At 43.1% G+C, this 72,089-nt stretch overlaps 1 protein-coding gene across 4 annotated transcripts; it reads left to right on the top strand.

Moving 5' to 3' along the window:
* Positions 1 to 37,317: 37,317 nt before the first annotated feature.
* On the top strand, positions 37,318 to 63,110 carry LOC104667002 (zinc finger protein 746). Of its 4 annotated transcripts, none has more exons than XM_030932080.1 (7): positions 37,318 to 37,645; positions 40,611 to 40,910; positions 41,044 to 41,125; positions 42,131 to 42,244; positions 58,459 to 58,650; positions 59,167 to 59,292; positions 60,417 to 63,110. In XM_030932080.1, the coding sequence occupies exons 1-7, from the start codon at positions 37,622 to 37,624 to the stop codon at positions 61,532 to 61,534; spliced, it is 1,956 nt and encodes a 651-aa protein (XP_030787940.1). In that variant the 5' UTR covers positions 37,318 to 37,621; the 3' UTR covers positions 61,535 to 63,110. The 4 variants fall into 4 exon arrangements, with proteins under 4 accessions (XP_030787940.1, XP_030787939.1, XP_030787938.1 ...); XM_030932079.1 differs by having other exon boundaries at positions 60,414 to 63,110; XM_030932078.1 differs by having other exon boundaries at positions 40,999 to 41,125.
* Positions 63,111 to 72,089: the final 8,979 nt, after the last annotated feature.

The raw sequence follows: 72,089 nt of genomic DNA, 5'->3' as shown, positions 1-72,089 counted from the left end.
TCTAACTCCATTTAGATAGAGTCAGAATTAGTTGAATTGTAGAACACCTAGCTGGTGTTTGTAGAAAACTGGAGAATTGCTTTATGGGAAAAACAGCCCCACATTTTTGTGAACAGAATTGTTTTATGTGGAGTGTCGAGAATATAGTGGAAGAAAATGGTTTTGTTTTCCCCCTTATTATATACTATTTTTTTAAAAGCTTCAATGAAACTGCTTGGTTTCTACAACAAACTACTAGAGACAGAGTAGTTTATAAAGAAATTTATTTCTCACAGTTCTGGAGTCTGGGAAGTTCAAGATCAAGTCACCAGCAGATTCCATGTCCGGTGAAGGCCCATTCCCTGGTTCGCAGACAGCCATCTTCTTACTGTAACCTTACATCACAGAAGGCACGATGGTCCTCTCTCAGGCCTCTTCTATAAGGGTATAAATTCTGTTCAATCACCTCCCAAAATTCCCACCTCCTAATACCATCACCTTTGGGTTTAAAATTTCAATATATGAATTTGAGGGGGATACAAATATTCAGTCTATACCACTACTTAAGTTTTTGAACAGATAGAATGCACTTACAATGACTTTAAATGTTCTTCTCTCTAATTCTAACATCTGTGTCACTTCTGGGTCAGTTTCTATTGGTTGACTTTTCTCCTAATTATAGGTGGTGTTTTCCTGCTTCTTTCATACCTAGTAATTTTTGGCTGCAGACATTGTGAATTTTATCTTGTTGGCAGCTGGATATTTTAATACTTGCATAGATATTCTTGAGCTTTGTCCTGGAATTCAATCAAGCTGCTTGAAAACAGGGCAAGGCATTTCTGTATTCTCCACCCAGTGCCCCATGAATCATGAGGTTTTCCAGTCTGGCTGGTGAAAATAGGTACTATTTTCAGTGTGAACACCATACATTGTTACCACTTATCCTTTCAGATGGTTCTTTCCTTGGCCCTGGAGAGTTTCCTCATGTGCATGTGCTGATCGGTGCCTAGCTGAGCATTTGAGCATGATCCTCTGCAGAGCTCCAGAGTTCTCTATCTCTGGGCATCTCTCTCCTCTCCAGTATTCTCTTTAGCAAACTCTGACTGCCTTTATCTCTCAAGGCTCAGAGCTCCATCTATTTAATTCTTGGAGTCCATAGGGCTTGGCCTGGGTTTCTCTTCTGTGTGCCGTATCCTAGACGCTTTCCCAAGGCAGTCAACTGCAGCATTCATAGGATTTAATTTCCATTGCTCAGGGATCACGGTCCCTTACTGCTTGATGTCCGATGTCTTGAAACTGTTGTTTCCTATATTTTTCAGTTTTTTGGCTATTTTAGATAGGAGGATAAATCCAATCACAATGACGATAAATTGTCATAATAAGCAAAAGCCCATTTAAAAAATATAGTAATATATTTGGGTCCTACTGCATATCTTCACTTGGAAGCCCCACCACCTTCTCAGAATCAACATGGGCAAAACTAAATGCCCTATCTCCCTGCAGCCATCATCTCTGCCTTCTCCATCTGGAGTCTTTGCCTCAGTCAATGGCAACATCACCCACATAGCTGTCTAAGTTAAAGCCTGAGAGTCATTTAGATTTTGCTTTCCCTCATTATTCACATCTAGTTTATTAACTAATCCGATCAATTCTAACTCATATACATCTCCCTAACCTTTCTCCTTTTCTCCATGTCAACAATCACTGCCCCTAAGACTGTTATCATCTCTCTGGTGGCAGTTTGTACCATGTACCAGTTGGTATAGCTAAAACTACTTTCCCAGAATTATTTCCTGGTCAAAATTCAGGTTAGAGTTGGACAAAAGAATTTGAGTGATATTTGGGAGGTGGAAGAGAAGCCACAGCCATCACTTTCTGATGGCTCTTGTTGCTAGTTGTCGTGACATACAGATACCAGTGGATTCCGGCTCATCCTGCTCTCCCTTACTGTGTTCAGCTCTTCCCAATGGCCAGCCATGTCCATTAGCAGTAGCCCCAATGCCACCACCAGATACTTGGATACTTGTCAGAGGACCTACAGAGGTGGTAGCTAAATTTCCTTGGAGTTTTTCTCTAGACACTTTGTAGCTCCACTCCAGCAGCTGAATGTGCTTGGATTCTCAGGGCCCCCTGCAATCTCAACTTGTCCACCTTGCCATGCTTTAGGAAGGTTGGATAGTGACTGCTCTTTGATCCTCCATCTTCCCTAACTCATCCTATAATTGTGCATGGTCTTAGTCCTATAACAATTCCTCATTCAATAATACTTAAGTGATTCTGCTTCCCTAATTGAATAATGACTGACACATCTCATTGGTATTTTTAAACTTTTTCACTGTGAAGCATACAAAAAAAGCACAAATAAGTGATCAGCTTTAAGAAGAAGAAGAAACAAATATACCTGTCTAATCTCACATCCAGATCAAGAAATAGAACATTACTCATGGGTAGATGCAAATGAACTGCAAGGAATGTAGTAGGGAATGACTCTTCTCTAAGTATACATTTTTGTATAGCCTCGACTGTTGAATCATTTTAATATTTTATATTTCCAAAAAATAAAACAAGTATGAGGAGATAAACCTAAAAATAAATATAAATAAAACCAATAAATGTAATGATATATTACATTATACCATGCCTACAAAGAAAAAAAAAAAAACTCTCAGTGGTGTATATTCTAAGGAAAAAAGTGAGATATTGAAAAAAATTAGATATTGAACTTTACTTAGTAAGTTGATTTGGTATAGCTTACAAAACCTGCATGTTGATATTTGGGGGTGCTAGTGTTCCATTTGTGGAAGATAGGAAATATAAACATGGGATGGAGGTGTTGCAGTCTTGTTGTCTGAGGTATTATTCGAGCTCTTGTCTAATGACCAAGAAAATTAAGGACCATGGACACCAAAGGTGAAGCTGGGGCAGAGGTTTAATAAGCAAAATAGGAAAGCTCTTCGCAGTAGAAGGGGGACCTGAAAGGGTTGCCTTTTCTTCAGTTGAATACAGGGGCTTTCATTAAAAAAAAACAAAAACAAAAACAAAAAAAACTTTGCCTATCTGTGTAGCTGTCTGTGTAACTGCCTTCACCTGTGCAGCTGCAGGCATGTCTCAGGCAAGCCTCCTTCCCATGCAAGTTTCCATGGATCCCACTGTGTGCATGCTCATAGAAGAGGAGGAAACTTTTCCCTGGGAGCCCACCAATAACACAAAGAACAAAGGTGTTTCTATGTTGGGCCTTGCTCCCTTATCTGTGCAGCTGCAGCTTGATTTTTCAGGCTGTTTCTCTGAAAAACAGAATTATACTGAGGACTGGCCTTAACTGTCTGCTTACCTGGGTTTTTTTCCTTTTTCCATTCTCATTTCCCCACTCAGGACTGGAGACCCCAGCTGCTGTTAGGGAGGTTGGGTGATGATCTTTCAAGCTAATTCCGGCTAAATAGTGGCATCGTGTGGGGGACCATAACAGTCAAGGCTCCTCCTGAGGTTAATTTAAGGGTCCCCAGAAGAATGGTGTGGCCATGTGTGGTTCCATTTGCATTACCATTTGAAGTTCAATGGCCTCTAAGTGAGAAGAAACAGTTTGGGTTATTAGAGGACATGTATCAAAACAAAATAAGGTTGGGGTAAGGACAGCTCACAAATCCCAAGGCTGTCAACACTCCCCAATAACTGGCGGCTATAGTTATGCCTGTTAAGATTTGGGTGCATGGGACTTGACTTTGGTTAGGTTCCTTGGTCTTATTCTCCCAAACAAACCTCTGAGTTATGGGCACCCTATCTATTCCCATCACCTGGCAGGATTTGCAGGATAATTGCTCAGAATTAAAATATCGATCCAGATTATTTATCTTACCTATCCCTTTTGTTTCTTCTGAGCTGCAGCCATGGATCACTGGTTGGTTTACAGGAATAAGCAAGGTGAATCTATAATGTAGACAAAAACTTAAAAACAACTGAGATTAGAATTAATTGACAAGTGTATATGTCTTGAAACATAATTTTCTCTGTTTAACTGGTTAAAGGCTTTTTTAGCCCCAAGTTCCCAAGTCAGGTAGTGAGTCTTAGTTGCTTGAGTTTCTTTTATGAGGTGATATTAAGGGTGAGCTATCTCACCATACCCAGGTAGCCATAGTTTGCAAAATCCAGTAATGCCTAAGAATCCCCTCAGTTGTTTAAGAGTTTGGGGTAGGGGAAAAGAGAAAATGGGCCTAATCTTTTCCTCACCTAGTGCTCTGGTCCCTTCTGATAAGACTAGACCTAGGTACTTTACTGAAGTCTGAGTCTTAGATGTTGAAACCCTATATGTCTTTTTAGCTAAGAAATTGAGGACAGCCCCAGTGCCTTCCTGAGACTTTCTTGGTTGGGGCACAGAGGAGAATGTTATTGACATACTGCAATTCTTCAACTTGAGGGTCAGAAAAATCAGAGATCTTTGGACAGGGCCTGTTTTTGCAACTTCCTTGCGATATCAGGGGCTGCCTGAGTAATAAATATGTTATTTAAGACTGGGTGTCCTGCAATTGAATTGGGAGACAGGGAGGTGTGTTTCACTAATGCTTCTCTCAGTTTTTCCAGAGAGGCTGAGTGATTTTCATCCAGTTTTTGATCTATTATGGAAAGCTTGAAGTAGTTAATAGGCTTGGCTCCAGTCCTTTGCAAGCCTTCCAGTATACACATTTGAAAGAACTTCCCTCTCCATCTCTGATGCTATTATCATGGTCCCATTTAGGGTCCTCCAAGGGCATTACTACTCTCCCAATTGATAAAGGCTCTTCCCCTTCCCTGGCACGGTATGAGACAGAAAGTTTATCCCCAGATTTCTCTGTTGTTTGCAGGGCTTCCTGTTTCACAGCAGCAGTTAGGGTTTGATTTAAGATTAATATAGCATCCTTCCAGGAGAGTTTAAATACTTGGGTTAAATCCTAGAAAACCTCTATATATGAGTGAATTTGGGACTTTCCCAGAATGAACTTCAAGGTCTGAGGGTTAGAGAAGATCCAGGCTGCACTCAAGTGGAGTAAAGGCTTGAAGATCTAGAAAGGGAGGGGGAAAAGGTGTCCCTTAGTCTTCTCCCTCCTATTAGAGTGACCCAGGATAGAAAGAAAGATAGGAAGGGTGTCCCTCTTCTCTTTCCTTTCATCTCCTCTGGGTACCAGCAACCATCATAGGTGCTGCCCATGGATGCAAGCATGACCTTCACCCATGGATTTGTAAGAGCTGGTCAGCAGGAGTAGTCATGCTTTCCTACTTGATGCCTTAGCTCTCTGTCTCTGGGTTTCCCAAGCCTACTCGACTCAAAAGGCTTCCAAGGTACCCCATGGGCCCAGGAGAGATTGTGCAGTAACTGGATTTGGGCAAGACCCTTTAATGGAGGGAGTGTCCTGACTCTATACCTGGCTTCTCTTACTATGGCTCTAATGAAGTACTGAATTCCCAGAGAATGGAACCAATAGATTTCTAAGCATAAAATCCCCTTTTTGTTTAAATGCCAATGTAGCTGGATGTATAACAGGTGCCTCAGAAGAACATAAGGATTACACGGCTGTCATCCCTTCTACGGGGACAGTACTAAGCTAGAATTTGTCTCTTTAGGGTGGTTTCCTCCCAACTATTGAAAGTGCAGTTTACCTGTCTATAAATAGGACATGGGGTCTGACTACTGATAGAGAGATGTAGGAGGGAAAGGATTTGGGGAACTAGAGGTTTGGGACAAAGGGCCAATAAAGTCCCCTATGAAGAAAAATTCCATTTCACTAGGTGACGTAGCAGGGACTGAAATGTTTGGTAAAAACTTTGACTCCAAATTCTTTCCAGGCAGAGGTTAGAGAGGTGTGAGGCTTGGTAGGCTGTCCCCACAATATGCCTACTGGCAGGAAAAAATTTGGTTTGTCTCATGGAGGAACTTTTTGAATTCATTGGGCAGTGTTGAGTTCTTCCATGGAGGAAAAAGAAAACAACCCAAATGGAGAAAAGGGTATTCACTCAGGGTGAAATATCCCCCTATACAGTGCCATGAATGACTACCACTGGGGGACAAAAAGGCCCTTACTAGGTGAAAGTTTAGACTGAAATCTTGAAATCACCTCATCCCAAGAAAATCACAGAAGGAGCAATTATTTGAGTTACACTCCTGGCTACTAAGACATTTGCTAACTTTACCCAACAAGATTATCTCCCCAGGCTGTAAAAACTCCTTTAACATAGCATACAAAAAAGGGATAGGAGACATGACAGCCACAAAAAAGAAAGGAAGATAATGTGATAAGAAAATCTGGAAGTCCTGGTGCCAACACCCTGATGGCTTGCTGAGGACTGGAGTTAGTCCAGGGGCCTTGAGGTAACACTGAGGTGTAGCCTTGGCCAGAAACCTTCAGTTGCCCCAGGACCTCCTTCCAGTCCCACGCAATGGCTAGGCTCTCCATGAAAGAAAACTCAATTGGAACAGAGCCAATTCCCACCACCTGAGGGTGATTGGGGATTGACAAAGTCCTCTCCAACACGCCTGTCCCGTTAGTTCTATAACACTGGCAGCCACACTATTCATCTTTAACTGGCTGACAGGGTTCCAGTGTTTTGTTTAATTTTTTAAAGCTGAGAATGAGAAGTCTCAGAAATGAAAGTAAAGAGTTGGAGGTCTGCTCCTACTCACCATTCCAATATATCCTTTCCAGGCCAACACAGCACAATGTTGCAGTGTTGTTGTCTGAGGTATTACCTGAGCTCTTTGTTTCACAACCAAGAACATTAAGGAGTGTGGACACCAAGGGTGAGGTTGGAGCAAAAGTTTAAAAAGCAAAAGAGGAAAGCTCTCCACAGCAAGGGGCCCAGAAGTGTTGCCATTTTTTCAGTTGAATACAAAGGCTTTCATAAGAAACTTTCCCTGTCTGTGTAGCTGTCTGTGTAACTGCCCTTATCTGTGCAGGTGCAGCATGTCTCAGGAAGCCTCCCCTGACATGCAAGTTTCCACGGAGCCCACCATTTGCATGTTCATAGAAGGGGAGGAAACCTTTTCTTGGGAGTCTGTTGATCATACAAAGAACAAAGGCATTTCTTTGTTGGGCTTTCCTCCCATATCTGTGCAGCTGCAGCTTGATTTTTATTTTTATTTTTTTTTTTTGAGACAGAGTCTCACTCTGTTGTCCAGGCTGGAGTGCAGTGGTGCAATCTCAGTTCACTGCAAGCTCCACCTCCTGGGTTCATGCCATTCTCCTGCCTCAGCCTCCTGAGTAGCTGGAACTACAGGTGCCCACCACCACACCTGGCTAATTTTTTGTACTTTTAGTAGAGACAGGGTTTCACCGTGTTAGCCAGGATAGTCTCAATCTCCTGACCTTGTGATCCGCCCACCTTGGCCTCCCAAAGTGCTAGGGTTACAGGCATGAGCCACCGTGCCTGGCCTGCAGCTTGATTTTTCAGGCTGTTTCTCTGTTTGAAAAAATTCTACTGAGGACCTGCCTTAACTATCTGCTCAACTGGGTTTTTTCCTTTCTCCTCTCTCAGAGGGAGGCAAGAAACTACCACAGTGTTGGACTGACATTGTAATTAGTGGTGTGAACACACACACACACACGCACAATTTCCTAACTGCCTTCTGAAAGGGACCAGAAACAATCATTTAGTTGCAGTGAGCACTCCTAATGCCCATACTTTGGAATTAAATTCCCTTAAAAGGAATCAGGAGACCAGGTGTGGTGGCTCATGCCTGTAATCCCAACACTTTGGGAGGCCAAGGCAGGTGGATCATGAGGTCAGGAGATCGAGACCATCCTGGCTAACATGGTAAAAACCCGTCTCTACTAAAAATATATACATACAAAAAAAAAAAAAAAAAAATTAGCCAGGCGTGGTGGCAGGCACCTATAGTCCCAGCTACTTGGGAGGGTGAGGCGTGAACCTGGGAGTTGGAGCTTGCAGTGAGCTGAGATCACACCACTGCACTTCAGCCTGGGCGACAGAAAGAGACTCTGTCTCAAAAAAAAAAAAAAAGAAAGAAAGAAAGAAAGAAAGAAAGAAAGAAAAGAAAAAGAAAAAGAAATCGGGAACTCCTGAAGAAATGCCTGATTCTAGGGCTGGACAGGAAACTTAAAAGATAAACAATGGAACATCTTGTGCCAGAAGAAAGTGCTTAAAAACTGATGGAGATATGTCAACAGAACACACGAGCCAGCCTGAAGAGACTCACTCCTAGCTAAATTTAGGACAATTTAAACATTGCAACAAATAAAGATACAAATGTTTTATAGCTCATTAAAGAGTCTGTGAATCCACATTAGTAAGTTTATTGTTTTTTTATTTAAGGTAAAGAGAGAAAGAAAAACTCTTCTTTACCAAAAACATTAACTAACAAATATAGATGGAATGATGGAAATATAAAACATCATTTTATAAACATCATTGTAGTAATTGATTTGGGTAACAATCATTATCGGATGCTAAATTTGTTAGTTGAAAATTGTTGGAAAACAGAATTTTAAAAAATATGTCAAACACCATTTAAGTTAAACAATCAAATTCAACTTCACCAGTCGTAGGACAAACTGACTTCCTTGCCTCCTGAACTGATGCACTGAGAAGAACACAACCCCACTTCTGTAGTAATTTTACCAAAATTCTGAACTTTATTTAAATAATGAGAAAACAATCAGACAAATCCTCAAATCCTCTCCAAAGAAACTAATACACTAATTTTAGCATATTTTGGGCCTATTTTTGACTTTACATACTCTTATGTTTGTGAGATCCGGTCATGCTGCTATACAGATATTGAATACAGGGACATTCTGCAAAACAGCTGGCTCAGACTCCTCAAAAATGTCAACACTGTGAAAGAAACCAGAAGTCTAGAGAACTAGTCTAGATTAAAGTGATCTTAAAACGCATGGCAACCATATACAAACAAAAATCTTGATTGGGTCCTGCATTGGAAATAAAAGACTGTTAATGATATTATTGGGATAATTAGGAAATATAGAATGTGGATTGCATAACAGCTGATTGCATAATTTGTAAACTTTCTGAGTATATTGTGGTCACATAGGAGAATGGCTTTATTCTTAGAAGACACATGTTGAAATATTGAGGGTGCCAGGATTTCTACAACTAACTTTCAAATGATTCAGAAAAAAAACATATGTATATCTATATGTACACACACACACACACACACACACACAGACACACAAGTATATATATAGAAAGAAAGAGAAATAGCAAATGTAGCAAAATGTTAACAATTGGTGATCCTGGTAAAATGTATAAGGATTTTCATTACACTATTTTTATAACTTTTCTATAGGTTTAAGATTTGCAAAATAAAAAATTGTATTTTTATTTTTATTTATTTTTTCGAGACAGGGTTTTGTTCTGTTGCCTAGGCTAGAGTGCAGTGGCACAGTCACATCTCACTGCAGCCTTGACCTCCTAGCTCAAACAATCCTCCTGTCTCAGCCTCGTAAGTAGCTGAGACTATAGGCACACATCACCATGCCTGGCTAGTTTTAAAAAAATTTTTTTGTAGAGACGAGGGCTCACCATAATGCACAGGCTAGTCTCAAGTTCCTGAGCTTCAGCTATCCTCCCATCTCAGCATCCCAAAGTATAAGGATTACTGGTATAGGCCACTGCACCTTGTCTAAAAATTATTTTTAAAACTAAAAACAAACAAAAAACCATTACCAGCACCCCAGAAACCACTCTTGTGCCTCCTCCCATTTATAATCTCTCTCTCCTAAAGTAACCACTTTTCTAACTTCTACCACTACTTTTGAATTTTATGTATATTTTTCCTAATATTATTTTTGTGATATCCAGCCATACTAATGTATGTAAGAATGGTTGACTCATTTTGTTTGCTATATAGTATTCTGCTATACAAATGCATCATGATTTGTTCACCTAACATCCTGTTGAAGAGTGTTTGGGTTGTTGCCAACTTGTGGCTATTAGGAATATTAAGGCTATTCATAGCAGCTATGAATGTACTCATAAGTGTCTTTGAGAAACACATGTACACATTTCTATTAAATACATGCCTAGTAGTAGAATTGCTGGATCACAGATATGCAATTGTTCTGTTTTGGTAGTTAATAAAATACAATTTTCCAAAGTGGCTGTGTGTGCCAATTTATTAGCCATTTGGATATGATTTTTCTATCCAGTCTCATTTTTCTATTTGGCTTTCTGTCATTTTTCTTATTGGCTTGTAGGTATTACCTTTATATTTGAATGTAAGTTTTTTCTTAATTATGTGCATTTCAAATATCTTATTTTATTTTATTTATTTATTTATTTATTTTTGAGACTGAGTCTCACTCTGTCACCCAGGCTGGAGTGCAGTGGCACAATCTCGGCTCACTGCAACCTCCACCTCCTGGGTTCAAGAGATTCTTCTGCATCAGCCTGCTGAGTAGCTGGGACTACGGGTGAGCAACACCACACCTGGCTAATTTTTTGTATTTTTAGTACAGGCAGGGTTTCACCATGTTGGCCAGGCTGGTCTTGAACTCCTGACTTTGGGATCCGCTTGCCTCGGCCTCCCAAAGTGCTGGGATTACAGGCGTGAGCCGCTGCGCCCGGCCCAAATATTTTCTCTTTGACCTTTAGCTTTCTTAGTGGTGTCCTTTATTGATCAGAATTCTTAATTATAACAGTCTCATGAATCAATCTTTTCCTTTATGTTTAGTGCTTTTTATGCTCTCTTTAGTAAATCTTTACCTTTACACCAGGACACAAGGATATTATTTTATGCTTTCTTCCAGAAGCATATTGTTTTATTTTTTATATTCAAGCTACAATCCATTAAGAATCAATTTTGTTGTACAGAGTGGAAGTCTAAACCTTTTTTCTATACAGTTATCTAGCTAATTCTGCATCAGTGACTGGAAGAACCATTCCTTCTCCCCAAACTCTGCAGCACAAAACTTGTTATAAATCAGGTGCCCACATAGGTGTGAGTCCATGTCTGGACCTTTTCTTCTGTTCCACTGATCTACGTATTTACACAAGCACCAATGCCACACCAATTATTGTAGTCTTAATTACTATATAGAGTGTATCTAGTGAATTCTTCCAACTTTGTTCTCCTTTTCATGTATGTGTTACTGTCCTTGGCTTTTGAAATGTCCATTAAAATTTTAGAATGAGCACGTCAATATCCACAAAAAAAATGTGATTTTGGTTGAAATCACTCTGAGTCTACAAAGAAGAGGGAACAACTGATATTGTTACCATACTTAGTCTATCATTCCACTAATTTAGTATATGCTATCATTTTTTAAATAAAATATCATGTTCAATGACATTTTATAGTTTTCTGTGTAGAAATCTTGCACAACTTCACTTTCATTCCTCTGTAGTGGATTTTTATGTTGTAAATAGAATTGTTTGAAATTTTTCTAACTTTCATATTTCTGTCATACAGAAATAGGACTGATTTTTGTGGCTTCATCTTGTATACAATGACCTGCTATGTTCACTTATTAATTCTAATAGTTGATCTGTATATTAGTTTGGATTTTCTGCATGCACAATATCATCTGTGAATAATGACAGTCTTATTTCTTCTATTCTTATCATTCATGCTTTTCATTCCCTTTTGAATATAAATCGTAACCCCAGGTATCAGTTCCTTTTCCCACTCTCAAAGAAAACCTTTCCAATATTTCCTCCTTGAGTGTAGTACTTACTATAGAAGTTTTATAACATCCTTTATCAGACTAATAATGTTGCCTTCAATAGTAGGCTGAGTAATGGCCCCCAAAAATATCAGGTCCTAATCTCTGGAACCTCTAACTGTCACCTTACACAGATAAGGAGTCTTTGTAAATGTGATTAAGTTAAAGATCTTGAGATGGGGAGTTGGATGGACCATAAATGCAATAAATTAAGGGTATCTGTATAAAAGACAGGCAAAGAGAGATTTACAGAGAAGAAGGCAATATGACCACAGAGGCTGAGATTGAAGGGATGTGGGCACAAGCCAAGAAATGCCAACAGCCACCAGAAGCTAAAAGAAGCAAAGAGTGGGCTTTCCCCTAGGGACTATGGTGGGAGTGCAGCCTGCTGACTCCTTGATTTAGGCCTGATGAAACTCATTTTGGACTTCTGGCCTACAGAACCTGTAAAATAATAAACGTGTACTTTTAAGCCACCTAGTCTGGTTATTTGTCACAGCAGCCATAGGAAACTACAACTTCTATCCATATTATGCTAACAGTTTTTAATCATAAATAGATGTTAAGTTTTTCAAATGCTGTTTGTGCATTGATTAAAATGATTGTGTGATTCTTCTCCTTTATTCTGTTAATGTAATGAATTATATTGATTTTCAAATGTTAACCTTTAATTCCTGGAATAAATCTGATCAGTCATAATGCTTTATCCTTTTTTTTTTTTTTTTTTTTTTTTGAGACGGAGTCTCGCTCTGTCGCCCGGGCTGGAGTGCAGTGGCCGGATCTCAGCTCACTGCAAGCTCCGCCTCCCGGGTTCACGCCATTCTCCTGCCTCAGCCTCCCGAGCAGCTGGGACTACAGGCGCCCGCCACCTCGCCCGGCTAGCTTTTTGTATTTTTTAGTAGAGACGGGGTTTCACCATATTAGCCAGGATGGTCTCGATTTCCTGACCTCGTGATCCGCCCGTCTCGGCCTCCCAAAGTGCTGGGATTACAGGCTTGAGCCACCGCGCCCGGCTATCCTTTTAAATATTATTGGATTCATCTGTTAATATTTTGTTTAGGATATTTTCATCTAGTTCGCAAGATAGATTTGCCCATAATTTTCTTCTCTTGTCTTTATCAGGTTTTAATATCAATATAATATTGGCCTTATATAATATGTTAAGAAGTATGTCCTATGTTTCTAATTCCCTGAAAGGCTGTACATAAGATTAGTATTAGTCCTTCCTTACATATTTAGAAGCATTTACCAGAGAAGCCATCTGAGAATCCAGTTTTCTTTCTGGGAAGGCTTTTGGTTAGAGAACTTATTTAAGATAAAAGTGAATTCAATTTTTTATTTCTTCTTGGTCAGTTTTAATAAATTATATTGTTAGGAATTTGAAAATTCCTTGAAAATTAATTTATTTTTTCAGATGTATTGGCATCAACTTGTTCATAAAATCCTTCTTTATCTCTTTGTTGTCTCCAGGATCTGAAGTGCTCTTCCATTTTATTATTACTAATATTGGCTACATGTGCCCTGTTTGTTCTCTCTTGATCAGTCTTGTTAATGGCTTAGCAATTTTGTTGGTCTTTTTCACCGATGAACACTGGCTTTGTGGATTCTGTCTATAAATGTGTTGCTTCTGTTCTTATCTTCATTATTTATTTACTTTCTAATATTTTTATTGATATATAATAGTTGTGCATATTTTTGGGTACATGTGATATTTTGATACCTATATATAATGTATAATGATCAAACCTGGGTAATTTCACTATCCGTCACCTCAAAAACTTATCTTGGGAACATTACAATTCTTCTCTCATAGCTATTTTGAAATCTATAATAATTATTGTTGATTATGGTTTCCCTATTGTACTATCAGACACTAGATCTTATTCTAAGTGTATTTTTACACTCCTTAACTAACCTCTCTTCAGCCTTCCCTTCCTTCATCCCTCCCCAGCCTCTGGCCATCACCACCCTACTCTCTACATCCACGAGATTCACTATTTTAGCTCCCACATATGAGTCAGAATATGCAATATTTGTCTTTCTGTGCTGGCTTACTTCACTTAACATAAGGACTTCCAGTTCCATCCATCCTGCTGCAAATGATAGGATTTTATTCTTTTTTTTATGGCTGATTAATATTATGTTGCGTATATAGGCCACATTTTCTTTATCCATTCATATGTTAATAGCCACTTAGGTTGATTCCATATCTTGGCTATTGTGAATTTTGCTGCAATAAAGATAAGAATGCGGGTATCTCTTCAATATACTGATATCCCCTCTTTTGAATATATATACAGAAGGGGGATTGCTGGATCATATGATAGTTCAATTTGTAAGTTTTAGAGGAATCTCTACACTGTTCTCCATAATGGCTATATGATTCCACACTCCTACCAACAGTGGATGAGGATTCCCCCTTCTCCACATCCTTGTCAGCATTTCTTTGTTTTGTTTTGTTTTATGAGACGGAGTCTCGCTCTGTGGCCAGGCTGGAGTGCAGTGATGTGATCTCAGCTCACTGCAACCTCCACCTGCCAGGTTCAGGCAATTCTCCTGCCTCAGCCTCCCGAGTAGCTGGGACTTCAGGCACGGGCCACCATGCCCAGCTAATTTTTGTACTTTTAGTAGTGACGGGATTTCACCATGTTGGCCAGGATGGTCTCGATCTCTTGACCTTGTGATCCGCCCACCTCGGCCTCCCAAAGTGCTGGGATTACAAGTGTGAGCCACCGCACCTGGCCCTTTTGTCTTTTTTATGATAGCCATTTTAACTGGGGTGAAATAATATTTTATTGTGCTTTTGAATTGCATTTTCCTAATTATTAGTGATGTTGAGCAGTTTTTCATATACCTTTGGCCATTTGTACCATTTGTATGTCTTCTTGTAAGAAATGTCTGTTCAGGTCTTTTGCTTGATTTTTACTTAGGTCATTTGGTTTTTTGCTATTGAGTTGTATATATATATATATATATTCAGAATGGTAGTTTGCAAATACTTTTTCCTATTCTGTATGTTGTTTCTTCACTTTGTTGATTGTTTCCTTTACTGCGCAGAAGCTTTTTAGCTTGATGTAATCACATGTATTTATTTTTCCTTTTGTTGCCATGTTTTGAGGTCTTACCCAAAAACATCTTTGCCCATACCAATGTCTTTGCAGTGTTTCCCCAATGTTTGCTTACAGTGGTTTCATAGTTTTTGGTCTTACCTTTAAGAATTTAATCCATTTTGATTTGACTTTTGCACATGGTGAAAGATGGGAATATAGTTTCATTCTTCTGCATTCATATATACAGTTTTCCCAGCACCATGTATTAAAGAGACTGTCCTTTCCTCAATGTGTGTTTTGATGCCTTTGTCTAAAATGAGCTGACTGTAAGTGCATGGATTTATTTATGGGTTCTCTATTCTTTTCATTGGTTTATATGTCTGTTTTTATGCCAGTACCACGTTCAGGATCTTTTTTGGTTCCACACAAATTATAGGATATTTTTGTTATTTATGTGAAAATGTCATTGGTATTTTGATGGGGATTGCATTGAATCTGTATATTGCTTTGGGTAGCATAGACATTTTAACAATATTGATTCTTCTAATTCATGAGTATGGGATTTCTTTTCATTTTTTGGTGTCCTCTTAAATTTATTTCATCAGTGTTTTATAGTTTTCCTTGTTGAGATCTTTTACTTCTTTGGTTAAATTGAGTTCCAAGTATTTTATCATTTTTTGTGAGCTGTTGTAAATGGGATTGTTTTCTTGATTTATTTTTCAAATTGTTTACTGTTAGTGTATAAAAATATTCCTGACTTTTGTATGTTGGTTTTGTATTTTGCAACTCTACTGAATTTGTTCATCAGTTTTAAGAGTTTTTAGTGGAGACTTTAGGTGTTTCTAAATATAAGATCCTATCATCTTCAAGAAAGGATAATTTGACTTCTTCCTTTCCAATTTTGATGCCCTTTCTTTCTTTATCTTCTAACTTGCTATGCCTAGGACTTACAGTACTAAGTTGAATAGAAGTAGAGAAATTGGGCCTCCCCGTCTTGTCCCAGATGTTAGTGGAAAGGCTCTCAACTTTTCAGTACTAAGTAGGACATTAGCTGTGTGTTTGTTATATACGGCCTTTATCATGCTGAGGTACGTTCCTCTATACCCAATTTGTTGAAAGAGTTTATCATGAAGAGACGTTGAATTTTATTGAACGCTTTTCAGCATCTATTGAAATTATCATATGGGTTTGTCCTTAGTTTTGTTAATACAATGTGTTACATTTATTCATTTACATATGTTGAACCATCCTTGCATCCCTGGTGAATGATTCTTTTTAATGTGTTGTTGAATTCCATTTGCAAGTATTTTGTTGAGTGCTCTTGCATCTATGTTTATCAGTGATATTGGCCTATTGTTTTCTTTTGCTGTTGTTGTGTCCTTGTCTGGCTTTGGTATCAGGATAATGGTGGCCTCCTAGAATGAGTTTGGAAGTATTCCTGCCTCTTAAATTTGTTGAAATAGTTTGAGTAGAATTGGTATTAGTTCTTCGTTAAATGATTGGTAGAGGCCTGCTTTTTATTTTTAATGTGTCTAGTACACATTTTTGTTTTGTGATTACAATGAGGCTTACAAAAAATTCCATAGTTATAACAAGTTATTTAAAACTAATACCAGATGGGAGGCTGAGACGGGCGGATCACGAGGTCAGGAGATCGAGATCATCCTGGCTAACCCGGTGAAACCCCGTCTCTACTAAAAAAAAAAAAAAAAAAAAACTAGCCGGGCGAGGTGGCAGGCACCTGTAGTCTCAGCTACTTGGGAGGCTGAGGCAGGAGAATGGCGTGAACTCGGGAGGCGGAGCTTGCAGTGAGCCGAGATCCGGCCACTGCACTCCAGCCCAGGTGACAGAGCGAGACTCCGTCTCAAAAAAAAAAAAACAAAAAACAAAAAAAAAAAAACTAATACCAGAATGGGGGTTGAAGATGGCAGATAGGAGGTGAGACTAGCTTGCAGCTCCCACTCGGATGGATAGAGCAGCATGTGGAGAATCAACTCATGAACTTTTGCTCCAAGAGCTACCACATAAATATACCAAGAAAGCCAAGAGAATCCACAAGTCCATTGAAGGAACTGAATCAGTGCCGCAGACTCCCTGAGATGCCAAAAAACTGTGCGTCTGCTTGCTTTCTCAACAGGGAGGCTTGTGTTCTGGGGAAAGTTCTCAGCCCTGGTCACTGGCTGCCTTGAAATAGACTTGGTGCTGTTGAGGGGCACAGTGGGAGTGAGACTGATCTTTAGGACTGCAGGCTGCACGGGAGCAGGGTGCAGTGTGAGGCCTGTGACTGCTGAGAGAATTTGCCACTAACAAGCCAGCACTAGGAAAACTGCTAAATGTAGCTCTAAATCTTAAATCCTCAACATACACAAAATATAACCTCTTAAAGCATAAATCTCACAGGACTTATAAAACAATAGTACCATTTTAAAAACCTAACAAGGTATTAAGGTAACTAATAGCAAAATGAATAGAATAGTATCTCACATCTCAATACTAACATTGAATGTGAATGGCCAACATGCTCCACTTAGAAGATACAGAATGGCAGAATGGATCAAAATCCACCACCCAAGCTTCTACTGTCTTTAGGAGACTCACCTGACACATAAAAACTCACATAAGATAAAGGGGTGGAAAAAGATTCCGTGCAAATGGACACCAAATGCAATCAAGAGCAACTATTCTTATATCAGACAAAACAAACTCTAAAGCAACAGCAGTTAAAAGAGACAAAGAGGGACATTATATAATGATAAAAGGACTAGTTCAACAGGAAACTATCAAAACTCTAAATATATATGCACATAACACTGGCACTCCCAAATTTATAAAACCATTACTACTGGATTAAGAAGTGAGATAGATAACACAATAATAGTGCAGGACTTTGATACTCCACTGACAGCACTAGATAGGTCATCAAGACAGAAAATCAACAAATAAACAATACACTTAAACTATACCCTACAACAAATGGATTTAACAGATATTTACAAACCACTCTACTCAACAACTAAAGAATATACATTCTTTTTATCACCACATAGAACATTCTCCAAGATAGACTACATTATAGGCCACAAAACAAGTCTCAGTAAATTTAAGACAATTAAAATTATATCAAGTACTCTCTCAGACTACAGTGGAATAAAATTGGAAATCAACTCCAAAAGAAACCTTCAAAACCATGCAAAAACATGGAAATTAAATAACCTGCACCTGAATGTTTGCTGGGTCAACAATGAAATCAAGATGGAAATGTAAACATTCTTTGAACTGAACAATAATAGTAACACAACCTATCGAAACCTCCGGGATACAGCAAAAGTGATGCTAAGAAGAAAGTTCATAGCATTAAATGCCTACATCAAAAAGTCTGAAGGAGCACACATACACATCTAAGGTCACACCTCATGGAATTGGAGAAACAAGAACAATTCAAACCCAAACCCAGGAGAAGAAAAGAGATAACAAATATCAGAGCAGAACTAAATGAAATTGAAACAACAGCAACAACAAAAATACAAAAGATAAATGAAACAAAAAGATAAATAAAATGGATAGTTTATTAGCAAGATTAACCAAGAAAAAGAAGATCCAAATAAGCTCAGTAGAAACAAAATGGGAGATATTATAACTGATAGCACAAAAATACAAAGGATTATTCAAGGCTACTATGAACACCTTTACGTGCGTAATCTAGAAAACCTTGAGGAGACAGATAAATTCCTGGAAATAAACAACCCTCCTAGATTAAACCAGGAAGATATAGAACCTTTGAGCAGACCAATAACAAGCAGCAAGACTGAAATGGTAATTTTAAAAATTGCCAACACAAAAAAATGTCCAGGACCAGATGGATTCACATCAGAATTCTATCAGACATTCAAAGAAGAATGGGTACTAAATCCTATTCACACTATTCCAAAAGATAGAGAAAGAGGGAACCCTCCCTAAATCATTCTATGAAGTCAGTATCACCCTAATACCAAAACAAGGAAAGGACATAACAAGAAAAGGAAACTACCAATATCCCTGATGGACACAGATGCAAAAATCCTCAACAAAATACTAATGAACCAAGTCCAACAGCATACCAAAAAGATAATCCACCATGACCAAGTGGGTTTCATACCAGGGATGCAGGGATAGTTTAACATACATAAGTCAATAAATGTGATATATACCACACAAGCAGAATAAAAAACAACCACATGATCATCTCAATAGATGCTCCCCTCCCCCACAAAAAAATAAAAGCATTTGATAAAATCCAGCATCCCTGTAGGAATAAAATGCTTAGCAAAATTGGCATAGATGGGACATACCTTAATGTAATTAAAGCCATCTATGACAAACTCACAGCCAACATTATACTAAACAGGGAAAATCTGAAAGCATTCCTCCTGATAACTGGAACAAGACAAGGATGCCCACTTTCACCAATTTTCTTCAACATAGTGCTGGGAAGTCCTAGCCAGAGCAATCAGACAAGAGGAAGAAATAAAGGTCATCCAAATTGGTAAAGAAGAAGTCAAACTGTTGCTGTTTGCTAATGATATGTTTGTATACCTAGAAAACACTAAAGACTCGTTCAAAAAGCTCCTAGAACTGGTAAGCAAATTCAGCAAAGTTTCAGGATACAAAATTAATGTACACAAATCAGTAGCTCTGCTATACACCAACAGCAACCAAGCTGAGAAACAAATCAAGAACTCCACCCCTTTCACAATAGCTGCAAAAAATAAAATAAAGTACTTAGAAATATGCCTAACCAAGGACGTGAAAGACCTCTACAAGGAAAATTGCAAAACACTTCTGAAAGAAATAATAGACAACACAAACAAATGGAAACATCCCATTCTCATAGATGGGTAGAATCAATATTGTGAAAATGACCACACTGCCAAAAGCAATATAAAAATTCAACACAATTCCTTTCAAAAAAATGCCACCATACTCCATAGAACTAGAAAAAACAATCCTAAAATTCATATGGACCCAGAAAAGTGCCCACATAACCAAAGTAAGACTAAGCAAAAGGAACAAACCTGGAGTCATCACATTACTTGACTCCAAACTATACTATAAGGCCACATTCACCAAAACAGCATGGTACTGCTAGAAAGGCACATAGACCAATGGAACAGAATAGAGAACCCAGAAATAAAGCCAAATACTCACAGCCAACTGATCTTCAACAAAGCAAACAAAACCATGAAGTGGAAAAAGGACACCCTATTCAACAAATGGTGCTGGGATAATTAGCAAGCCACATGTAGAAGAATGAAACTGGATCCTCATCTCTCACCTTATAAAAAAATCAACTCAAGATGGATCAAAGACTTAAATCTAAGACCTGAAACCATAAAAATTCTAGAAGATGACATTGGAAAAACCCTTCTACACATTGGCTTAGGCAAAGACTTCATGACAAACAACCTGAAAGCAAATGCAACAAAAACAAAGATAAATATATAGGACTTAATAAAACTAAAAAGCTTCTGCACAGCAAAAGAAATAATCAGCAGAGTTAACAGACAACCCACAGAATGGGAAAAAAATATTCACTATCTACACATCTGACAAAGGGCTGTATCCAGAATCTACAAAGAACTCAAACAAATTAGCAAGAAAAAAACAAATAATCCCATCAGAAAATGGGCTAAGGCATGAATACACAATTCTCAAAAGAATATATGCAAATGACCAACGAGCATATGTAAAAATGTTCAACATCACTAATTATCAGGGAAATGCAAATCAAAACCACAATGCGATACCACCTCACTCCTGCAAGAATGGCCACAATAAAAAAAATTTAAAAATAGATGTTGGCATGAATGCAGTGAAAAGGGAACACTTTTACATTGTTGGTGGGAATGTAAACTAGTGCAACCACTATGGAAAACAGTGTGGAGATTCCTTAAAGAACTAAAAGTAGATCTACAATCCCACTACTAGGTATCTACCCAGAGGAAAAGAAGTCATTATACAAGAAAAAATACTTGCACACACATGTTTATAGCAGCACAATTTGCAGTTTCAAAAATATGGAATCAGCCCAAATGTCCATCAATCCACAAGTAGATAAAGAAAATGTGGCATATATATACCAGAGAATATTACTCAGCCAAAAAAAAGGAAAAAATAATGGCAGCAACCTGGATAGAATTGGAGACTATTATTCTAAGTGAAGCAATTCAGGAATGGAAAACCAAACATCATATATTCTTACTCATATGTGGGAGCTAAGCTATTAGGACACAAAAGCATAAGACTGAAACATTGGACTTTGGGGACTTGGGGGAAAGGGTGGCAGGTGGTGATGGATAAAAAGCTACACATTGGGTACAGTGTACACTGTTCAGGTGATGGGTACACTAAAAACTCAGAAATCACTACTAACGATCTTATTCATGTAACCAAACACCACCTATTTCCCCCAAAACCTATTGAAATATAAAAATTTTAAAATTTTAAAAATAAATTTAAAAAATAAAACTAAAATAAGCAAATAAATAAAACATCTGAGATAAACTATTATCATCCTAGTATGTAGACTTCTGGTGGTCTAACTTGATCCAGGAGAGAATTTGGAAATCTAAAAAAATGAATGACATGAACCTTGAAAATTATGCTAAGTAAAAGAAGCCATTCACAAAGGACCATATATTACATAATTTCATTTATAGAAAATGTTCCAAATTGTCAAATCTATAGAGATAGAAAGTAGACTGGTGATTGTGTAGGACTGAGGGATTTGGGTAACATACAGTGATGGCTACAAGGTATGGGCTACTTTTGGGAGTAATGAAAATGGTCTAAAGTTGATTGTGGTGATAGATGCACAAGTCTGTGAATATAAGTGAGTGAATTGTAGAGTATGTGAATTTAATCTCAATAAAGACATTTTTTTAAGTGAAAAAAAAACTAATACTCTTGTTAGTTCATTCTACCCAAGACTAGGTAATTTATAAAGAAAAGAGGTTTAATTGACTCACAGCTCTGCATCTCTGGGGAGGCCTCAGGCTACTCAATCGTGGAGAAAGACACCTCTTCACAGGGTGGCAGAAGAGAGAATGAGTGCTAGCAGGGGAAATGCCAGATGCTTATAAAACCATCAGATCTTGCGAGACTCAGTCATTATCATGAGAACAGCATAGGAGAAACTGCCCCCATGACTCAATTACCTCTGACTGGGTATTATGGGGATTACAATTCAAGGTGAGATTTGGGTGGGGACATAGAGCCAAACTACATGAAATACCAACTTAGCTTTTATCAAAAAAACAAAACAAACAAAAAAAACTATACACATTAACTCTCTCCCTTCTTGCCCCACATTTTGAATTTGTGATGTCACAATTTGCCCTTTCCTATTGCCTATTTCTAAACAACTTGTAGTAGATATCTTTTTTTTTTTTTTTTTTTTTTTTTTTGAGACAGAGTCTCACTCTGTTGCCCAGGTTGGAGTGCAGTGGTGTGATCTCAGCTCACTGCAACCTCCACCTCCCAGGTTCAAGTGATTCTCCTGCTTCATCCTGAGTAGCTGAGATTACAGCCACCTGCCACCATGCCTGGCCAAATTTTGTATTTTTAGTAGAGACAAGTTTCACCATGTTGGCCAGGCTGGTCTCGAACTCCTGACCTCAGGTGATCCGCACACCTCAGCCTCCCAAAATGCTGGGATTACAGGCATGAGCCACCATACCCAACCTAGTAATTATGGTTTTTAATAGTTTTGCCTTTTATTCTACTTAGTAAGGATATAAATGGTTTATACACCACAATTACAATATCAGTGTAACAATTACATTACCATCCTTTCCTTTCAGTTTGAAGAAATTCATTTAGCATTTCTTACAGGACAGTTCTGGTAATGATAAATTTCCTCAGCTGTTTGTCTGGGAAAGTATTTCTCTCTTCTTCATTTCTAAGGGATAGTATTCCTGGATATAATATTCTTGGTTTACAGCCTTTTTTCTTCAGCATTATGAATATATCATTCCACCCCTTTCTGGCCTGTAAGTTTTCTGCTGAGAAGTGTGCTTCCATGCATATTGGATCTCCCTTACACGTTACTTGCTTCTTTTCTCTCACTACTTTCAGGATCTTCTCTTTGTCTTTGACCTTTGAGAGTTTGATTATAACATGTCTTAGGATATTCTTATTTGGGTTGAATCTCACTGGTGATCTTTGACCTTACTGTACCTGAGTATTTATATCATTCTCCACGTTTGGCAAGTTTTCTGCTATTTATTTGAATAAGCTTTCTACACCTTTGTCTTTCTCAGTTTCCTCCTTAGCATCAACAACCTGAATGCGTACTCTTTTGATGTTGTCCCATAGGACCTGTCAGCTTTCTTCATTTTTTCAAACTTTTTGCTCCTCTGATGTGTACTTTCAAATAGTCAATCTTTCAACTTGATTCTTTCTTCAGTTTGATCAGTTCTGTTATTGATGATCTCTATTGCATTTTTCATTTTATTCACTGTGTTTTTCAGCTCCAGGATTTCTGTTTGATTTTTTTAAATTATTCCAATCTCTGATAAATTTCTGAATTGGCTCTTTGTGCTTCCTTGAATTTCATTGAGCTTCTTTTAAATAGCTGGGGTTTTTTTGTTTGTTTGTTTTGTTTGTTTGTTTGTTTGTTTGAGATGAAGTCTCACTCTGTCACCCAAGCTGGAGTGCTGTGGTGCAATCTCAGCTCATTGCAACCTCTGCTTCCAGGTTCAAGCAATTCTCCTGCCTCAGCCTCCCAAGTAGCTGGGACTATAGGCACACACCAACATGCCTGGCTAATTTTTGTATTGTTAGTAGAGACGGGGTTTCACTATGTTGGCCAGGCTGGTCTCAAATTCCTGACCTTGTGATCCGCCCGCCTCAGCCTCCCAAAGTGCTGGGATTACAGACATGAGCCACCGCGCCCAGCCTAAATAGCTGTTTTAAATTCTTTAGCTGAGAGATTACACATCTCCATCACTTTAGGGTCAGTCTCTGGCACCTTATTTTGTATGTTAGTAAGGTCATATTTCCCTAAATGTTCCTGATGCTTGTGCATGTGTGACAATGTCTTTGGATTGAGGGGTTAGGTATTTATTTTAGTCTTTACAGTCTGGCTTCGTTTGTGCCTGTCCTTCAGAAGGTCTTCCAGGGATTCTAAGAAGTAACTGTTGAGTTTCCTTAGACTATGACCACTTGCAGTCATCTCAGCAACAGAGGATACTCTAAACTCAGGCTTACCACAAGTCTCACAAGGACGTCTAGGTTGATGTGGCTTTCCAGGTCTGATAAACCTGGGTAAGATCCAGCATTCCTGGAATGCTGGCCAGGAACCAGATTCCACAAGAATGTGCTGGTGGCCCAGATGGGCACGCTTCCCAGTGGGCCTCTGCATGGGCAGGATGGGTCCCCAAAAATAGTAAGATGGGCTGAAGTTGAGACTGCACCCTGCTCAGGATCTGCTGTGGGACACAGGCTGGTTGGCCTGTCTCATCGGCTCAGATGCGCACGGATCACCCAGCAGGTCCCTACACAAGCAGGGTTATTCCTTGACTACAACAGGAGGGACCAGAGCTGAGACTTGTTCCCCTTGGATCTGCAGTGGAACAGAGGCTATCACATTGGCTCACAGAGGCAGGCATCTCTCAGCAGGTCCCTGCATAGACAGGATAGTTTCTCAACTGCAGCAGGAGGGGATAGAGATGAGACCAGGCCCTCTCAGGATCTGTTGTAGGGCAAAAGCCAGAGAGCCCACCTTCACTGGCTTAGAGAAGTATGTGTGTCCTGGCAAAGTCCCTGCACAGACAAGATAGTTCCTTGATTGCAGCAGGAGTTGCTGGGACTAGGACTGGGCCCCCTTGGGATGTGCTGTGAGACAGAGGCTGGAAAGCCTGTCTCATTGGCCCAGACAAGTATAGGTTTCCCAGTAGATCTAAGCACAGAGAGGATCATTCTCTGATTGCAGCAGGAGGGGCCAGAGCTGAAGCTGTATCCCCTTGGGATCTGTGGTGAGATGGAGGTTGGCAAGCCCAACAAGGAGGCCCAGACTCCTGAGTTGTGAGATATAGGCAAGTCTCCCTCCAGATCCTTGTGTGAGCAGCTCTGAGCTGGGATCTTAGCTAAGGGGAGCTGTAGTTGAGTTACAGGGCAACTTTCAGGTTCACTACTGTGACCAATGTCAGTGGGCAGATGAGCTTTTCCACCAAGGCAGTAGTGTACGCAGTTCCTCCTTGCCCCCTTGGCAGATGGTTTCTGTTACAGGCTCAAAGCCAAATGGAGCTGTAGCCAGGACCTTGAAGGACTATCATTTCGGAGCTTGAACCTAGGAGCAAGTTTGATGAATCAGCCACCTAGGTTTTAGTCTGCACTCTCAAAATGGCCCTCCAAGACTCCACTGAGGTTTCACAAACACCTACCTGAATCCTGAGGCTCCCACTGACAGATTTCTGACTGTTGATGCATGTAGAATTGTTGTTGTTTTTGTTGTGGGGGGATGTGAGTGGATTACCTTCTGTTCTGTCGTCCTGGTGATGTCACTCTGTTTTTGTCTTTATTATCTCATTTCTTCTACACTGTTCAGGTTTAATTTGTTTCTTTTTCTAATTGTGTGGTACGGCTACTTATACGGTTTTTTAACCTTTCTTTCTAATATGTGAATTTAAGGATTTAAATTTCCCTCTAAGCACGGCTTGAGCTGTAACATGCAAACTTTACATATGTTCTATTTTCATTTTATCATTCTCTTCAAAGTATTTTCTAATTTCTATGAGTTATTTAGAAATGTATTGTCTGATTTCCAAACATTTGAGGATTATCTCATTTTTTTTTGTTATGGATTTCAAGCTTATTCTACTGTGGCCAAGAATATAGTTTATTAGTTCAGTCTTCCAAAATTTGTTGAAGCTTGCTTGATGACCTAACATGTGGTCAATTTTGGTAAATTTTACATGTGCACTTAAATGAAAGTTTATTCTTCAATTGTTGCATACTGTTCTATACTTGTAAAGTAGATCAAAATTTTTTATTTGAGACAGGGTCTTGCTATGTTGCCCGGGCTGTTCTCAGGCTCCTAAGCTCAAGTGATCCTCCCACCTCAGCCCCTGAAGTAGCTGGACTACAGGCATGCATCACAGTGCCCAGCTTAGAAAAAAATTATTAATTGAGATTTTTCAGGCCCCCCATCTTTTCTAATTTTCCCCACTTTTTCTATCAGTTATGGAAAGAGGTTATTAAAATCACCCACTCTTCAGAACAATTGGCTTTGAATGTTTAAGTTTAAAACAAATAAAATAAAATAAAATCACCCACTATGATTATACATTTAAACACTTTTTCTTTTAGTTCTCTTAATTATTGCTTTATCTATTTTGAGACTGTGATATTCTGTGCATTAAAATTTTAATTTGTTTTAATGTTTCTGATGAGTTGACCTTGGTATCATTATGAAATATCTCTATCTATAGGAATGCTTCTTGTTTAAAATATAATTTGTGGACTATAACTTTACCTACTTTCTTTTTGTTAGGTTTGCATGGTACATATTTTCCCCATTATTTTATGTTAACATATCTTCACCTTCAAAGTATGTCTCTTATAATTTCATTGTTTGGAGATTATATTAATTCTAATTTTAGAAATTTTTGTTTTTTAATTATTTCATTTCACTTAATTACTGATATATTTGCTTTTATATCTGTTATTATTATTATTTGTTTTTTCATTGTGTCAACTCTTCTATATTCCCTTTTCTCTACCTTTTAAAATCTTCTTTGCTAGTTATCGTAGTGACCTAAATAGTGTTCCCCCAAAATTCATGTCCATCCAGAACCTCAGAATGTTACCTTATTTGGAAATACAGTTTTTATAGATGTAATTAAAGTAGAGCTTAGAGTGTGCTGTAAGTCCAATGATGATAATGCTCTTATAAGAGACAGAAAAGGACACACAGACTGCACAGACACATAGGTAAGGCCATGTGAAGACAAAGGCAGGGACTGGAGTGATGCAGCCACAAGCCAAGGAATGCCAGAAGTCACCAGAAGCAGGAAAAGACAAGGAAGCACCCTCTCCAGAACCTTTGATGGGAGCATGGCCCTGCCCCCAAAATGCCCTGATTTTGGTCTTCTGGCCTCCTGAGCCATAAGAGAATAAATTTCTGTTGTTTTAAGCCACCCAGTTTGTGGTAATCTGTTATAGTGTCCCTAGGAAACTAATTAAGTTATATATTCTTTTACTATTCCTTCAGTGTTTTAGATGTTACAATACACAACCATGACTTATTAAAATCTTATTTAAGTTACTACTCTTAACACTTCTCAGACAACATAGGATGTTACAACATTTTGAGTCCATTTACTCTCTATCTTGCCTTTTCTATTATTATTATCACATTTTGAAAACCCTACATATAATTTAAAGATGAGACACATTATTATTATTATTATTATTAGTTGCTTTACATAGTTGAAATTAATGCAGACTTACATGGATATTTCCTTTTTCTGTTGCTCTTCATTCCTCTGTGCATTTACACCTTCTTTCATGTGACTCATCTTTCTTTTGCCTTAAAAACTCCCCCTCTTTATTTTTTTTAGTAAGGATATGCTGCTAACAAATTATCTGTTTTTGCTTTTTGGAAGTGTCTTTATTTTATGTTTGTGTTTGAAGGATACTTTTGTTGGGTATAGAATTGTAGGTTGTCAGTTATTTTCTTTCAGTCCTTTCAAAGTGTCATTCTGTTGTCCTTTGGCTTCCATTTTTCTGTTGAAAGTTAGTGATAGGTCTTATTTTAGGTTATTTTGAAATGAACATGTCCTTTTTATCTGGCTACATATAATATTTCCTTTTGTCCTTTGGTTTTCAGTTATTTGTCTGTGAGTCTAGGCCTAGTTTCCTTTTTTGTAAGTGAGGGTTCTTTTTCTTAATAGACTTTATTTTTTTTTTTTTTTTTTTTTTTTTTTTTTTGAGGCGGAGTCTCGCTCTGTCGCCCGGACTGGAGTGCAGTGGCCAGATCTCAGCTCACTGCAAGCTCCGCCTCCCGGGTTTTCTTTACGCCATTCTCCTGCCTCAGCCTCCCGAGTAGCTGGGACTACAGGCGCCCGCCACCTCGCCCGGCTAGTTTTTGTATATTTAGTAGAGACGGGGTTTCACCGTGTTAGCCAGGATGGTCTCGATCTCCTGACCTCGTGATCCGCCCGTCTCGGCCTCCCAAAGTGCTGGGATTACAGGCTTGAGCCACCGCGCCCGGCCTAGACTTTATTTTTAAGAACAGTTTTAGATTAACAGCAAAATTAAGAAGAAGGTACAGAGCGTTCCCGTGATAAATAAACCATAGTATGTTTGTCAGTTCACATTGTTCCCTTTTTATTTATTCTAATTGGAATTTGTAACTCATGCAAGTTACACTTGTCTCATTTCATTTGCGTTGAAAAATTATTGGTCAGTATCTCTTTATGTATTACTCCTACCTCTTTTCTCTTTCTCCTGTCTTTCTCGGTTTCCAACTATACATATGTTAGGCCATTTCTCCATGTCCTGTATTCTCTTCTAGATTTTATGTATTTTTCACTATTTGTCTCTCTGTGCATCAGTCTGGATATTTTCTTCTGACCTGTACTCTGTTTTACTAATTCTTGCTTCAGCTGTGCCCACTGTGCTGTTAAACTCATCTACTAAGTTATTTATTTACATTATAGAATTACTGTTTGATTCTTTTTATCATATCTAATTCTCCATTGAAATTACCCATCCTGTCATTTATTAATCACATTTAAACTTATAAATAACATTTAACCTAGTCTATATCTGGTAATTTTACTATGTGGCTTTCTCATGAATTTGTATCTATTATCTGTGTTTCTCTTGATTCTCATTCAATTTTATCTATTTACATGTTTGGTTGTCTTTGAGTGACAGATACTATATTTGAAAATGTGTATTTTTTAGTAGAGACGGGGTTTCACCGTGTTAGCCAGGATGGTCTCGATCTCCTGACCTCGTGATCCGCCCGTCTTGGCCTCCCAAAGTGCTGGGATTACAGGCTTGAGCCACCGCGCCCGGCCTAGACTTTATTTTTAAGAACAGTTTTAGATTAACAGCAAAATTAAGAAGAAGGTACAGAGCGTTCCCGTGATAAATAAACCATAGTATGTTTGTCAGTTCACATTGTTCCCTTTTTATTTATTCTAATTGGAATTTGTAACTCATGCAAGTTACACTTGTCTCATTTCATTTGCGTTGAAAAATTATTGGTCAGTATCTCTTTATGTATTACTCCTACCTCTTTTCTCTTTCTCCTGTCTTTCTCGGTTTCCAACTATACATATGTTAGGCCATTTCTCCATGTCCTGTATTCTCTTCTAGATTTTATGTATTTTTCACTATTTGTCTCTCTGTGCATCAGTCTGGATATTTTCTTCTGACCTGTACTCTGTTTTACTAATTCTTGCTTCAGCTGTGCCCACTGTGCTGTTAAACTCATCTACTAAGTTATTTATTTACATTATAGAATTACTGTTTGATTCTTTTTATCATATCTAATTCTCCATTGAAATTACCCATCCTGTCATTTATTAATCACATTTAAACTTATAAATAACATTTAACCTAGTCTATATCTGGTAATTTTACTATGTGGCTTTCTCATGAATTTGTATCTATTATCTGTGTTTCTCTTGATTCTCATTCAATTTTATCTATTTACATGTTTGGTTGTCTTTGAGTGACAGATACTATATTTGAAAATGTGATATTTTGAGGTTGTACAAGATGTTATCTTCTTTTAGAGAAATTTGCTTTTCCTCCTGTCAGGCAGTTAGAGTAGAAGCAGATTATCATAGATCAATCTGGGAATGATATGATTCCAAATTGGATGTGAATTCTTATGAAGCTGATCTAGCCCTGCAAGGGTCAAAGCTGAAAGGGTGGTGTGTTTATCAGGGCCTCTTTTCTCAACAATGAGAGCTCCAGTTTGTCCTCTTGTTATCTCACCTGAACTTTTGTGCTTATCTCTTGGCATAAGCCACCCTCCTTTTACAGCAACCAGTCATAAAACCTCAAGAGTAATCTTTCAAAATACCTAATTCTCCCTCCTCAGAATTTATCAGCTACTCTCCAATTCCTAAATCAGTGGGTCCAAAGTGTGTTCTGTGGAAATTCTTCTAGAACTTCCAGTAGGGATGTGGAAGTGGTCAAGCTGCCAGGGGGCTTGTAAACTCCTCCTTCACACACACACACACACACACACAGAGACAGACAGAGAGAGAGAGAGAGAGAGAGAGAGAGAGAGAGAGAGAGAGAGAGAGAGAGAGAGAGAGAGAGACTCCCACAGGGCACTTTCTCATTGATCTGATTTCTATATTGCACTTCTCAGATTTTTTTTTTTTTTTTTTTTTTTTTGAGACAGAGTCTCGCTCTGCTGCCCAGGCTGGAGTGCAGTGGCCAGATCTCAGCTTACTGCAAGCTCTGCCTCCCGGGTTCACGCCATTCTCCTGCCTCAGCCTCCTGAGTAGCTGGGACTACAGGTGCCCGCCACCTCACCTGGCTAGTTTTTTGTATTTTTTAGTAGAGACGGGGTTTCACCGTGTTAACCAGGATGGTCTCGATCTCCTGACCTCGTGATCCACCCGTCTCGGCCTCCCAGAGTGCTGGGATTACAGGCTTGAGCCACCGTGCCCGGCCGCACTTCTCAGATTTTTATTTGAAGAAAGGGGCTTGGAGCTAAAATGATTTGATAGCACTTGTCTTAGATAATAGCATCTAAATTATGTACATGAGGCCGGGCACAGTGGTTCAATGAGAGCGCCTGTAATCCTAGCATTTTGGAAGGCCAAGGCAGGTGGATTGCTTGAGCTCGGGAGTTCAAGACCAGCCTGGGCAACATGGCAAAAACCCATCTCCACCAACAAACAAAATTAGCCAGGTGTGGTGGCGTATACCTGTAGTCCCAGCTACTCGGGAGGCTGAGGCAGGAGGATTTCTTGAGCCCAGAAGGTTGAGGCTGCAGTGAGCCGAGATCATGCCACTGCATTCCAGCCCAGGAGACAAAGTGAGACCCTGTCTCAAAAAAATAGTAAAAATTACAATAAATTATGAACATGGTATACAGAAGTACTTATGATCTCACCTCAGTCTTATTTCTTGCCTCTCATCCCTCACCCCATCCCATAGCCACCCATCATTCTAACCATACTGAATTTTCTTGTCATTCTCTATGCATGGTCCCATTCCCCCATATTTCAGACATTCTATTTCCTGTCTGGAATATTCCTTGACCCACATTTGCTTAGCAAACTACCACTGATTCTTCTCTGTTCAGTTCAAGTTGCCTGCTTTGAGAAGTGATCCCTGACTCCCAGGCAAGACTTAGCACTCCTTATTCACTCTCCTGGATTTTTTCAACATCTATCCCCTTATTATTGTTGATTTGCACATCCATCTCCGACTAGACAGTGAGCTCTTTGAGGCAAGGACTGCAGCTTTCATCTTTGTGCTGAACCCTGGGCAGTTTTTGTTGAACAAATTACCATGCATACTTGTTTTCCCAGGACAATCATAATTTCACATATTCTATTTTATTCAAATGAATGCATAAATTGGCCCATATTTTTCTATATTTGAGGTCCAAATTGCATCTCCCAGACTATCTCTTAGCACCAATAAATGACATACATATCTTTTGTTATACTAAAAACCCTGAGTTTTCTGTTTCGAAAATACTGTCACCTTGACTGTATACGTTTCATGTATATAATCTGACTGAGGACCCAGTAAATACTCAGTATAGACTTGTTGACTAATTTCTACTGAGTGGGTTTTGTCCCTAGCCAAGCTCAAAAGGACTCAGTGTCCTTATAAAATATTCTTCATTTCATCTGGCTAGCCTTTGATGTGACAGGCTTCCCCCACTCTGAAAGCCATGAGGGACTACTGTGAGGTTGTCAAAAATCAATGACTCGAAGGTCAGCCCTTATAAAACTTCAAAATCTCTTGTAAATATGAGTCAGCATCTGAGTAATAAGCTTATTTCTATTATAATTAATAATATTTCTGGGGTGGGCCATGTTCTGCACAGTAAGTGCTCCTTGAGAAATCTAATTTTTATACCTAGAACACTATTTTCAAAAGCTGCGGAGATTTTAGTTATGGGAAAATTCAATAACTTTAGTTATTAAAAATTTTAAATGGATCTAAAAACAAAACTCTGGTGCTTGTTTCATATATCTGGATTTTTCCATATTTCCATATTTGGAGTTTGCTTAAAGTAAGGGCCTCCTATATTCTTTTACCATCCACCTCATCTCCACCGGCGCAAGGTGACCTCAGTCCTGCCCTGGAGAGCTCAGGTGCAGAGACTTGCACTCTGCTGAGGGAGTCTGGAATGCCCCGTTGTTCATTCCTGTCGCTCAAAGCTCTGACCCCAGAGAAGAGCCAGGGCCCTGGGATGGGTCACTCTCTAAGCTGTTGTCACTCATAAACACCCTTGGTGTAGTCAGGTTTTAACATCACCATATCAGAATAACTGAGGCTATGGAAGCTTCTAGAAAACTTGAAAGGCAATCATGGACGCCAGGACACTGAAACTTCCTCCACACACTTGCCACGTGCCCAACTTGCCCCTGGCTTTCTAATGCCACATCAGGATCTTACCTCTAGGTTGGCGGAGGGTGATGCCATCAGGGTGGAAACTCAGCAACGCGTGAGATGCCTGGGCTGTGCTTCTCTGACAGAGGCACGGACTCCCTGAAAGGGAGGTCCAGAGTGGGGAGGGATGTGGGAGTGATACAGGAGGGAGACAGGAAAGTGCTGGGTAGAGAAAGGCAGGGTCCCTGGCAAAGGCTCTACCCTCAGGCCTGTGCCCACTGACCTAGGTGAGAACAGGTATGTCTGTTTCTGTGCCCAAATGTTGCATTTCCAAGACCATCCTGGCCTGTCACACTCCCCATCCTGTGCCTATAAAAACCCTCAGACCCTAGTAGGCACAGACACAAGCAACTGGACATCACGAGGAACTCAACAGCAGAAGAACACACTGGCAGACACCAGCAGACGCCGGCAGGCCATCCATGACGGGACGAGAGTTCAGCCGAGGCCAGTCGGAGGAGGGCCTGTCCACTGGGCGGCCCGACCCAAGGGAAAGTCCACCTTCCCACTCCATCCTCCTTCTGGCCTCTCCATCCACCTCACTGAGAGCTATCACCACTTAACAAAAAACTTTGCACCCATCTCCAAGCCCACGCATGATCTAATTTTTCTGGCATGCTAAGACAAGAACTCCAGGATACAGAAAGCCCTCTGTCCTTGTGATAAGGCAGAGGGTCTAATCGAGCTGATTAACATAAGCTGCCTGTGGACGGCGAACTGAAAGAGCGCACTGTAACACACAGCCACAGGGGCTTCAGGAGCTGTAAACACTCTACCCTAGATGCTGCTGTGGGGTTGGAGCCCCACAACCTGCCTGCCTACTCCCGCTAGAGGTTTGAGCAGCGGGGCACCAACGAACTGAGCCACAGCCCCCATCTCACACCCTGAGAGGGGGATGAGGGAATTGTTCCCATTTCAGGAGCAAGAGAGGGGTCTTGAAACATCAAATAAAATTTTTACTGTGGTCAACAAATCAAAAGAATCTTTTTAAATTAAAACAAGCACAGAAGTTTTATAAGGGAGACACGATTTACATGGACTGTTAAAGTATGACAATTCATCACAACTTCCGGCTCACTGAGGGCCATTTCAGGCAGCATCCAGACCCACAGGACATACTTTTCTCTGTACTCAAGGGCTCTGGTATAGAATATTTTTGAGGCGCTGGCCTCCAGCCAGCCAACCCCAGAGGACTGTGAGTCTCCCAGCTCCCAGCAGAAGAAGGAAAGGAGGTAGCTTCTCAGAGCCATGGCCCTGACCATCCCAATCTGCAAATTTCACTGAGGGATTCGAGGCAGGAACTTGGCACTGGCTCCACGGGAGAGACTCCAGGGTCAGCTGCAAGTTCTCCAGCACTTCACTACATCTAACCGCTGCAGGGTAATGCTCAAGGTGAGAGCACTCAGACAATGTAAGTGAAGTGCAGCTCGAGCAGACACCACCTGGAGCCCAAGGATGCCTGCTGCAACGCCTGGCCAACTTTCACCATGCCTTTGTATCTGTCAGGATAGTCTAGGTTAAGCTGTGAAACAAGCAACCCCCAAACCATGTTACAACAAAAAGTTTCATGTTCATGCTGTAAGGAGCTCATCATGGGTGGCTGGGGATTCCACTCAATGTCCCCTGCCTCCAGGATGCAGGCAAATACAGCACCCACCTCCTCAAATATTGCTGGGTTACCATAGTAGAGGGAAAGAAAAAACATCAGCCAGAACTTGTCACATGGTCCAAACCAGCCAGAAGAAACCAGGAAGTGCCATCCAGCCATGTTCCTCAAGGGAAACCAGCTGAAAATATTTAGTGGGCAGCAATGATTACCCATCTTTTTGAAAACCCCAAGCCTGAACTTTTAGGCTGTGTGCCTGGTCCCAGGGGAAAAGTTCAGGCCTAAGGGAGCAGCTGGAAAAGTAGAGGTCCATCTGTTCTGCTGTACCTGCTGAAGTATAGGAAGCACTCACAGGGGTGCGTGGATCAGTAGCCCCTACATCTACACAGTCTGTATGCAGTCTGAACCACACACTTCCTGCCTCCCTGACGCCCTGAGTTGACATGTGGTCTCATGTTCTCCAGCCCTTCCAGGCTCCTTCTGGCTGTGTTGAAGATGCTTTATGATTTTTTTTCCGGGACTACTCAGCAGGAAGGTGGAGTCTGTAGGGGCTGCAGAAGTATTACAGCAGAGGAGGGGGATGATTCTCTGGACCACGGTTTATCACACCACACAGAGCAATCAATGAAGACTTGTACTAAATCATTACTTTATGTTGCCTAAACCTGCCTGGTATTAAGCACTGCAGGAAAGACAAGAGAAATAAGATATAGTCCCTGTTCTCAGGGAACTTATAATCCAAGAGGTGAGTTAGGACACTATTAGCTTGTATTGTAATTTTTTTCTCAATGCCAAAAGAATGGCACCGATAATAAGAATTATTAGAGTAGCTTGCTGCAGGCGTGATTGGCATGGAGAGACTTAATTGGAAGAATTAGGGCATATGCTGTTCTGGAAAAGGTGTGAGAACTTTGGGTGGCCAAGAGGAGAGGGGAAAAGCATGAGGAAAGGCACAGGAGTGGAAACTCTCATGCCAGCTTTTGACACCTGTGCCCACCATGGAGGGAAAGGCTTTGGAAGCCTCATATATCAATCCAAGGAGGTTTATCTTCATTCTTTTTGCAAATAGAGGCGGGAAGACCAGCACCAGAAATGCTTTGCAATAGATTCCTGTCTTCAGTGGAGGACAGAGCAAGTCATCATTACCCTAACTTGGCTGTCTGCAAAGCCCCACCTTCACCCTTACCTCAACCCCTACAAGGAACTTGTTAAAAAGAGACTTTCTTTTAAAGTAAGTTTTCTCCACAATACTCAGGACCCATCCCAAAGACATTCTGATTCAGTAGATATTAGATGGGATCCAGAAATTCATATCCTTCACAAGCTTCCCCAGAGACTAATGCAGCTGCTCTGAGAGTCAGGCTTGGAAATTACTACCTAGAGATGGCCCTGGCATATCCGACTCAGCCTGTCAAAAGTGGACTTTTTAAATTGCACACTAAAAATGTCCGTGTCTCTTATTTCTAATCACTGTATTTCTATTGCAGGTGCACTCTGCAACAGAATAAAACAGTTGGGTCCATTTGACCCAATGCCTTAGGGCTGTCCTGGAATACTTTTTTTTTTTTCTTTTCTTTTCTTTTTTTAAGACAGTGTCTTGCTCTGTCGCCCAGGCTGGAGTGCAGTGGTGTGCTCTCCACTCACTGCAACCTCTGCCTCCTGGGTTCAAGCGATTCTCGTTCGTCGGCCTCCCCAGTAGTTGGGATTACAGGTGCGTGCCACCATGCCTCGCTAATTTTTTCTTTTTTCTTTTCTTTTTCTTTTTTGAGACGGAGTCTCGCTCTGCCGCCCAGGCTGGAGTGCAGTGGCCGGATCTCAGCTCACTGCAAGCTCCGCCTCCCGGGTTTACGCCATTCTCCTGCCTCAGCCTCCCGAGTAGCTGGGACTACAGGCACCTGCCACCTCGCCTGGCTAGTTTTTTTGTGTGTGTTTTTCAGTAGAGACGGGGTTTCACCGTGTTAGCCAGAATGGTCTCGATCTGCTGACCTCGTGATCCCCCCGTCTCGGCCTCCCAAAGTGCTGGGATTACAGACTTGAGCCACCGCGCCAGGCCAATTTTTTTTATTTTTAGGAGAGACAGGGTTTCACCATGTTGCCTAGGCCGGTCTCAAACTCCTGAGCTCAGGCAATCCGCCCAACTTGGCCTCCCAACGTGTTAGAATTACAGGCGTGAGCCACCGCGCCCGGCCCTAAAATGCTGTATATCTTCCTGCCTCAATTTTTGTTTAGGCTGTCATCCAGCTCACACCTCTACTACCACCCTGTGGTCTGAAATGCTCTCTGCCAATTCTTCAAGATCCAGCTCAAATTTTATCTATTCTGTAAGGTCTGCCTTCTTTGAAAACGATTACAGATCTCTCACATATTTTTTCTTATCAGTGTGCTAGGCAGTTGGCTAGTTAGTCTTGGGGAATACACAGATGAGTAAGTCGTGTTCCTGAAAGGCAATGCGCCTCTGAAACTACGTAGGGGCCCGTCCAAGGCGCCCTCCTCCCACTGCTCTGGTTGGCCTCTTTAAGAACATTCAAATTTTTTCTCTCCTTGTTTAAAAATACTATCCTTGTTATGGAAAAACAAAAACATGAATTAGAAAAAATCAGAAAAGGCATAAAAACGGCCTGTGATCTATTAAAAGAAAACTACTGAGGCCATGTTGAAAGAAAACTACTGAGGCCAAACTTTTCAAAACTATAATTATACATGTACACAGTATATAACGCTACATATGTCCTATATTGTTTTAAAATGTTATTTTTAAAACAAAGACAGGATCGTCCCGGACAGGCTTTTTCTCTTAAAACATCATGAACATCTGTCCCTACCAAGACCTTCACCGAAATACTTTTAAATGATGCTATTGCGTTCCACTGCTCATGCCCCTGAAAAATATTTACTGTAATAAACCCATTACAGAAAATGCTAGGTGGCTGCCTACCGGGGTTTACCGAACTATATTCCTGCTGTTTAAAGTATTTATTCCATTTCAAACACAGATGGGCATGAGCTACATCTGTCTCCCCGCAAAATAGCCCAAACCTCCAGACCCAGGACCTCGGGCAGCAGAAGCGTCCCTGGGGCGGGGTAAGGGGAGCCGGGCCTCCCGGGGCCAGGGGGCCGCCCTGCCCGGAAGCCCGTGCTCGCCCGCGGGCGCGGCCAGGCGGGTCCCATGAGGGGGACCCTTTCGGTAACCGAATCCTCGGGCTGGGCCGCGGGGCCAGTGCAGTGACTCCCCCCGCGCTCCGCAGTCCGGCCGGGGTCGCGCGATCGGCCAGGGTCGCTAGGTCCTCCCGTCGGGCCCCGCGGGCGGGGCTGGGCGGGGCGGGGCGGGGCGGGGCCGCGGGCAGGCGGGCGCCGCGCCTGCCGTTCGCCTCTCGGGCTGCAGGTGGGGCTGTGCGGCCGCGCTGCCTCCAGGAAGCCTCACGGGCCTTCGTCTGCCGGGCCGCGGCGCCGGCTCCCAGGATGCAGTGTGGACCGGCCGGGCGCTGACGGAGGCGGCGCGACTGCGGGTGGCGCGGCGCGGCGCAGGGGTAGCCAGCGAGGAGCGGCGGCAGAGGCAAGGCCAGGCAGGCGCCGCCTGCGGAGAGAGCACCGGGCGGCCGGGCCTGCGTGGTGCCGCGCACGGCGGCGGCGACGACTTCCTCTGGGCCCGGGCGGGACAGCGGAGGGCCATGGCCGAGGCGGTCGCGGCTCCGGTAAGGGCAACCCGCGCGCGCACGGACTCGCGGCCTGGGGCCCCGGGCGGCCCGGGCCCGGCACACGGCGCCGCAGGCCCTGGGGAGGGGTTCCGGGGTCCGGACCGGACCACAGGGCCTGGGGCTCCCGCGAATGGGGCGCGGGGTCCGCCGGGGCCTACTGCGCCCGTCGGCCGGGTCCCCACTCTGAGCCGAGCCAGAGCGCTGGCGGAACGGTTGTCCCCGCGCCGGGGCCGCCCCACGCCAAGTTCTTTTGGCCCTCCGGGGCTTCCTGCCCCCGCCCCAGCCGCTGTCCCCTCCTTCTGGTGCCCCCCCCCCCCCACCCGCGGCTCCTTTCTCTGCCTGGCGCTCCGCCTGTAGGTCCTTCTCCATCTCCCCCGCAGCGGCCTGGTGGCACCTGGGAGGTGTCCGGCTTCGAATCCTCATACACCGACACCCACTACGTGCCCAGCTCCCCGGGGTCGGCTCGGAAGGGAATGTAGAGGCAGGCACTTGAATAAGCCCTGTTGAGGCGTTAGTCTGTCCTCACAGCAAGCCTGTCGGGTGGGTACTGGTGTTAATCTCTGTCATACAAAAGAAAATCCTAGGGCCTAGAGAAGTTAACTTGCCCAGGATTACCCAGCTGGAAAGTGTGAAAAAAGACACACAGTGGCTCCGTGTATTCAAGGACCAAGCAGACAGGTACGCAGGCAATAATCGTGCAAAACAGAAAGGGGTGAGTGCTGGCGCCCAGGTGGAAGCTTGCGGTAGGCTCCCAGGGAAGGAGTGTCAGGGGTCCACCTGGTACTGCTGTCCACCCCTCCTGGCCTGATGCTCTGCGCCTCTGTGATTTGAGCCGGGCTTTTAGGGAAGGCTAGGATTTCAGGCCCAGCTAGACCCGTGGTGCTTTCAGGGAGGGAGGAGTGCCTGGGCAAAGGCGCAGAGAGACGGGACAGTGCAGGGCGTGTTCAGGAACAGAAAGGAGTCCATGAACCTGGAGATGGTTTTGGTTTGGAGACAGTGGGAAAGGAGTCTGCAGAGAGAGACTAGGAAGGGGCCTGCATGGCTGGACTTCATCCTGCGGGTGAGGGATCCGGCTCCTCTTACCATCAGCTCCTCTCAAGCAAAGAGTTTCAGCTCCCCTGGCAGGAGTCTAAGGACAGCCCCACATACTCCAGCCACCTGTCAGTAAGAAGCTGGGCTGGAGTGAGCAGCGCACAGTCGCCACCTCCCACCACATGGTGTGAAGGCCTTGCACGGGGCTTCCTGGCCCCATCAGAATTGTAAGAAAACCATGCACCTTGTTGTCCATGAGTAAAAGACTAATATTTTCTTAATATAGTAGTTTATGCAGAGGTCCCTTTCATGCCACACAAAGACCGTAATAATGCACGTGGAGGATGGGGAGGATTTCAGTGGATGGGGAGCTGGTGACCAGTTGAAAAGAAGCTTCTGGAGTAAACTCTTGGTGTCTGAGATCACGTGACAGGGATTGATCTGAGAAAGGAGAGGTGAGGGAAGGAACAGTGGCCTTAGGTGGAGGGCGGACTCAAACCCAGAACCAAGCCAGCCCACCCAGGTGCTGTGGCACCACCTACTACTTAAGAGCAAGACTCCCACCCGCATTGGGGTTTTCACCTAGAAACAGTTCAGCTTGTCCAGAACCTCCCAGCCTTGAAGACCCTTTAGAGTCCTACCTTGTTTGGGTCCTGCTTCCCTCCAAATAGTCTCTTAACCACTGTCCTAGACAAGTTTTTTTCTGCCTCTGCTCAAACTCTCCTTTTGCCTGTTTTTTTAGGTGTCCGTCCACATTCTAGTTCTCAGTGACTTTCTCTAAGTTAATCCACATTGGTTTCTAGTAGCCACTTATTCATTTTGAAAATAGTCACCGACCTTTTGTTGAGGAATTATTTTGCAGAATGTTATAAGGAGGTGTTGATCCTCAGGTCCCGATACCAAGAGCGTCTCTCTGCCCTGTAGGTCCCACATTCAGATGTAGGTGGCTCAAACAGTCCAGCTCCCTACCCAAGGCAAAATGTGCCCATTCTTCCTTTTCCCAGCTGCCGGTCACTGATACACCATGTGAACATTTCCAGTGACAGGGAAGCCCCTCATCTCTAATTAAGATGGTTGCTGCCCATATACAAGTCTAACTTTATGGCATATGTCCATTTTCCTCATCAGACTGCAGGGTATGTCACTGTTCCTGGTACAGCTACAAAAATGTCGGAGGCCATCATTTTTACCTTGAGTGGGTGGGAATTGGGAAAGAGAAAGAATCTTGTATGGCTCATGCAGTGTCAAAAAACTCTGGACTGATGGAGATTTGATGTCATGGGGATTTTAGCTTGTGGGGGAGGGGCAGATGGGAAGAGGACAAAATGAGACTATCCTGGGGGAAGAGGAACTGGCCATTATATTTTTATGTTTATTAAAAGGGGACATGAGATGTTTAAAAAAAAAAAAAAGAAAGAAATTGAGCAATACTCTTGTTTGTGCCGTTTCAGTGAACCAGCTGTTTTTTTTGCTGGGTCATCATCAGTAGACAGTTCCTGTGTAATCATGAGGGGAGGTGCAGGCTGGGCTCTAGTAAATCTGCAGTTTGCCATTTCTCCACTAAAATGCTCAGCAATGCTAAGTCACTGTTTACACAGCAAAATTGCACTGGGTACCTGCCATGTGTCAAGGACTGTGGTATGAAAAGATGCAATACCATGTTCAGGGAGTCCACAGTATAGGCATGGGTAGGAAATTACTGTGTAGGGTGGTAAGCACCGTGAGAAGGGTCTGCACTGTGCTGCAGAGGCCTGGAGTAAAGGCACCCACCCAGACATAGACCTAACATACCCAAACAGGGGATTGCCAGCCTGAGGTCTGGCATGTGGTACAGGAGAGCCCCACTTGTCCACACATATTAGTGAGAGAGGGGCTCAATGAAGTCAGTGGGTGGAAAGAATGATGCCGGTTTCTTTTTTGTTTCTCAAAGATTTCCCCGTGGACGATGGCAGCCACGATTCAGGCCATGGAGAGGAAGATTGAATCGCAGGCTGCTCGCCTGCTTTCCCTAGAAGGTCGAACCGGGATGGCCGAGAAGAAGCTGGCCGATTGTGAGAAGACAGCTGTGGAGTTCGGGAACCAGCTGGAGGGCAAGTGGGCCGTGCTGGGGACCCTGCTGCAGGAGTACGGGCTGTTGCAGAGGCGGCTGGAGAACGTGGAGAACCTGCTGCGCAACAGGAACTTCTGGATCCTGCGGCTGCCCCCGGGCAGCAAGGGGGAGGCCCCCAAGGTAGCCCTGGGATTCCTTGGGGTTGGGGAGGTCAAGCGGCCAAACCTGTGAGCGTGTGGGTGAGCGAGTGTGACACTTGTGGTTCTAGGTGCCCGTGACGTTTGATGATGTGGCCGTGTATTTCTCCGAGCAGGAGTGGGGCAAGCTGGAGGACTGGCAGAAGGAGCTCTACAAGCACGTGATGAGGGGCAACTACGAGACACTGGTCTCCCTGGGTAAGACCTGACACTCATTTCTCAGGGATTTTGCAAGTCCTCAAACTTCTCCCTCCACATAGTTGTTTTCATGACAGTAATATGTAAATCACCAAAAACACTGTTGACCTTGCAAGTTGTTATCTGTTGTGAAAGATGAGCCCTGGGTGATGGAGTTAAAAGCTTCCTTCTCCCTGTGTTGAGTTTCCCAGAATGCCAGGCTGGGAAAGGCGGTGGCTTCTCTCCTACGCAGGCCCAGGGTGTGGACCTTTCTGTTCTTGCTGACTTGGAGCAGGAAGGCCCCTTCTGCTCTCAGATCCAGTATGTAATTGACTCAAATTAGAGAAAGACTCTTTCTTTCAGTCTTCTCCTACAAACATGCGTGGCTCTTATGGCGACGTGCCTCGAGGTCAGTGGAGAACATGGGCAGACGGTGCTGCTTGCAGCAGACATTGTCTTCATGCCTCAGAACTTTGCTTCCCTCAGCCCCTGGGGCTACTGCTGCTCTCCTTGTTTGATCCTGCCCAGGAAGGGCCTGGACTGTTTCTTCCTGGGCTGATTTCCTCTTCCCAATGGTTTCTGTGTGACCCTGGAGCCGAGGGCAGAGAGGCCTGTTAGAGAGGACAGGAGCAGGTGCAGATGTGAGGTTATGTTTTGTCAGCACAAGTGCACTGCTGTTTAACGTGCGTGCTCTGCAGCAGTTTCTTCACCCTGGCACTGCTGACATTTGGGACCAGGTGATTCTGTGTGTCGGGGGCCATCCTCTGTATTGTAGGATGTTCAGCAGCATTCCTGGCCTCTACCGTCCAGATGCCAATCACCTTTCCCCCAGCCCTGGGCACGACAACCAGAACTGTCTCCAGACTTTGCCAAATGTCCCCTGGGAAGCAAAATTGCCTGCGGTTGGAAGCTCCTGCTCTGTGACAATCAAGAGATTTCATTTCTAAACCATTGTTGGTTTTCCGGGCTGACTGTCGCCAGCTCTGACTGGAACGTGGCAAAAACTGACCTTCTGTCTTTCCTCAGACTACGCCATCTCCAAGCCCGAGGTCCTCTCCCAGATTGAACAAGGGAAGGAGCCCTGCAACTGGCGCCGCCCTGGCCCCAAGATTCCAGATGTTCCTGTGGACCCGAGTCCAGGTAAGGGCTGGGAGAAGGCCAGGGAGGCATCAGGTGATGTACGGGAAACAGAGACGGAAAGGCCAGGAAGGGTGTGATCTTTCCAGAGAGAGCCGAGGAGAAACAGGAAACTTACAGGTTTTATGTCTGAGTTTTTTATAGTTGAGTTTTAATCTCTAACTTATTCAGCTAATGCTCCAGAAATGAACACTTTCTAACAGGTGGCAAACCTAATCTCTGAGGAAGAGACAAAGGCAGGGGACAGGATGAGGGGAGGGAGAGGAGGACACTGAGAGGGAAGGCAGGAGCATAGTGGACCCTTGAACAACGCAGGGGCCAGGGGCACTAGCCCCGGTCCCACCCAGCCAAAAATCTACGTATAACTTTTGACTCTCCAAAAAGTTTACTAATAGTCTTCTATTGACCAGAAGCCTTATTGATAATACAAACAGTCAATAACACATATTCTGTATGTTCTATGTGTTAACAAAGTGTATACTTACAATAAGCTAGGGAAAAGAAAATGTTACTAGGAAAATCATAAGGAAAAGAAAATAGGCTGGGCGTGGTGGCTCACACCTGTAATCCCAGCACTTTAGGACGCCGAGGCAGACAGATCATGAGGTGAGGAGATCAAGACCATCCTGGCTAACACGGTGAAACCCCGTCTCTACTAAATATACAAAAAATTAGCTGGGTGTGGTGGCGGGCGCCTGTAGTCCCAGCTACTCGGGAGGCTGAGGCAGGAAGAGTGGCGTGAACACAGGAGGTGGAGCTTGCAGTGAGCCGAGATTGTACCACTGCACTCCAGCCTGGGCGACAGAGGAATTCCTCTGTCTCAAAAAAAAAAAAAAAAAAAAAGATATTTACTAATTAAGTGGAAGTGAGTCATCATAAAGGTCATCCTCATTGTCATCTTCAGATTGAGTAGACTGAAGGAAGAGGAGGGGTTGGTCTTGCTGTCTCAGGCGTGGCAGAGGCAGAAGAAAATCCACTTAGAAGTGGGCCTGCATAGTTCAAACCCATGTTGTTCAAAGTCAGCTGTATATTGACAACAAAATTAATTCAAAGTTTTGCAAAGAGTCAGCCTTGCCTCGAAGAACCAACCTTAATTTAAACCCATAGCAGTTGTAGAACATACACCCCTTGGTCAGCCTTATGGTTCGGTATTAGAAGCACACATTTATTTAAGGTGAATCTGGTTACCAGAAATCAGTGTCTCAGATTTCCCTGGAGCCAGTCAGCACCTTTGAAAGTTAAGGGAAGGACAGGTGGACACAGGAGAAAAACCAAATCCCGAAAGTGAAGATCTGCTGGGTCATTTGACCACGGAGACCACATCTCTGCAAGGCTCGACCCCTGATTCCTCCAGAAGACCCGCCCTTGACCGTCCCACCTGCCTCGGTTTTCCCTTTCGCCTGACACTGAGAAAGGTGGTGTTCCACAGAGGCCCTCCTGTACTGCACTTGTGTGAGATTAAATGCATCCCCCATGTTCGTCATCTCATGTCAGTCAGATTTGTACTTTCCTAAGGGCAGAAGCATGTTCCGAGCTGGGCGCTTTGCCAGTCGTCATCAGGACATTGACAGTTTAGTTCTACAGATGTATTTGGAGAATTTTCTAGGTGTCAAGGACAGTGCTGAACGCTAGAGGACAGAAAGACGGCTGAGAACACATACTATTGGGCTGGAAAAGAGGGTTACAACCCATGCACATCCAGCTTCCTAGCCTGGGTGGGAGGTTCTGGGTGGGTGGGTTTCGTTGTATTTACACCGTGTGTGGAGGCTTCCCTCAATTCCAGAGCATCATTAAACAAGAATAAAGAGGGGCCTCGAAATATGCTGGTTACTGGTAAGACACTGTAACACTCTCTAGCTGCATCGTTTGATGTTCAGCAGCTCTACCTAAATGGTGGCTTCTACCCACCATTAGACAAGATGAGTAGACACAAACTCCACTGTCCACCTTGAGCCTGTTGGCAGGGATTCTGTGTGGCCTTTCTCTCTCTCCCCTTTGTCTGAGAAGCCAGGACTCCCAGCTTATCCCTTGCCACATTTGGCCTTGCCCATCCCTTGTGAGACCTCACCTCCCCTTCTCACCTCCTGTACATCCCTCCACTGAGCCTTGTGGGATTCAGGGCTCAGCAGACCACGCAGGTACTGAGTGCTCCCTGCTTGGACTGAGCTCCAGGGGACTGCAGCCCTCTGAGTGCTTGTCATCCTCTTCCCTGCCTCCCTCTGAGCCCAGGCCCACCGGGGACAGGGTCCTGACCCCTCAGATTGTGCTTCTGCCAGCCTCAATCCCTGTCTAGAGACCCTGCCTTTGGGTCTCAGGCCTTGTCTTTGTGCTGCTTCTGCAGACCTTCCCTCTCTTCTTGTCACTCTTCCTGCCCTCAGTCCTGGCCATGGCAGCCTCCATGCGGATGGTCCTGTGCTCCCTCCACCCATCCCACGGCCATCCGTGACTGTGATGACAGTGACTGTACCACACCCACCATCTCCATCTCCAGCACACCACTCCCTGGCTGCCTCCTGCTGTCCCTTCAATTCCCTGTCTGGTGTCCTATTCCAGCAATTTCCAGTCCTTCAAGACCTACAAGCCATCAACCCTGCTGCCTTTTCACTGCCCTAGCTCATCCTCATTTCCCTCCATGCCCACCACTGTGGTTCCACCTTGCGCACAGCCTCAGCGCTCTTACCCATTTTGGTCATTGTATCCACCTGTGAAATCCACTGGTGTTCTGCACCTGCAGCCAAGCAGCTGCACGTGACTGCAGAGAACCAGGTAAGCTGGCTGCTGGTGTCACATGACATTCACGACCAGCGACTTCAGTGGGCGTTCTGCCACACTGTCACACTGTGTCTCCTTAGCCCAGGGGCCAGCAAACTGTGGCTGAGGGCCAAACCCAGCTCATCTGTTTGTGTATGGTGCACAACTGAGAATAGTTTTATATTTTAACCCTTTTTTTTTAAATTATAGAGAAACACACCACTCGCACAGCCCTCCCCATGCCATCTGTCTGCACCTGTGCCCCCTTCTCTGCCTTCACTCCTGTGACTGCTAAACTGTCAGCTCTCTAGCCAAAGTTCTCCTTCAGTCTGGCGCCAGATCCCACCTCATGCCACCGTCTCAAGGGCAACACAGGCAATCATGCCTTGACCTCTACCCCTGCAGCCCCTGCCTGCTTCTCTGCTCCCCTTTGTGGCAGAGCCCCTCGGGGACATCTGTGCTTGCTGTCTCCTGCCCCTTCCCTCCCACTCTGTTACCTCTTCCACCAAAACCTCTCCAACTTTCGTTACCAGGGCCCTCCATGGTGCTGAAAGGTCTGTCTTCTTACTTGGCCTTGTCCCCTGTACTCTGCCACCTAGGCCCATTATCTACTGCTAAGGTTGTCACCAGCCCCTTTCCTCCTGCTCTGATCCCCCAGAGTCTCGTCTCAGCCCAGCAGAGTGATCCCTTTTAGACCCAAGTCGGACGCAAGTCCTGGCTTTCCATCTGACCCGCACCATCGGCTCACCTCCTCCACTTTTCTCTCACTCTGCCCAGCTGCACCATCCATGTTGCTGTCCCCTCTGCCCTGTGCCAAGGCCTTTGCAGTGCCCTCTACTGGGAGTGCTCCTTAGGCAGGTCCCACCTGCAGGCCTTTCCTGTCATTGGTACTGCAGCCCCTCCCCACCCAGGACTCCGGGCCTCCTTTCCTGCTTTGGGTCTTCCGTGTCAGACAGCGTCACGTCATATATATGTTTCCTATTTATACATTCATCATATGTCAGGTCTCCATTAGAATGTCAATTTCAAAAGTCGAAAGATTTTTTTTTTTTTTTTTTTTTTTTTTTTTTTTTTTTTTTTTTTTTTTGAGGCGGAGTCTCGCTCTGTCGCCCGGACTGGAGTGCAGTGGCCGGATCTCAGCTCACTGCAAGCTCCGCCTCCCGGGTTTACGCCATTCTCCTGCCTCAGCCTCCCGAGTAGCTGGGACTACAGGCGCCCGCCACCTCGCCCGGCTAGTTTTTTTGTATTTTTAGTAGAGAGGGGGTTTCACTGTGTTAGCCAGGATGGTCTCGATCTCCTGACCTTGTGATCCGCCCGTCTCGGCCTCCCAAAGTGCTGGGATTACAGGCTTGAGCCACCGCGCCCGGCCAAGATTTTTATCTGTTTAATCATTCTAGGAACCTAGAATATTGCCTAGTACAGAGTAGGACTTCAGTAATTCAATAACTATTTGCTGAATGTATGCTGTTTCAAAATTTAAAATGTGTGTGTGGGGGGGGGGTGTGTGCGTGAAATAATGTATTTCTGATACCATTTAAATCCCTTTTTAGGTCTCCCAGGCCTCCCTAGGGCAACCCCTTGTCCTGAATTTTCTGTGTTTATTCTTCCTATCCACATTTTAAAACGTCTGCTGTGTACTTTGGTAGCTGTAAACAATATATAGTATGGTTTTTTTGTGTTCTGAAAAATTACATAGATGTTGTTATATTTATCACTCATTATTCTGTATTTCAGACGTATCCGTGTTGATACATGTAGATCAAGTTCATTACTTTTAACAGATGGTTAATATTCCAGAAGCAACTATATTGTAATTTATTTTCCATTCCTCCACTGATTGGCACTTAAGCTTTTTCTGATTGTTCACTCTCACAAGCGATACTGTAGTGAGCGTTCTTGCGCCTGTTTCTTTGTGCCCCTGTGGGGATGCTACTCCAGGAAACAGATCCAGCAGTGGCCTCACCATGTCGTAGGCTTGATTTCACCTTTTCTGCTACTGTATGGCCCTCCCCCGGGTACCCAGTGCCAACAGGTGCTCCTAGAACTTGCTTCCTAACATCTTTGCCCAGTTTCCATAATTACATTTTTGCCAACCTGATGGGGGTGAGGTGGCCTCTCGTTTCACCTTGTATTTTCCCTACTGTTAGTGCACCCTTTTTATATGATTATTTGGCTGCCTCTCCAGTGAATTGTCTTCTGTTTTTCTGTTGAGATAGTCTTCATTTTCTTATTGATTCAGGGCTTCTTTGTATGTGTTCTAGATACGAATCCTTTGTCTCTTATTTGCATTACAAACATTTTCTCTGTGTTGGTGGTAGGTCTTTTAACGCTGTAGTTCTTGTATGCAAGTTTTCACTGTTGAATCAGAGTCAAACGTGTCAGTCTTTTCCTTTATGATCTGTGCTTTTTCTGTAGTAAGAGATCTTTGCTTACCTCACTCAAGGTCAGAAAGATATTCTTTCTTTTTTTATAAATTTTTAAAAGTTTTGCTTTTCAAATTTAAGTCTTTAATTTATCTAGAATTAAAATATATGTAGCTTGCAAGGGAGGGTTTCAGTTTTTCCTCCGACAACGATGGTCTGATTTTCCAACAAAGTTCGCTGAATGTGTTAGCTTTTCTCCACTGATTTGTGATGCCATTCTGTCCTGAGCCAGTTTCTGCATGTGCACAAGGCTGTTTCTGGGTGCTTTCTTCTGTGTCATTGGTCTATTTGTCAGTCTCTGCACCAACACCTTGCTCTTTTAGCTTCATAATAAGCCTTGATATCTAGTAGACTAATTCTTCTCTACTTGTTGTTCCAAAAATTGTCTTGGCTATTCTTGGATCTTTGTTCTTTTATATGAATTTTGGGATCTGTATGTCAAGTTCCTAAGAAAATCCTGTTGGAAATTTGATTGGAACTGCATTTACTTTACAGTCTAATTTCTGGAGAATTGCTCTCATTACAACATTAGCCTTTCTAATAACTGGAAGACTCATTTATTGAAGGCTTGCTTCTATGTGCTTGAGTAAGATTTTACAGTTTTCTCCTGATAGTTTTTCATTATAAATGGGAGTTTTACAGTTTATTACATGTATTAATAGTTATTGCAGGTATACAGGTATGCTGTTGACTTTCATTTAAAAAAAATCTTGCTCTCATGTCTAATGGTTTGTTTCTTTATATTGTCTTGGATTTTTTATGTGGATTATTATATCCCCTACAAATCATACAAAGATTGTGTCTGCTTTTTAACTTTTTATAACTTTATTTTTCTTGTTTAGCAGTTTGACTAGGACATTGTTGAATAGCAGCAGTGATAGTGGCATCCTGTCTGTGGACAAGATATATTTCTAGAGTTTTAGCCTTAAGTATGATTTTTGCCTTTGGCTTTTGAAAATACTGTCGAAGACATTTCTTTCTAACCAGGCTACCCAAAAGTTTTTATTGCAAACAAGTGTTACATTGTATCAGATGCTTTCCTTTTTAAAAATATTGTGTTTTGTTTCTTTAAAAACAGCGGTCCCCAACCTTTTTGGCACCAGGGACCAGTTTTATGGAAGACAATTTTTCCACCGATGGGGGGCCAGGAGGATGGTTTAGGGATGAAACTGTTCCATCTCATAAGAAGGGAGTGTGACCCAGACCCCTCGCATGCACAGTTCACAATAGAGTTTGCGCTGCTGTGAGACTCGAATGCCACCACTGATCTGACAGGAGGCATAGCTCAGTCGGTGATGCCAGCGATGGAGAGTGGCCATAAATACAGATGAAGCTTCACTTGCTCGTCTTCCACCCACCCCTTGCTGTGCAGTCCAGGTTCCCCAGGGCATGGGGACCCCTGTTTTACAACATTGTTACTGTGTATTATACATAACAACAAACAAAATACATACAGAACAAAATTCATATGACCTTTAGAGATTAGTAGTAAACCCGTATTCGCAACACCCAGCATGAGAGAGAGACCGCAGCTTGAACCTCCTGGACCCCCGTCCTTCCCTGATCACACCCCTTCCTTCCTTTTATAGTGTACATAAACTGAAAATTCAGAAATAGAGTCCCTTGCCTTTCTTTACATTTTTATTCTCTCAGTATGTATCCTAAGTAATACATTTGGTTTTACCTGCTTTTGAACTATTTTATAAGTGGAATCATACCACATATGTTCTTCCTTAACCTGGTTTTCTCATTTGCCGTTATGTTTTTGAGAGCCATCTATGTTAATGAGCTGTAGCTCATTCATTTTCATGATTTTCAGCACTTTACAGTTTTGTATTTTATGACCATAACACAATGTATTTATTCCTTCTACTGTTGGTGGGTGTTCGTGTTCTTTTTTTTTTTTTTTTTTTTTTAGCTGTTTTTGCTGTTGTGAACATTCTTATGCATATGTAAAAGTTTCTCTAGGTGTAGATCCAGGAGTGGAACTGCTGGGCCATAGGAAAGAAGAGATACGTGTTCAAACTTTTCCAGGTGATGTCAAGTGGGGATACCGGCTGGTATTCCCAGGAGGGCCTGGGGGTTCCAATCACACCTTATTCTCACCAGCCTGGGAAATGCTGTTTTTATTTCTGCCCATTTGGTGTGAGGGAAAGGGTTTAAAATTTATGGTTTAAAACCTGGATTTTCCTAATTAATGAGATTGAACATTACATCCTCTATTTGTGAGCTATTTGTCCTTCCTCTTCTGTGAAATGTGTGTTTATGTCTTCTGTGCATTTTTTTAAGTTGTGTTTTGTTGATAGAGTCTTGCTCTGTTGCTCAGGCTAGAGTGCAGTGGTGCAATCTTGGCTCACTACAACCTCCGCCTCCTGGGTTCAAGTAATTCTCCTGCCTCAGCCTCCCAAGTAGCTGGGAATACAGGTGGGCATCACCACGCCCAGCTAATTTTTGTATTTTTAGTAGAGACAGTGTTTCACCATGTTGGCTAGACTGGTCTTGAACTCCTGACCTTAAGTGATCTCTGCCTGCCTCGGCCTCCCAAAATGCTGCGATTACAGGCAAGAACCACTGTGCCTGGCCTGTAAATGTTCTTTACGTATTCTAAATATTAATCTTTTTGTCAACTATGTGTGTTGCTGTTATCTTTTCCATTTGTAGTATATTTTAAAGAACAGATGCTTTTCATTTTAAAGTACTTAGATTTACTAGTCTTTCCTTTATGGTTTATCCTTTTTGTGCCTTAAACAATTAGGAAATGTTTACGTTCTTCAATGCTGTAGCGCACCAGTGCACCTTCTCATATTTCCTACTAAGGGTTTTCAGAGTTCATCTTTCATGTTCAAGTTCTTCATCCTTCAGAAATGGACTTTTGTGGTGCTCTGAGGTGGAGACTCTGCTTCTTTTTCACTGCACTTTGGCTCTTCTTTCCCTTTGCTCTTTCAGATAAACCCTCAAATTGCCTTATCAAGTTCCATGAAAAATTCCAGTTGGGGTTATGGTTGCAATTGCATTCCATCTATTAACATTTTGGAGAGAATTGACACTTTTACTATATTCAGTCATGTTACCTGTGAATGCCCTAAGTCTCTCCATTTGGTTCGTCTATAATGTCGCAATGAAGTTTTATATTTATATTAAAGTCTTGGACATATTTTATTAGATATATATTCCTAGGTTCTTTTTTTTAAAAAAAAAAAATCACTTTTGTCGGTGCTATCTTTTTTTTAAATTGTATTTTCTGTTTGTTGCTGTTGGGGACTTGAGGGCAGAGAATACCCCTCTCTAAATGCTTTTTCTCCCGTCACAAGAGCTCATTCCAATGTCTCTGCCCCTTTATGCAGAATTATGCCCTGAATTATCAGTAATAAAAATAGCTTAGCCTCACCTGTCTTCCTCTTTTTGTTTTGTTTCTGTGTTTGTTAAGACCCTTGATAAGGAAGAAAAATTGTAATTGATAGGCTTTCTCAAAAACCTCACAGTATTAATATATAAAAATGTAGTTGTCTTTCATTTATTTAACGATCTAGGAACCCTACTAAAATTTTCATTAATGCTAATAACCTTTCTATTGTCTAATCATTCTCAGATTTTCTGAAAAGTTAATCATATCTATGAGTAATAATTTCTTTTTAAATATTTATGGGGGTTTTTTTCTTGTTTTATTGTGTTGACTGAGAACTCCCAGAAAATCCTTAAATAGAAATGATGATACCAGGTATCCTATTGGTTCATTATTTTAAAGAGAACACTTTTTAACTTTTCACATTGAGTATAATATTTGCTAAAGATTTTGTTTACAAATATCCTTTATCTGGCTAAAGAAGTTTCCTTTGTCTGTGGTTGGCTAGGTGTTTCTAACAGTAATGACTTGAATTTTATATAATTTCTTTTCGTATCCATTGAGATGATTATGCGTTTTTTTTCCTTAACCTGCTAGTAAGGCAAATTATGTTACTTTCTAATGTTGAAACAACCTTGCAGTCTTGGAATAAACCTAACTTTGTCATGATCCTTTATGTACATTGCTGTATGCTAATTATTTTGTTTAGGATTTTTGAATCTTTGTTCATGGATGAGATGGGCTTGTAATTTTCTTTCCTCAGACCGTCTTTGTCTGGTTTTGGTATTAAAAATATGAGCTATGATGTATTCATTCTGTTTTTAAATTTCAGAGAGTTTTTGTAATGTTGGAATTATCTATTCCTTGAATGTTTAGTAGAAAACACCAGTGGGGCCACCTGAGCCTGAAGTTTTCTTGGTGGGGAAGATTTTTTACTACCAATTTAATTTATTTTAGTAATAGGACTATTCGGGTTTTCTATTTCTTCTTTAGTTTTGGCAGGTTGAAATTTTTCTAGGAATTTGTCAGTTTCCCCAGAGTTTTTGAATTACTTGGAATAACATAATATCCTCTATATCTTTTAAATCTCTGCTACATTTATCATTATGTTCCCTTCTTCATTCTTCCAATTGGTTATTGGTGCTGTCTCTCCCATTCTCTTGATAATCTTGCTAGAGGTGAATTGGGTTAATAGTCTCTTCAAAGAACCAACTTTAACTATATTCTATTTTTGTCTTCCCTTTTATTAGTTTATGATACTCTTATATGTATTATCTCCTTCTACGTTTGAAAAGGTTCTTAAATGTTATTTATTTTCTGATGTCTTGCATTGACTGCTTAATCCATTAATTTTTGACCCGTGTGTTTTTTTTTTTTTTTTTTTTTACACGATGTCTCACTCTGTCACCAGGCTTACAGTGGCGCGATCTTGGGTCACTGCAATCTCCACTTCCCGGGTTTGAGCCATTCTCCTACCTCAGCCTCCTGAGTAGCTGGGACTACAGGCACGAGCCACCACACCCAGCTAATTTTTGTATTTTTAGTAGAGACGGGGTTTCACCATGTTGGCCAGGATGGTCTCAATCTCCTGACCTCATGATCTGCCACAGCCTCCCAAAGTGCTGGGATTATAGGCTTGAGCCACTGCTCCCGGCCCCTGTGTTTTCTTTTTTAATGCAAACATACAAGGCTATAAAATTTCCTCTGAGTACCATTGTAGCTGTGGCCCATACATTTTGATAGATAATATTTTCATTAATACTGGGTTCCAGATATCTTCTAATTTTCATTGCGATTTTTTTCTTAGACTCAGATTATTTAGAAAGCAATATATTTTAAAATTTTAGTATGTATGGGAGTTATTGATTTCAAACTTAATTATGTTGTAGCTAGAAAATGCAGTGTGTAAGATACTAGTCATTTAAATTTTGCTGAAGTCTGTTTCATGACCTAGAAAGTGTTCGTTTTTCCTTAATGCTCTGTGTAGCTTAAAAAGCTTGTGTTTTCTGTGTTTGGAATCTATTTCGGTTCCTTTGATCAGGTTTATTGGTAGAGTTGGTCAAATTTTATGTAACCTTTAGTTAGCTAGATTTATCAATTACAGAGAGATACATCAAAATTCCCCACTGCAAGGATGGATTTGCTCATTTCTCCCTAGAGTTTTATCAGTTTTGCTTTATTATTTTGAAGCTGTATTATAAGCTTAAAAAATTAGAGTTATTGAGTAGGCGTGGTGGCTCACGCCTGTAATCCTAGCACTTTGGGAGGCTGAGACGGGTGGATCACCTCAGGTCAGGAGTTTGAGGCCAGCCTGGCCAACATGGCGAAACCCCGTCTCTACTAAAGATACAAAAAATAGCCAGGCATGGTGGCACACATCTGTAATCCCAGTTACTCGGGAAGCTGAGGCAGGAGAATCGCTTTAACCTGGGAAGTGGAGGTTGTAGTGAGCCGAGATTGCACCATTACACTCCAGCCAATGTGACAGCAAGACTCCATCTCAAATAAAAAAACTTTAGAATTATTTTATCTTCCTGGTTAGTTTACTATTATGCAGTAATTCTTTTTATTTCTATGAATATTTTTACTTTTAAAGTTTATTTCATGTGATATGGTATAGCTAAATCATTTCTTTACATTGTTCTGGCTTAGTACATCTTTCATTCTTTTACATTGCTTTCTGCGTCCTTCTGTTTAGGTATGTCTCTTGTAAACAGCAGATAGCTGGGGGATTTGTTTGGTTTTAGTCTGATAATCTTTACCTTTACCTTTTAAATATTCAAACAGTAACCACTATCCGCATGTAGCTACTGAGCACTTGGAATGTGCTATAAGGATAAAATACATACCACATTTCAAAAACCATGAACAAAAACAAGCCATATGTACAAAACATGCATGTATAAAATAATATAAATCATTTTATATTGATTTTGAAATAACATTTTCAATATCTTGGGCTAAATAAAATATACTGTTAAAATGTATTTCACCTGTTCTTACTTTTTTAACATGACTACCAGAATACTTAAAATTAGATATGTGGTTCACATTCTTTTGTCTTCTTACCTCTGGTCTAGACCATTTACATTGATTATGGTTATTAGTTTATTTGGATTGTTTTCTACCATCTTAAACTGTGCTGTTAATCTTTAGTTCTGCCTTTTCTGTATTTTTCCTGCCCCTCCTTTGGGAATTATTCATTTAGGTTTTTCCTTTTCAAACTTTTGTTATTTTTAATTAATTTGACAGTTAATATATTCTATTTCTATTGTTATAGAGGAGTCTTTAGAAATTTTTTCTTCCTTTAGAAGTTATTTTTTGTGGGTCTGCTGGTAATGAACCCTCACTTTGTGTGTGTATATGAGTTTATATATATTTATATGTGTGAAAATATCTTTATTCCATCCCTATACAGTGAGTCCTCTGTATTTATGTGTTCCACATTTGTGGATTCAAGTAACTGCACATTTGAAATATTCAGGAAAAAAGGTGTCTACTAAACATACACAGATGTTTTTCTTGTCATTATTCTCTGAACAATACAGAGTAATAACTATCTACATAGCATTTATGCCATATTAGGTATTATAAGTAATCTAGAGGTGATGTAAAGTATACAGGAGGATGTGTGTGGGTTATATGCAAATACTGTACCAGTTTACATAAGAGACTTGCGCATTGTGGATTTTGGTATCCATGGTGTGCCCTAGAACCAATCCCCCACTGACACCAAGGGACAACTGTAGTGGAAAGACATAATTTTAGCTTGAGTGTTATTTTCTCTTAGCTTTTGGAGATAATTTGCCCCTTTTTTCTGGGCTTTTGTTGTTGTTATTGAGAATCTGCCACCAGTCTAATCAGGATTCCTTTGTGGATGATCTGCATTTTTTCTTTCCCTGCTTTTAGGTCTCTTGTCTTGGGTAATCTGCAGTTTTACTACAATGTGTCTAGATGTGGGTTTATTTTCTTTTATCCTGCTGTAATCACTAAAATGTTTCACCAATTTGGGAAAATGTGTTATCTTCCCTCTTTGAATTTTGCCTTGCCCCCTTTCTCTCTAACCTTTTATTCTGGAACTTTTTCATATTATCCTTTAAAACTTCGAACCCCTCTTTATATTTTCAGCTCAGTCTCTATGTTGAGGTTGGAATAATTGTTTTTTTGTTTTTTTTTTTTGAGATGGAGTCTTGCTCTGTCAACCGGGCTGGAGTGCAGTGGTGCGACTCGGCTCACTGCAACCTCCGCCTCCCAGGTTCACGCCATTCTCCTGCCTCAGCCTCCCGAGTAGGCTGGGGTACAGGCGCCTGCCACCACTTCCAGCTAATTTTTTGTATTTTTAGTAGAGACGGGGTTTCACCATGTTAGCCTCGATCTCCTGACCTCGTGATCTACCCTTCTTGGCCTCCCATAGTGCTGGGATTACAGGTGTGAGCCACCGTGCCTGGCCAAGGTTGGAATAATTTATTCTATCTTCTAGTTAGTTCACTATTCACCATTCAGTCATTTCCATTCCATTGTTTAACCTACACATTGGATTTTAAAATTTCAGTTATTGGCCAGGCACAGTAGCTCACGCCTATAATCCTAGCATTTGGGGAGGCCAAGGCTGGCAGATTGCCAGAGCTCAGGAGTTCAAGACCAGCCTGCAACACAGTGAAACACCATCTCTACTAAAATACAAAAAAACTGGCCGGGCCCAGAGGCGTGCACCTGCACTCCCAGCACTACTGGGGAGGCTGAGGTAGGAGAATTGCTTGAACCCGGGAGACAGAGGTTGCAGTGAGCCAAGATTGTGCCACTGCACTTCAGCCTGGGCAAAAGAGCGAGACTCCATCTCAAAAAAAAAAATTCAGTTATTTTTTCTTTCTTTTTTTTTTTTTTTTTTTTTTGAGACAGAGTCTTGCTCAGTCCCCCAGTCTGGAGTGCAGTGGCGCGATCTTGGCTCACTGCAAGCTCCACCTCCCAGGTTCCCGCCATTCTCCTGCCTCAGCCTCCCAAGTAGCTGGGACTACAGGCGCCCGCCGCCATGCCCAACTAATTTTTTGCATTTTTAGTAGAGACGGGGTTTCGCCGTGTTAGCCAGGATGGTCTCAATCTCCTGACCTCGTGATCCGCCCGCCTCGGCCTCCCAAAGTGCTGGGATTACAGGCGTGAGCCACCGCGCCCGGCCAGTTATTTTTTCTTACCACTCTAAAGTTACATTTGATTCTTTTTCAAAATTTGGTCAGTTTTGATAGTCTTGTTTCCTCACACTTTCACTCTCCTTTTTTATTTCTGTAAATAATCTCATTGATTATTTGAAAGCTATGTTTAAAATGCTTTCCTCCTGAGAATGTGTATGTGTTCCTCGGCTGGTCATCTGATGCCAGTGCAGACTTAGGACCACTTCAAGCTACAGTCTTGACCTGGAAGTTTTTGGACCACAGTGGCCCTCCTGAGTAGCTGGGACCACAGGGGATGCCACCATGCCTGGCTAACTTTTTTTAAAAAACTTTTTTTTTCCCCTCTGTGGAGACAGGGTCTTCTATGTTGCCTAGGCTGGCTTTTTTTGTTTGTTTATTTGAGACGGTCTCACCCTGTCACCCAGCCTGAAGTGTAGTGGCGCAAACATGGCTCACTGCAGCCTCAAACTCCTGGGCTCAAGAGCTCCTCCCACCTCAGCCTCCCGGAGTGCTGAGATTACAATGAGCCACTGTACCCAGCCTACTCAGCAATTTTAGATATTCCACATTGGGAGGAATTTCTGTTTCTTTGCACATCTAGCCAGCCATATGTCAGAAATAGAAGAGCTAAATGTTGTTTTTACATCTGTTGAGATGATTATTGTTTTTGCTATTAATCTTAACTTTGTTCATTATATTTTCTAGTATTATCCTTGAGCTCTCAGAATAAACCCAATGTGTTCTTAATATATTATGTCTTTTTTGAAAATATATTGCTGGGTTTGATTTGTAATTCTTTCATTTAGAATCTTTACATATCTGTTCATATATGAGATTATTTTTTAAATTTGTTCATATACGACCCCTCTAGTTTGTGCAACAAAAATTGTCTTAGCCTCATAAAATGAGTTGACAGATGTTTTCTCTCAACATTTGAAGATATTCCATGCTCTTCTGATATCCTAGTTGCTAAAGAAAATCTACTCTTAGTCTGAATGTCATTATTGTCTCTTGGGTACCTGTTAAGATTTTTCTCTTTGTCTTTCCTATGGTTCCATTTCACATGAATGTTGTCTAGGTTTGTTTGTTTGTTTGTTTTATTACCTACTTGGGAATTGGTCTGTTCCTTCAAACTGTAGACTTACAATGCCATCAGTTTTGGAAATTTCTCAACCATTATTTCTTTACCTATTGCCATTACTCATTTCTCCATTTTCTTCTTCTGGGATTTCTACCAGCATGTGTTGGAATTTCTCATTCTATCCTCCATGTCTCTTAACTTTTTCATATTTTTCATTCTTTATCTCTCAATGTTGTACTTTGGATTATTTCCCTGGGTCTCTCTCCCAAGTCACTAATATTCTCTCTAGCTGTGTTCAGTCTGTTGTTGTTGAGCCAGAGCCATCCGTTTGAGTTTTTCATTTCCATAACTGCCTCTGTCATTTCTGGAACGTTGAGTTCTTTTTCAAATCTACCTTTTTCAAAATAATTTACTATTCTTGCCTTAAAGATTCTGTTATCTCTTTGATGATCTTAGACATACTTAGGTTACTGTATCATTCAGCCTCTCCTTTTTTTCTGTAGTTCTTGGGAGTGAACTCTGCCATGACTGTCATGGCCATTTGGCACCTCTTCTGTTTTGTAAGTTTTAGTTTTTCTTCTGGTTTTAGTTTTCCCTTAGGAGCCCCCTGTGGACTGCATTGTGTGGGTGCCCCTCTGAGGCAGATCTGCATTTGCCCATGCTGGGGCCTCCTAAGTTGCCATGGCTCTCAGCCAATTTTTCTGTGAATTTCTCAGTTTATGGTGTCTGCCCGTGTGGGTAGTGTGAATTCTGTGTGGACATGGGATTCCAAGTTTTTATGCGTTTCTTTCCCACACATAGCCCTGGACAAGTAGGCTGCTTCCTGGTGGCTCCCGCAGGCAGATGGAGTTTTCCTAGTCCCCATCTCACAGACAGGCCACAGCCTATGGCTCCTGGCTTCAGGCAGGTGGCTCAGCCACACTCCCAGCCTCACATGGACGTGAAAGCCCAGCCCCTAAGGCCTGTATCCTATTCCAACAACTCTAGGTCACTTGCCTTCCACTGTAACTCTTGATTGGACTTTGTGTGTTCTCTGTCATTCTTACCTCTGGGATATTTTCTTTTGCACTCACTTAAATATATGAGGGGGGTAAGGTTTTGGGGGGACTTGGGGTTCACTTTTGTCCAGGATTTCTGTGTTTCAAGTGAGGGCAGGCCATCCCCAGGGCAACTCAGTCTCCCCCTGGACTGGCAGCCTGCCCTGAGAATGTGCTTGTGTATTCTTCCCCTCCCCCACCTCACCCTTTCCTGCCCTACCCGCATTCCCAATACCATGTGACCTCAGGCTCTGCCCTAGGCCCCCATCCTATTTGCTGCTGCCTCCCTTCCCACCAGGCTCTTTTGCTGTTGGACCCTTGGAAGGCCCCTGTGTCTACCTCTCCAGCTAGGTGTGTGTCTGCCCCAGAGCTCTTGGGGCCGTGATGCTGTATCCTCACACTCGCTCCCTTTCCTAGGCTCGGGGCCCCCAGTTCCCGCCCCAGACCTCTTGATGCAGATCAAGCAGGAGGGTGAGCTCCAGCTCCAGGAGCAGCAGGCCCTGGGCGTGGAGGCATGGGCAGCCGGGCAGCCAGATATCGGGGAGGAGCCCTGGGGCCTCAGCCAGCTGGATTCCGGAGCAGGAGACATCTCCACGGACGCCACCTCTGGTAAGTGGCTGAGACGGGGACATAAGGAATGAGTTTCAGGGATCACGGGAGGGACAGGGGAGGGCTCGTGGCAGCATGGGGGAGCTGTGGGCCCTCAACACTTCCGACCTGACAACTTTAGAAATTTTCCCATCTTAAGGTGGGACTGTACTAAAGGACTTGTCTCGAGCTTCTCTCAGGTTGCAGATGCTGTTCCTGGGCGTCTCTCTGGCCCTGTTCCAGTGGCCCCTGCATAACTGTGCGGCAGCTCCTCTTGCCCCATCTTTGGGCGCTGAAGTCACTGGCTGCCTCTATTCAAGACGGGCCCATGTGAAACACAGCAATGATGTCTGAGCTTCCCACTGCCTCAGAGTGGGGGACAAAAGAACTGGGATCAGAGAGGCTAGGTCCTCGTGCTCACTCAGAAAAGCCCCCAGTGGGGAGGACCTCAGAGCTTATCCTGCTGTCCTCCCCAGCAGTCTTCTGTCCTCCCCATCCCTCCCCTAACCCACAGGCTCTGTTCTCCCCTTACTGCAGGTGTCCATTCCAACTTTTCCACCACCATCCCACCCACCTCCTGGCAGGCGGATCTCCCTCCCCACCATCCCTCTTCAGCATGCTCGGACGGGACCCTGAAGCTCAACACAGCAGCCTCCACAGAAGGTACGGGTGGCAACAGGAGGAAGGGAAAGGCCATGCTTGCCTGTGGGGAATACCTCCGTCCAGGCGTCCCATTTTCATTGGTGAACTGCTCTGACCTTCCAGCCAATAGACATTAGGGTGTCTGCACTCTTATGACCCTTTGCACATTCTGTTCTTTATCTCCTTCCCAAATCATAGGCGTCCGCAGCCCTTCTTGAGGACATCCATGTTTCAGTCTGTTGCTTTTTCATATGGTGTTAAGTGGTGTATTCTAATAAGCTGATCGATTGAAAGATATACATCCTCCCCAGGCTTAAGCAACTGTGGCTTCTCTCTGGCATGGAAGAAAACAAAACTGAACTGAAACCACTTCTTAGATATTGGTACTACCAAAGACAGGTGTCTGAAAGCCAATTTCAGAAGAACTGCCACCAGATTTATCTGTTAGCTTTCTGTTTAGTTCTGTTTTAAAGCCCAGTCACCTGTTACTTTAATAACGTCATATTTTAGCACCCAAAACACGTGCTAATAGCTAAGATCCCTGATGTGAAACCTCAGAATGTGAAGTTCAAGTACACTTATATAAAATCAAACACATTCTTATTCACTAATATTTTTATCATTAGCTAGTGGGTCCATTTATTGAATGCTGCTGCATGTCAAATAGCTCACTAAGGCACTTTCAGACATGTTGTCTGGTTTAATCCTCACACCTGTGAAGTGGGCATTCACAGATGAGCTGTGGGTTAGGAACTGCCTGCAGCCCACAGCTGGTGTGTGGCTGAGCTGTCTGAACCCCCATTCCCTGCACTGCGGTGGGGCACACTACCTGCAGCAGTCCGAATTCCTTTCTGAGGATCAATTCATGCTCAGCCTTAACAACCACACTGAAAAATGGAACCTGGGGAGCAGATACGATGGTGGCTTTTCCTGTGGTGAAGGTGCCAGAACACTGGTGTCCTCGGGTGGGAGGCAGCCTCACAACCACTAGGCTGCTCTGCTGAGCTGCCCTCTGAGCCCAGCCACAAGGGCCTTGGTGGAGTTCGTGTGGCCAAGCAGCTGCTGAGCAGGTGATGGTGGCAGATTGTGGCTCGCTCAGCAGGTAAGGTACAGGTCAATATCTGTCTTTTTGTCTTTCTCAGCAGATGTAAAAATTGTAATAAAAACAGAAGTCCAGGAAGAGGAGGTGGTGGCCACACCTGTACATCCTACTGACCTAGAGGCTCACGGGACCCTGTTTGGACCAGGCCAACCCACACGGTTTTTCCCTAGTCCTGCCCAGGAAGGAGCCTGGGAAAGCCAGGGCAGCTCCTTCCCCAGCCAGGACCCTGTGCTGGGGCTGCGAGAGCCCGCCCGGCCTGAGAGGGACATGAGTGAGCTCAGCCCTGCTGTGGCCCAAGAGGAGACCCCTCCTGGGGACTGGCTCTTCGGGGGGGTCCGGTGGGGCTGGAATTTCCGGTGTAAACCGCCAGTGGGCCTGAACCCCAGGACGGGGCCGGAGGGGCTTCCTTACTCCTCCCCAGATAACGGAGAGGCCGTCTTGGACCCCAGCCAGGCCCCGAGGCCCTTCAACGAACCCTGTAAATACCCTGGCCGGACCAAAGGCTTTGGCCACAAGCCAGGGTTGAAGAAGCACCCCGCGGCGCCCCCCGGGGGCCGACCCTTCACCTGTGCCACGTGTGGGAAGAGCTTCCAGCTGCAGGTCAGCCTGAGCGCGCACCAGCGCAGCTGTGGGTTGCCCGACGGGTCGGGCCCTGGCACAGGCAGTGGCGGCGGCGGCGGCGGCGGCGGTGGCGGTGGTGGCGGCGGCGGCAGCAGCGGCAGTGGTGGGGGCAGCGCACGGGATGGCAGCGCCCTGCGGTGTGGGGAGTGCGGCCGCTGCTTCACGCGCCCTGCGCACCTCATCCGCCACCGCATGCTGCACACGGGCGAGCGTCCCTTCCCCTGCACGGAGTGTGAGAAGCGCTTCACCGAACGCTCCAAGCTCATCGACCACTACCGAACGCACACGGGCGTGCGGCCCTTCACCTGCACCGTCTGCGGCAAGAGCTTCATCCGCAAGGACCACCTCCGCAAGCATCAGCGCAACCATGCGGCGGGCGCCAAGACCCCTGCCCGAGGCCAGCCACTCCCGACGCCGCCCGCACCACCCGACCCCTTCAAGAGCCCCGCCTCCAAAGGACCTTTGGCCTCCACAGACCTTGTGACCGACTGGACTTGTGGCCTCAGTGTCCTGGGACCCACCGATGGCGGGGACATGTGAGCGCCCCCAGCCCCGTGACCCTGGCTGGCCGCACGTGTAAAAAGCCCAGGGTGCAGGCAGCAGGGCGGCGTGGAAGCTTCAGGCAGACGCAGGACGGGGAGAACCCAAATGTCCAAGTTGCTGAACTGATGATCACTGGAGAAGGAGAAACTATCCACCAGGACAGCTGCCACCTCGAAACCAAGTAGAATTCTCTGTGAAATGGGAGCGCTGTAGAATTTTAAGTAATTTAATTGCAAACCTGTTTTGTTTTTTTTTTTTTTTTTAATTCTTGAGGAAAAAGCTGGAAAATAGTAATAGGGCCATTTAAATTTTGTAGGTACTTTTGGTTTTCAGGGCTTGCATTTCTGTCACTATCTCACTGAGTCTGATAGTGTGTTGGAAGGTTAGCCAGTTGGGGACCCCTGGCCCGCTGACTCCTGGGGATGGGATCTCGTGGGCACCCCTGCTCTGCCCAGGTGGGCTGAGTGAGCCTAGAGCACCAAGCCCTTGGGCAGTGAGGGCCATTGGGTCCCTTGGAGCACACCTCAGCGCAGCAGGAAGGACCCTTCCAGGAATAGCGTTTGCATTTCCCAGCTTGCCTCTCCTGAAAAGGTCCACCAAAAGCGCTGGCCCCAACTTTTCTCTATTTCAGGCCATCTGCGGTACCCGTCCCAAGGGCACTTGGTGGTGTCTCCTAGTGTGTGACTCCTAGGCCTCATAAGGACGAGTTGTCTGAAATCACAGCATTAGGTCTGGAGAGATGGAGAAGCTGAAACTGGGGAGCTGCACCACCCCGGGAGCAAAGCCTGGCCGCCCACCCCCACCTGGGGCTGCCTCCCAGATGCTTCTGTCTCCTCTTCACTTTGTATGGTGGTTTCTCATTTTCAAAATGCATCTCATTTGATCATTACTGTGACCTTGGGAAGCAGCAGGACAGGGATTTCTTTTTAGAGGTGCAAACCGCTCAGAGGGGACACACCTCGGCCTCTCACTGTGGGTACACATGGTGTGCCATGAGTGGGGAAGAGCAACAGGCGAGACGTCTCATCCTACTGGAACATCATTGCGGGGAAGCAGAGATTTCCAGGTTTTCCCTCTTAAAATATTTGTCCCACACCGACAAGAGTCCAGTCACCAGGCCTCGAAGGAACTTCTGCTTGTAGCAGCCACCTCCGCTGTGCCCTAGCCTCCTTAGCATGTGCACTCTCAGACCTGTTGGGGGCACTTGGAGGGCCCAGCTCACGAGACTGGGTATGGGGGCCAAGTGGCTTGTTCATTCCAGCATCTAACATCATAAAGGTGGGCCCAGATTTCTTAATTCGACCACAGTGCTGTTCCTACCACACAAATATCCATTCCTGTTTTGTTGAAGCAGCCACTGGTCCTCTTGTCTCCCCTGCAGAGGGAGGGACCTGGCAGCACCCATTCATTCAGCCCCTTCATGCATACTTTTATTAGGCAATAGACTAGTTAAGAAAATTGTTTCTATGTACTGTATATTTTGTACCTGTTTACACTTCTAATATTGATATAACTGATATTTTGAAAAATAAGAGAAAACATCCTGTTAAAATAAAACCTAACCAGCACCAAGGTGGTTTGTTGGGTTCCATTCCTAGGCGTGTGTCTTTGTCACTGATGCCCCCAAACATGCCCTCCAAGGGGCTGTCCGGTCAGCTTTCATAATGCCCTCCTTCTGGGCTTGGTCACCTGGACCCAGACAGGTGACTGACCTTGAGAACTAGGAATGGAAGATTCCAGAGAAATTTGACTCTGTGAAGAGAAACTGACATTTAGAGAGAGAATCAAAACACATCAAATCACTTTCCAACAGGATATAAACATAGTTTATGTCATTACATTGTACATGATTTGAGATGACATACCTGAAGATAGGAAAGTCTGGGAGAAAAATTGCAGAGTATCCAAGATAAATGGATGTTGGATGCTTTCTTCTTGCATGTTTTTGGGGTTTTGTTTTGAGGCAGAGTCTCGCTCTGTTGCCCAGGCTGGAGTGTAGTGGTGTAATCCCGGCTCACTGCAACCTCCGCCTCCTGGGTTCAAGTGATTCTCCTGCCTCAGCCTCCCAAGTAGCTGGGATTACAGGCACCAGCCACCACACCAGGCACCACACCACACCTAATTTTTGTGTTTTTAGTAGAGAGGGGGTTTCACTATGTTGGCCAGCCTGGCCTCAAACTCACGATCTCAGGTGATCTGCCCACCTTGGCCTCCCAAAGTGCTGGGATTACAGGCGTGAGCCACCACACCCGGCCTCTTCTTGCATCTTTTCTTGGCTGGGCATGAGGTGAAGAAAGGATCGTGATGCCTGTAGTTGTAATCCAGGTCTTAGAGCAAAGTCTAGCCAATGGCAGTTGAGCCAGGCTAGCACCCATATTCCCATCAGCCAGAGTTAATAATCATTACCATTTTATCTTGAGTTTTCAGTCTTCTGTTTTGGTCATAGCCTTTTTAAGAAAATGAAAATGTCAAATCCACCTTAATTTTTGCCACAGCGGGCATGGGAGAAGATCTGCCCTGGCTGCTGTGAGGATAACTGGGGATGGGAATGTGCTGCCCTCCTTGTCAGCCCTGACCTCTCTGCTGTGCTTCTGGTCCACCTGCTCCCTGGCTGAGTCTGGAGTAGCCTCTGGTGTCTGGTGCCAGCTTGGGGCACCTCTTCACCCCATACCCTTCCCAGTGATCTTGTGTGTTCTCACACTCCCTCTCATCCACACACCACATGCAGAAATCTGGAGTATCGTGGCCAGAATCCTGGTGCTTGGTTTCCTAAATGAAGCACTCCTTGGTCTCTGGTTTGGGTGCCTCTCACCAAGACAGAGAACACAGGTAGCAACGGGCTTGGGCAGGGGAGTTGAGTTCTGCCTCATACATCCAGGGGAGGTGCCCAGTCAGTTGTGAGGGAGACCAGATGAGTACCAGCGAATGAGGGGGCCACCACTCCCCACGGACTTCCTAGGAACTCTTGCCCTACCACTGTCCCAAAGCATCATGCTTGGCCAAGCACAGGGTTCCCTTCCTCTGGTAGTTTCCTGCTGCTGCTGCTGCTGCTGCTATAACAAATGATAAGGAACCCAGTGGCTGAAACCAGCACACGTTTATCTTACCATTCTGGTGATCAGAGTCCAGAATGAGTTCTGGAACCAAAATCAAGGTATCGTGAGGGCAGAATTGCTTCCAGAGGCAGAGGCTTCAGAGGAAAATTAATTTCTTCCCCTTTTCCAACCTCTAAGTCTCCCTCCATTCCTTGGCTTGTGGCCCCTTCCTCTACAGGAGTCACTCTGACCTCTGTTTTCATTGTCACATCTTTTTGTGACTCACTGCCCTGCCTTCCTTTCATTAAAGACCCTTGGGATTACATTGGGCTCACTTAGATAATCTCTCCCTCTCAAGATCCAAACCTAACCAAGTCTACAAAGTCCCTTTTGCTACATAAGGTTAACACATTCATAGGTTCTGGGGACTAGGATGTGGACATCCTGGGCGGAGGGGTGTGTTATTCAGCTTACCACACCTCCCAAAACTCAGGGCAACCCTCATTGCTTCTCTGAGGCCAGGCCAAATACTCCCTGGGACGTTCATATATATTCTGGCACTGAAATAACTTGTGCCAAAATGAGAACATTTGAAGTTCATCATTCCAGCCATTCCTTCATCTTGGCCACCCTCTGTTGCCCATCAAAAGGTGCTCATTTGCTGTTGCCTCCTCTTGACATCTTTTCCTTCATCTTTTTACAGTTTTGTTTTCTTATTCCCGATGCTTCTGAAGATGGCCCCCTCCCTCCAACTTTGTTGTTGTTAAGTAGCAATGCAGCATCATTGTCATGTTCACAGGCAGACTGAAGACAAGATGGGTTAAGCTATACTTTAACCATCTCAATAGCATCAAGGTCTTTGAAGATTGCCCTGGCCACTTGTAACTATTACACTGACATTCCTCTGACATTTGTCCATCATTTTTCCACATTGAAGGCTTGTTAGAGGTCTCTCTGGGCCTTAAGTCTATAACTCCTACCCCCACCCTGCACCAGTCCATCCTTCATACTGACCCAGGAGGGCCTTTTTAACTGGTAAGTCTGCTTACTGAGGCTCCCTGATGTAAAGTACTCCAGTGGCTCCCCGTCATCTGCTTGCTGAAATGCATACTTCAGCATAGCACATCCAGCCCCTCATGAGGGCACTCCTTCCTTGTTCTGCTCCTCCGCTTGCATCTCACCCTCTAGACAAACCGAATTGCCAGCCTTTCCCTAAGCACTATGCCGTTCCCACTGCATGTCGTGTCCTTCCCCTCCTCATGGACCACTTGGTGCACTCCCACTTTCCCCCAGGTCTTGGCCCAAAGCATCACCCAGCCTTCCCTGATCTCTCCAGGTGGAACTGATACCTCCCCTGTTTTTCCCAGACCCCTGCTCAGGCTCTGTCTGTCACCTCATGAGACCATCTCTCACTTTGTGTGTAAAAGTTGTCTGTTTAAAAATGAGGCAAGAGGCTGGCCGTGGTGGCTCATGCCTGTAATCCTAGCACTTTGGGAGGCCGAAACGGGCAGAACAGGAGGTCCCAGCTACTCGGGAGAATGGGCAGGAGAATTGCTTGAACCCAGGAGGTGGAGGTTGCAGTGAGCCAAGATCATGCCATTGCACTCCAACCTGGGCAACAAGAATGAAACTCCATCTCAAAAAATTAAAAAAAAAAAAAAAAATTTTTTAAAATGAGGCAAGAAACTTAGAAGTCATAAGGAAGCCTTTATTGCCTGACAGCTATAAAATGAAGTTTCTAATTTTGTTGTAATTGTCAAGTTTCTTTTAACCCAGAGTTGTACAGTTGTACCTGATTATTTAAAGACATTAAAAACACAGTTTAGACATGAAATACATACACTTAAATAATTGCGTTTTATAAAAAAATTTGGTCAGAGTCATAAATGCAAATATTGTGGATTGTATGACCCAACTACATCTGGAAGTTCCAGATAGGACCTCATAAACATAACTTTTTTTTTTCTTTTTTTGAGACGGAGTCTCACCCTGTCGCCCAGGCTGGAGTGCAGTGGTGCGGTCTTGGCTCACTGCAAACTCTGCCTCCCAAGTTCAGGCCATTCCCCTGTCTCAGCCTCCCGAGTAGCTGGGACTACGGCACCTGCCACCACACCCGGCTAATTTTTTTTTTGTATTGTTAGTAGAGACGGGGGTTCACCGTGTTAGCGAGGATGGTATAGGTCTCCTGACCTCGTGATCCACCCGCCTCGGCCTCCCAAAGTGCTGGGATTATAGGCACGAGTCACCACCGCAGCTGGCCAAACATAACTTTAAATATGGAGCTAAGATAGAATGAAATAAAAGGAAACTCCAGTGTTCCCCAAATGAAGGCAAAACTGTACACCCAAGTTGTCAGCACATGGGTCGCTGCTGGGCCTACCTGGAGTGGGGTGAGGAGAAGGATATGTAGGCCTTAGGCCAGCAGAGGTAAAAACTGGCACCTCCACATGAAGCCCCTGAGGCCTCATTTTCGAGGGCCTCATCTTCATTAAACACATGGTTCAGAAAAAAATGCATCCCAACAACAAAGGATGATGTGTTAGTTGCATCTCTGGGAAGCAGACACTGAGACACGGCTTGGAGTTCAGGAGGTCTACTGGGGAATAATGCCTGTAGAAGATAAATGGGGGAGGAAGCAGAATCTTTCAGGCAAGTCTTAGGCCACAAGGCAGGGCCAATATCTGTGAAAGGAAAGAGGTAAGGAAGCAGGAACAGAGCAGGATGTGGATCTGAGTTTCAGCCAACCCGATGAGGGGCTCAAGAGCAAATATTGCCTCTCAGAGAAGTTCCATGTTGGGCAGAAATAACCAGGCCCTAGGACCCCACCTGCTCAGCCATGGACTGGGACTGCCCAAGACAAGCATGAAAACCAAGGCATTTCCTGAAAGGGGTTCACTACTTGAGCTGTTAGCAGGGCACCTTGCAACTGAATAGTAAGTTCCTGAATGGAGATGTGAGTGGCGTAGCTCCACGGCTGCCACAGACAACAGAGAGCTTATCTGTTTCAGGCTGGACTCTGGGTGATGGCACCAGAGGGGGTGGTATCTTCCTTGAGAATTCAAAACCACAGCTAGTACCTCATATAGGTTTGTGATTCAAATGTACATTATCCACTGGGCTGATACATTGACATAAAAATTGGCCTTAGCCCAGTGATAGCACTTGAGGTTTCTGACTGAAGCAAATTCAAAAACAGGAGGAACCATGCTACAATCCAGACCACAAGCCCTGATCAGTGTAAGCTCATAGTCACATGTTGCAAAATCCACAAGGAAACAATCCACCATCAGTGAGAACACAAGCAGTGGATTAAAATCCAAGAGCTTGAATTCATGTAAAGATAATCCAGAAGAGAATATAAAATGAGTATTTTTGTAATGTGTAAGACTAATAGAGGCCACAAAGTAGAAAAAGCAGAGTGGGAAAAGCATAGAACTAGAAATCACTAAACCCTAACATAAAACCAGATACTAGGAGTGCAAAAGTCTCTAATTTTTTAAAAAATCAAGATACTATAAAAAAAGAAAGTAGTATTTGAAAAAGAAAAACCAACAGAATTTCTAGAATATATAAAATATATACTCATTGAAAATTTTTTAATGGACTGGTGAAACTGCAGAACTAGATACAGCTGAAAAGAATTAGTTAAATCAAAGCTAGATAAGAAAAGTACCCAGAATGAAGGACACAGAAAATTGTGGACAGAAACATGACATTTTAACAGCACAGGCTAGGAATATTTGCCATGCCTCTATCTAATCAGATGCTCTCATCTAGAAAGCAATGATTAGGAGAAAAGAAACTTTTTTTAAAAAAAGAATGGCTAACAATTTTCAAACTGTGATGAAAGATATAAATCTTCAAATTTAAGAAGCACAAGTCCTAAATAAGGTAAACAGAATGTAAACCAAAAACAAAATCCTAAGCTCCCCAACTGACTGATGGACCCTTCCCTCGGCCAAGGGCATTCCAAAGCTAACCTGAAAAACTAGTTCAGGCTATGATGGGAAGTGGAGGTCGGACATACCTCATGATACCCGCCCTCTGTTGGAATTCAGGCACAGCTGACTAGCATTAACATTAAAATGGAGATCCCAAGACTGCCAGAAAAGACTTTTTGTAGCAATAAGACACAATTTCTAGCCTGACTCTAGTATAGCATCACATGAAAAATAGCAGGCCCTGAAAAAATTGAAGTGTTTATCCCAAAACTTATTTCTTTGACATATTTTGAAATGGCCCTGCCAAGCTGTCTCTTGAGGGTAAAAATCTACATTCTATAGAAAATCCCTGTTTCTTTCCAGGTCTTTTCCGTGATCCAGGAGACAATTAACTAAGTCTGGCATCTTTTTAGGTCTCATAAGAGCTCTGAAGCCTGCTCCCTGAAGGTTTCATCTGCATGATAAAACCTCGGTCTTCACAACCCCTTATCTTAACCTAGACATTCCTTCCTATTGATTCCAGGTCTTTAGTTAATAACTCAGTCAATTGCCAATCAGAAAATCTTTGAATCCACCTATGTCCTGGAAGGCCCTGCTTCCAGTTTTCCTGCCCTTCCAGACCAAACCAATGTACGTCTTACATATATTGATTGATGTCTTGTGTCTCCCTAAAATATAAAAAACCAAGCTGTAGCTCAGCCACTTTGGATCCCCTGGGGCTGTGTCATGGGCCATTGGTCACTCATTTTTTTTCTTTGTTGACTTCTTGGTCACTCATATTTGGCCCAGAAAAAAATCTCTTCAAATATTTTATAGTTTGACTATTTTCATCAACAAAAGGTAAAGTCACATATAAAAATATTGTGATAAAACTATCAAACACCAAAAACAAAGAGGACATCCTGAAAACAACCAGAGGAAAAAACCAGATTGGCTTCTAAGGAAAACTACTAGATTGACAATAGACTATTTTATGGTAAACATGGAAGTCAGAAGACAATGGACTAACATCTACAAAGTGGTAAGGGAAAATACTGTCAATGAAGATTTTATACCCTGATCAACTATCATACAACAGCAAAACCAAATAAAGATATTTTCAGAAAATAAAAACTGAGATATTCCATTCATAGACCCTCACTGAAAACAAACTATTAGGGACTATCTTTCGGGAAGAAGAAACTTGAACTCAGTAGGTAAATCCAGTAGGAGAAGGATATAAGAAGAAACAATGGTAAGAAAAAATATCAGTAAATGTGGGTAAATCTTAACATGCATTGACTTTATAAAACAATATAAATTTTAGGGATACAAAAAAAATGGAACTAAAATACTAGAAAACAATCACATGTAAGGTGGATGGAGTATGATTAAAATGAAAGTACTCTATGGTCCTTGTGACTTCAAGAAAAGGGCAGAGATATCAATTACATATAGACTTTGTGAGTCAAACACACGTTTAAACTGTTCATTAAAACTGCTAGATGAATAGAAATGGAATGTTACCTAGCAGAGGGAGAAAATTTGAATGAAGAAAGTTTCATTAATCTAATAGAAGGCAGGGAAAGGGAGAAAGAAGTGATTAAAAGATCATAAAATAAAATGATGAAAAAATCTAAATACATCTGTATTCACTACAAATATAAACAAAATAAGCTTTCTAGTTTAAAAATAAGTTGTCAGATTATAAAAGAAAACAAAAATCCAGCTCTATGCTTTTAAGTTTTAGGAGTATTCATTCATTGGAGCATAACCATAAAATAGTTTTCCTTTTTCTTCATGACTACCCTGTAATTGTGTTACATCAACCCTTCCTTGCTTTCCAGCTGTTTGATACCATATGACATCTTGTCAAAATTCTAATACTATATTTCATCACTTTCTGTTATAAGGAAAGTCTCATTTCAGTCTTAGTGTGAGGCACATTTGAACTCTGAGTGAAGCTCAACACAGAACTCAGGTCCCCTCAACTCTGGTTCAGGCTAGATCTACCTTGGGGTGAAGAGAACATGTGGTCTGCTCTTCAGACCCTGTCATGCTTCCCTCACAGACACTAGCCTAGGCCTTCACAAAGCTTCACTTTTGGCTTTATAAGGTCAAAAAGGAGGTAGAGGAGAATGTGCTTACATCTGTTGACGGAGAACCTTCATTCAGCTTGGTTCCACCTGTGACTGCAGGCACCTGCTGGTATGGTAGCGTCCAGGTAAGTGGGGTAGTGCTCAGCTTCACCCTCACCGGCTCTGACACTGAGAATCACTCCTAAGAGAGGGATCTGGAAAGTATTGACTCTAACTCTTTCTCAGGGGCAGACATCTCATCCTGTGGCCTGTGGCTCACAGCAGCCACAGAGTCCCTGCCCCTCCCATTCATCTCTGTGCTCTGTCCCAGGGAGGCAAGGAAGCTGATGAGGTCTCATTGCACCATCAGGTTGAGAGGAACTGGGATGGAGTGGGAATAGCCGCACCTGCCCCCTATGTTGCTTTAAGCCCTACTCTGATGAGTTACTTCTTCAGAAATCGACATGAAATACTGTTTCCATGATTCACTACATCCATACACTTCAGGAGACACATATCAAAGACCTTCTCTTCTTCCCTACAGTGGAAGATGGAGACCGAAAAGGCTCATGAGCCATGTCCTAGGCTCCCACAAAAGGAGACCAAGACTCTCTCATGTGGTGGAAAGGGAAGGAATAGCCAACAATCTCCCTCTCTTGAAGTCTTCTTTTTCTGTGTATGGGGGTAGTGGTGTCAGTGGTGGGCCAGTCCTGAGGTGGTACCTCCTGGTCAGCTCTGTAAGTGACTGTCTCAACTCCTTTCAGCCACATGAAGTTAAAATGTGGGGTTCCTCACAACTATTGTCCTTAGTACTGAGCCTTAGCCTCAATTCCCAGACACAGGCAAAATGATGCTTGACATCCTGTCACATGATGTTTGCAAGCAATATAGCTAAAACTTGAGGGCACAAAATAGTTCAAAGTGGCCGGGCGTGGTGGCTCAAGCCTGTAATCCCAGCACTTTGGGAGGCCGAGACGGGCGGATCACGAGGTCAGGAGATCGAGACCATCCTGGCGAACACGGTGAAACCCCGTCTCTACTAAAAAAATACAAAAAACTAGCCGGGTGAGGTGGCGGGCGCCTGTAGTCCCAGCTACTCGGGAGGCTGAGGCAGGAGAATGGCATAAACCCGGGAGGCGGAGCTTGCAGTGAGCCAAGATCGCGCCACTGCACTCCAGCCTGGGTGACAGAGCGAGACTCCGTCTCAAAAAAAAAAAAAAAAAGTTCAAAGTAACTCACTGGACAGAAAAAGATATACCAGCAAACATTAACCAGAAGAAAGCTGGAGCATTAATATTACTGGACAAAACAGGCTTTAATGCAAAAAGCATTACTACGATAAATAAGATCACAATGTTATGAGAAAAAAATGAGGTTCAATGTTCCTAACAACATGGCCTCAAAATACATAATGCAAAAAATGACAGAATTACAAAGAAAAAAAAGGAAAAATCACAATAGAAGATTTCTACATACTTCTCTCTGTAATTGATAAAGAAAAATTAGTAAGGATATAGAA

The sequence above is a fragment of the Rhinopithecus roxellana genome, chromosome 6, assembly GCF_007565055.1.
Source record: "Rhinopithecus roxellana isolate Shanxi Qingling chromosome 6, ASM756505v1, whole genome shotgun sequence".
In the NCBI taxonomy this organism is placed as follows: domain Eukaryota; kingdom Metazoa; phylum Chordata; class Mammalia; order Primates; family Cercopithecidae; genus Rhinopithecus; species Rhinopithecus roxellana.
This window is presented reverse-complemented; position numbering and strand designations above follow the sequence as displayed.

What these genes read in the sequence shown, in the direction of transcription:
- LOC104667002 (XM_030932077.1), top strand. Translation starts at nt 37,622, where the DNA reads ATGGCCGAGGCGGTCGCGGCTCCG. An exon ending in GCAAGGGGGAGGCCCCCAAG is followed by an intron (nt 40,911 to 40,998) that starts GTAGCCCTGGGA and finishes TTGTGGTTCTAG; the next exon opens with GTGCCCGTGACGTTTGATGA. An exon ending in CACAGCAGCCTCCACAGAAG is followed by an intron (nt 59,293 to 60,413) that starts GTACGGGTGGCA and finishes TGTCTTTCTCAG; the next exon opens with CAGATGTAAAAATTGTAATA.